Genomic DNA, 72,089 nt, shown 5'->3' with positions numbered 1-72,089 from the left:
TGTGCATGTGTTGGGTTATATCTGACTGGTTTGGATGGGGAGTCATTTGTTTCTCGTCCTGAGGATGAGTTGTTGGGTTAAGTATTTTAGATTTAGAGTTTTAGATAAAGTTACCCCTGTCGGCTGCTCTAGGATAGTACATTGGGGCACCACTCTGTGGTCTGTAATGATTTGTCCCATTGCCCTTTTCATATGGTAACCCCCATATGGTACAATGTAGTCTCCTGGCATGTCCGGGGTCTTAATAGCATGTCTAAAAGATACAAGGTATACTCCTATCTTGAAAAGATGGGTTAATCATATTGCCCCACTGCAAGTGATTCTTCTCACTGGGTCTGAAGGATTTGCTCTGCATAATAGATGGTGAGGCCAGGTATATTTGCAAATTTCTGGCCCTTTTGATTCCTTGCATCTTAAAGTTAAGATACCTTGTCGGATACTATTGGAAAATATTGAATTAAATCAAGTTAATTAGCGAGAGCTATCTTTAAATCAAAGCACTGTTGGTTTTATTAATTCAAATATTTTTAATAGAAATGTTTCAGTTGATTATGTTTCATGTTATATTATCTTCAAGCTTATTTGATAGATTTTATAGATCGTACACTTGTAGATGATAATAGGTGCACGATATGCATCAATGGTGTGTTTCACGTATTCCTTTTATGTTCACTTTTCGGACTGTTTTTCATGGGCACATGTTTCATTTAAGCCTCAATGCATGTTTGAATGAATGGACTTCACCTGTGGAGTTCACAAAAGGTTTATTTTAGGCGGTTCATTTCAAGCACAGTTTTGATGATGTTAGATTAAATTGTCATGTTGCCATCACGGCGGAGAAAGAGTCAGATAACAAAATCAAAGCAAGGTGAGTTTATTATTTGGTGTAAATCCGGTGTTTTCACATAGTTAGTTAAGCACAGGGTATATTTAATTAAGGATGCAATCGGACACATATTTAAAATCTGATATTTTTATATTTTTTAAAATTTAAAACAGAGCACGAATTTGCGGTGTTAGAAGCCATAGCATGTCAGTGGTGGTTTCTGTGCATGCACTTTATGGACAGTATGTTGAATTCAATGAATTATTCATGGCCATGTTTTATCTAACTGTTTGTGGTTAGTGATGGGCCCCCCTAATATTACAGACCTCTGACAAAGGGCTTTTTTGTCTGAAATACATTAGGTGCATACTCAGGATACAACTTGAATTCTGGTGGGATGCAGAATAAAGTCTGGATGGGCATTTCTGTTGTATTAGAAGTGTGGAATCACGCTGCCTCTGCGTAAATTATTTGGAAGTTATTGAAGAACTTTGGAATAAAATGGATTACAATGGATGAGCTAGATGAAATCATTTGAATGTCTGCAATTTTTTTCTTCCATGGCTGTCACGGTTTGAATTTGGTGCATGACCATTCACCAGTTAGTTAAGGTGCAAGGTTTATGCCACATTTTATTTGGCCTTTGCCAGATGGGTTTTGATATGGATAAAAACTGGGTACTCATTAAAAAAACAACAAACATGTAGATCCAGAGGGTAGATATGTAATTATCTCTGGGAGGTTGGCTGGTTACGACCTAACTAGTGTTTGTATTTACGCCTCTAATGTAAATCAAGGGGAGTTTTTTGTTGCGGAACTGTCCAGAGCTTTGGGACCTTATCTAACATGGACTGTGTTGCTAAGGGGGATTTGAACTGTATTGCAGATCCTGCACTTGACTGTTCACACTCCCGTCTGAGAGATTCCTGCTATCCCGATTGGCTCATACATTTACTGATTGACAAAGGAAGTGGGGCTGGTGGATTATTGAAGGTGACTGCACCTTGTGACAAGTGACTTCTCTTTTTACTCTCTTACATGAACTTCATGTTCGTCTTGACACATTTTTGTGTTCCCCGACTGTACATGGTGCGGTCACGATATTGAATATTTATGCAGAACCCTTTCAGATCATAACCCAGTATGAGTCTCTCTGAATTGAGAATGCAAGCATTCTCGCTCCCCAATTTGGCATTTATGAATTGTGGCACTGGAGGATCAGGTCTTTAGAAATAATATTGGAGAGGCCACATCTGCTTATTTTGAGGACAATGCGGGAACCGCTTCTTCCCATTTAATTGAGTGGGATGCTTTTAAAACTGTGGTTAGGTGGTGCTGTATTGAAAAGAAATGATTGCGTAAAACATTAGTAGGTGAGGTAGACTCTCAAGAAAAATTACTCCGGGAGCTTGAGCAGCAGAGACCAGGAAATCCTCCTCTAACGTTTCCATTGCATGAGGCTAGGGAGTTACTGGCTGTCCAAACTGAGGGGCTCATTTACAAGCCCCTTGTGCTGCCGTTGCATCACTTTTTTAGATGCAAGGGCAGTGCTTTATTTGCTCCATAATTACATGGATGCAGATGGGTCACATTTTTGGTCAACTTCTATTTTTCCTGCGTTGGAATTGGCTGTGCTTTGTTAGTTTTTAATTTATGCAAGGTAGGTGTTCCATTAAAAACACCTTCCGTAAAACTGACACAGTAGTATTTATCACTTTTCCAGTTTTTGGCATATCAGGCCGCTGTGCTGCCAATGCGCCACAATCTCTATACCTGCTAAACTCAGGTGGTGGAATTATGCGTTGGCTGTCGCCAAGGGACCACACCAGCTGTAGTGACTTGACTGCAATCTGCAATCAAGTTACAAGGTAAGTTGGCCACAGACGGTAGGTGTTGGCGCGGAATGTCACATTTTGTGGCATTGTGTGCTGATGTCACACATACAAGTGGGCACTAAGCCCACTTGTATGCCTCACATCCAGGACCAATATGTTAGAGCGCAAGGTGACTTTGTCACCTTTTCACACTCTATCACATGGGTCCCCACATAGTAGGCTACTTGCATCAGATTAAACTTTCAGAACCTCACTTTTTTGATGCATTGCTGTTGTTGCGACAGGCTCCTTGCGACATATAGTAAATACTGCACATCCACGACGTCGTAAGCTATTTTGCCACAGGTGCAAGCAAACTGATGTATCGCTTCTCTAGCGCAGCGATGTGTCAGTTTCTTGTAAATGAGCCCCTGAGAGAGTGTGTTGTTTTGATTATAGGAAATATAAGCCTATTGAGCCAAATGTCAGGGTCACCTTGGTTTTGGAGCTTCTGACGCAGGTGAACCTCTATATAGCCAAGCTGCCATAAACACAAGTTTGTGTATAGCATAGTTACCTCAAGGCAGCAGCTCCTAAATTACCATCTCCAGCCATTGAAGATTTTTTGGCTTTTGGCCAACTGCAAGTACTTTCACGCAAGGATGGAGTTGTATTGGGGGTGATATTACTGTGCAGGAAGTGAGAGCAGCAATTAAAAGCATGGCACAGGTGAAGATTCCTGGAGCTGATGCCCTACCTGTTGAGTTTTTTTCAGCATACAGGGATAGTTTGGCTTCTAAACTTGTACAACTTTAATCTGCTGCTTGGGCTTCAGGTCAGCTGCAAGAATCTACATGCGAGGCTCTGGTCATCTCGCTCTTGAAACATGGGCGCCCTTCCACTGAGGTTAGAACTTACTCGTCATAATCCTTGATCCATGTGGACTATAAATTACTAAATTGAATCCTAGTGAATCGCCTTAAACCTCATATGCCCTCTTTGATCTACATAGATCAAGTGGATTTCATTCCTAGGCGTAATACAGCACTAAATATTGGGAGACTCGCCTCACTTTTAAATGAAGATTTTTTGGATAAAAGTTTGGCTGCTGTCATCGCAAAAGATATTGAAAAGGCCGTTGATAGTCTAAGTTGAGACTTCATATATTAGGTAATGGCTAGAATGGTCTTGGGTCTTAGGTTTATTCATTGGATAAAGCCCCTTTACATGGGTCACACTGCACAAGTCCACTCTGGCAGAATTACATCTGAACATTATGATGGGGACACGGAACTAGGCAAGGGTGCCCAATTTCTCCTCTATTAATTGCCATTACTATGGAGCCTTTGACCTACTGTGCTTGCACCGGAGAGTTTTATCGTGGGTCTGAGGTAAGAGGGCTATCCTATTATACAAGATTATTTGCTGATGGCATGCTACTCTTTCTGAGGGATGTTGGAGTGTACTTGTCATGTACCATAAATCTAGTAAAGCACTTTGGAGCTATTTCTGGCCTTCATAATAAGTGTAAACAATCCCATTTGTTTTCATCAAGTGGTGATATCCCTCCTGAGAACCTGTGTGACCTGTATTTAATGTGCCTTCCACCTCAGACACGAAGTGGAAGTACCACTGGTGCATCAAAGGCAGGCCAAAGGCAAGCCCATCTGCGTCCGTCCGCACCCGGAAAACGCCCAGCGCCAGCCACACTGCCCGAACTCAACTGGCTATTTCTATGACATTCGAATTTCTACAAGCATTAAATACTACTTCAAAGCATTGTGACATTTGTCTCGCTCCAAACAAAATGCTTGGCTCTCCCGCAGAACTGCCTGTTGCCCTTAATGACAAGTCATTAGTAAAACTACTATGTGCTTATTAACGCCTGTTCCCTGTGTAAACATGCCCAAGAAATTCATGACTTGATTACTGACTTGCAGCTTGATTTTCTTTTTATCACAGGATCGTGGCTTAAGGAATCGTGCAACCCTGATATTGCCCAGGTCCTACCTTTAGGCTATACTATTTGAAGACAGGATAGAATGAAGTCCCGTGGAGGTGGGCTAGCTATCATCTATCGAGATTCCTATCAATGTCTAAACTTCAATTTAGCACATAAATATGGGGAACCCCTTGAATTATGCTTTTAGGTCTGGGAGAAAAGGGAATAAGTAATCAAAAGCAAGCTCAATACCTCCCACTTGACTTATATTTGTTTTACTGAGGTTAAATCAGCTCTATTGGGCTATTTGCACCTGATTCACAGCAATTGTATATTGTAATTGAACCATTATTTTTATTTTTTTATTTTTGCATATAATCATTTCATTTTTTATCAAAAAGGTTAAAAGACATACATCATTTTTATTTTTTTCATTTACAAGTACATGTGATGTTTTTACAAAGGGACAATGTTGGACTTGGCCCTTTTTGCAGGGTCATCCCAGAACTTGTTGCCTTCCTCCTGTATTTTTTCTGACCTGTTGTTGGTGGTTTATTGGCTCTGGGCACTTTATCAATGATGATCAGTGCTAAAGTGCATATGCTCTCTTTGTAAATTGATGTTATGGATTAGTGATTCCTTGCTTGGCATATTTGATTTACTTGTCAGACCCTAATACAGTGCACTATGCGTGTAAATCAAATGCTGCTGTTGGTCTTGCAGCACTGATTGTGCCACCCATAGAAGCCACTTGTAAAATTTGACTCAGGCCTGTCATTGCAGAGCCTGTGTGCAGTCTGGGACTGCCATGTTGATTTGGCAAGTGCACACACTTGCCAGTCCCTAGCCTTTCCTTTTCTACATATTAGTTACCCCTAAGGTAGATTCAAGGTACCCCTGTGGGCAGGGTGCATTGTATGTGAAAGGTAGGACTTGCCCTGATGTGTGCGCCATGTCCTGATAGTGAAATACTGCCAATTTAATTTTTCACTATTGCAAGGCTATCTGTTCCCATAGGAGAGAATGGGGAGTTTGTTTATAACATCTTATAAACATAACTGACCTTAGGTATGCCTGAACTCAGAATGTTAAAGTGCATCTTTTAGTGAGGGTGATTTTTACATTCTGTGTTTGAAAATACCACTTTTAGAAAGTAGGTATTTTCTTGCCTAACCATCCAGTGTGCCTCTGTTAGGTTGGTGTATTGCATGTTTGGCTTTTGGATGACAGGTTGCTGGAGAGGGGCACCGGCTCCAGAAGTCTGATGAGTCAGGGCTGGGCTGAATAGGCCTAGTCTGCATTTGAAGTGGTGGGAAGAGTAGCACCTTTACCTGAATAGGGCTGTGCCTGGCTTCCACAATGATGACTCCGCCCCTCTGTGGTGTGTCTGGAGCCAGGGCTCACACTGACAATGGAGGTTGCTGTGCACTTGCAAAGTGCACATTTGCATTTGTGACAAATTTCGTTTGTTCTAGGCGTCCTAAGTAAAATATATTTACAATCTCGGGTCTGACTAATGCAATTGAGCATTCTTTCACGACTAATTAGTCCAATATGGCGCCTATTTTTACAATATGTTTGTCAGGCATTCTAGATCATGTAGCAGTTGTATCCTTACGTTCTGACGGTTGCACACTCTTACGTGACCACCTTTCAATTGTATTTCGCGGGCGATTTTTCCTTATATTAGACACCGCGTGTCTTCCGGCAGCTTACCAATAAACATCTGTCTCTTGTATGACCATCTAGTGTATGTGATCTCAGGAGAGTATGATATGTTGTGGAGTATGAATGAGTGTGCATGTGTGTGTTAGAGGCTAGCATATGTTGGTTGTTTAATAATGTCAGAAAAATAAACTTCATGTTAATACATTTATTCATAGTGATTGTTGTCCCCTTTGTAAAAACATCAAATGTACAGTATTCTTGTAAATGAAAAAAAGAAAAAGAATATTTTGAATACAATGTATATCTTTTAACCTTTTTGATAAAAAAATTAAATGATTATACGGAAAAAGGAAAAAAGAAAAATAATGGTTTTAAAAAATAAAAAATTGCTGTGAATCATGTCTCTGATGCAAATGGCCCAATTGAACTGATTTAGCCTCAGTAAAAGAAATGTAGGTCAAGTGGGAGGTATTGAGCTTGCTAAACTTCAATTTAGTCCATCTGAAAGGGGCAGAAAACCTCAGTTTCTGTTTTAAGCTAAGATCCTCCCTCTCAGTTGCAGGGGGGCTTATCTATCGACCTTCTGACACCAGCTCCTGTTTTTAAGAATCCTTAGGGGATTGCCTTAGCCACAGAGAGTCTCCAGTATTCTAATGCCACCATTTTAGGAGACTTCAATCTCCACCTTGAATGTAGAAATTAACCTGGAATTGTAAATTTGCCGGACACTCTAGACAAATTCTGGCGATCGAAATTGAACAAGATCTTCTGTCTTGTAGGTTCTTATCCAGCTCTAATCCAGCTGCTTACAGTGAAGATGGTAATCTGCTAATGCCTGAGTGCACCAGGAAGCTGATGGCTGGGGATTCAGTTTCCTCTTTATTTGATCTATTGACGCTAGTTTATCACTGACCTGGGTAATCCAGGTCCTAAAACACAGACATCCTCTGTAGTGAAGGTATTAGGGCTACAGGAACACATGGACGATCTTTAGTGAACCAGCTCTCATCCTACCCCCTCAGCACCAACCCTGCTACCAACACGTAAATAGGCCAAGCTGATGGCTGACCCGAGATGACCAGACTTGCATCAGCCTCCACGCCCATTTTGTCGGGAAACGCTGTGGAGGATATCTGGCATTTTTAGACCTGGATCACCAAGGTCACCGATAAACGAGTGGCGATAGTAGAAATAAAGAGGAAACTGAATCCCCAGCCCTCAGCCATCTGGTACACTCAGACATTAGCAGATTACCATCTTCACTGTAAGCAGTTGGAGCAGAGGTGGAGAAAAGCCTACAGGACAGGAGATCTAGTGCAATTTAGATTGTCCCTACAAACTTACCATTCGCAGATGAAGTTAGGCAAAAAGGTTTATTTCTCTAAGCACATAACAGGAGCTCAACACAATCAAAAATCTATCTTCACAAATGTTAAACATTCCTACAACTGAAAGCATTCCTACAACTGAAAGCCTTAGATAAGTATATCCCCCTCACAGATCCTATGCAATCAAATATCTTCTTTTGTTGAAGAAAAAATCCAGAAAATTCAAAGCGAGTTCAGTACTATTCCTTTGTCTTTACAAGATTTACAGTTTGACTCCTCCCATATAGGATCCTCCCTTCAAGCCTTTCATATCCCAGTCCCGACAAGCAATCTTATTGTGCAAATCAAGCTCCACTTTTGACCTTTGTCAGTGCTGCTTGAAGTTGCAGACACGTTAAAACTAACTCTGGATGTTGAAAAGAATGCAGTGCTGATTTTCTTAGATATATCAGCTGAATTCAATTCTATCTCGCATGACATCCTATTACAGCATATTAGAAGTTGCATCATTCCCCATCTGGCTCTGGCCTGGTTTAAATATTTCCTCCCACATTGCAGCCAAACAGTAGCACTAGTTCAAATTTATCACATGAAAAGACCATCACTTCACCTCTTAGCCCTGCATTGTTTAATATTGTTTAATATTTCATGGCACTTAACAAAGTAAAGAGAAAGAGGGGGAAGCAAAAGCTCTTGTTCGTCTCCCCGAGTCATGGATATAAACAAACAAGGGGAAAGAGCTCAGAGCTATGCTCTAGATAGCCCAATAATCAGGGTTATTGAAAAGTAATCTCCTTAGCCAGGCACCCGTTTGGATTATTAGAAGAACCCTCACCCACCAACCAAGTTGGTGGCATGCTTCATCATCGGGTTCCCACCCAGGAAGCCGAGTGCTTTGACACCTGATTACAATAGAGCTAGTTTTTTGTGGTTATGTATCCCCTCCGTGTGTGCATAGTTCACGTGAGCACAGGGTTTACTCTGAGCCACAGATCCTGAAGAAAGCCAATCAATTGGAAACCTATTGGCTGAAACATGTAGGCCATCTCACTTGGATTATTATTTTCACATATCTTTACGAGATGAGCGAAATCAAGCCTCTTATTCACATCCGAAAAACTGTCTTTTAAAACTAACCCAGGGTCCATATAATAAAGAATTGGGTACCCTGGAGGTAGTTTTAACCTTTCACTTCCACGGTATCCACTATTCACATAAAATATACATAGTGACAAGAAAACCAGCTCCCCTGTTATCCGGCGTTGAAGCACACCTAGGAGGCACTCAGCTTCCTGGGTGGGAACCTGATGATGAAGCATGCCAAATACAAATACATTGGTGGGTGAGGTTTCTTCTAATAAACCAAATGGGTTGCTGACTAAGAAGACTTCTTTTCAATAACACTGATGACTAGCTTATCTAGAGCGTATCTCTGTGCTCGTTCTCTGTTTGTTGATAATATTTCATGGCACCACTTATTTTGCTGATATCATCCTTTAGTATCGAAACCTCATATGCAGGTGAAATGCAGCTGATTCTAGTTTTAGACAAAGAATCTGACTCAGAGTGTAATTTCAAACTCTGCCTAACGGAAGTTATTCGGTGGATGCAATCTAACCATTTTATATACAAAACAGATACGACTGAGATTTTACTTCTAGAGAAGACCAGTCCCTTTTGATCCGGTACTATGGTTGCCAGATTCTGCACCCTCCCCCACCTCATACAGTTGAGGTGGTAAAAAATCTTGGCGTGAAATTTGATGCCTCTCTTTCCATTCATCCACATGCATTTGTAGTGCCAGGAATATGTTTCAAATTAATAAAAACTGAAAACATTATTCAACTATCTTCCCTGTATTAATTTCGTCAAGACTGGACTATTGTAACAGTCTACATGCAGGCGCCACCAAGCAAGTGCTACTGAAGCCGCAGATGGTGCAACATGCAGCCGCTAGGCTTGTATTGAAACTGCCATTCTTCTTTTCGGCTTCAGCAGCTCTTAAAGCCGTTCATTGGCTGCCAATACATAAAAGGGTCTTATTCAAAATCCTGCTGCTTACCTTTAGAGCCTACAGAGCATTAGGACAAAAATATCTAGAATCCAGATTTACTCACTGTACCAGCGCCCAAACTCTTAGATCTTCCTCTGCTAATCTACTTAAACCTCCAACCTTTAGGTACAGGACCATAGGTGGCAAATCTCTTGCTGTTCTGGGAACTAGGGCTTGGAATCAACTCCCCGGACATCTGAGATTTATTGATTCAGAATTACTTTTTAAAGAAACATTTGAAAACTTGGAACTTCGCAGCCTCTGATTTATTATGCCACTCTATGATGTAGGGACCCTCGTTCATGTGCATGTTTACTCTGTCTGCTATGAACTTTATGCTTCTCCACTCAGCGCCAGGATGTTCCATTTGGAGTGACAGTTGCGCTCTACAAATGCATTGTTCATTCATTCAACATGCAGCTCTACTTACATTAAATATTTGGGAGTAAAAAGATATCATAATCAGCAAGACCTACTGGAGGGTAATGTGGATGCAACTATTGGAGCCCTACAAAATAGCATGACATTTTGGAATACTTTACATTTATCTGTGGCTGGCAGAGTGGCAATGACTAATGAGGGGATGTTGCTGAGATTGCTTTATTTCTTTTCAACACTACCATTGTTGGTATCTCACCGGCTATTCCAGGATATGGTACTCTAATGTTAGAGCTAATCTGGGGAACGGTTCGGTGAAGAGGAGCCATGACTAATTTGCAACACCCCACTGCAGAGGGTGCTCTAGCGGCTCAGTTACAGTGGATGAATCAGTAGGTTTACAGCAGAATGAACCCTGGTGAGGTTATTGTTGGCTCAACGCCTGTTTTGCAAGACTTATTACATGTCTTCTAGGTTCCTCTGTGACAATTGTCAGTGGCTTCTCAGGAGCTCCTGGTAATACAGTAGAGCTGGCATTATTGCTTAAAACGGATCGGTGTCCCAGTCTCCTGTTCGTTTGATTTCCCACTTACATGGATGAAGTTGGTGGCTTGCGTGGGTACGTTGGGGGGAGGAATTGAGAGGTGGGCACATTATGGGGTTACTCGTGTAGGTGATTTATGCCGGGATAAAACATTACTCCTATTTGATGACTTTGCAGAAGAGTTTGATGTACCTGATGGCCAATTATTGTTGCATAGGGCCGTGGTTGCCAGAATTGTAAATAATTGGAGTAATTGAGGGACTGAGCCTGCAACACATAAAACATGTCAAATAGTCTGTACTATGACAGGCCATGTAAAAGTGGTTTCATGCCTATATCATGCTACACATGATGGTGTCCTCACCCTCCCCCCCGCTGAACTGAAAGTGAAGTGGGTACGGACCTAGAACTCCAGATTAAAGATATGGACTGGGAGAAGATTCTAGCACATATACCTGATGTTTCATGAAATGCCAGGTTTAAATTAATTATTTTTTACATTTTACATAGAGCATACTGTTATGCTTTGATCACAAGTTGATAATAATCAACTCTTGGAATGTGAGATTGTTGCGATAGTTGCCTACTGTCTGGAGAGTTCTGTTTGTTGGTTGATGACCCTCCAGTCAGGAGAGCAGCGGTGGCTCGTTGCCAAGACGTGAAGAATAAACATAGCTGGAAGCTTCATCAAATCAATCCTGTTTTTCTTACCAGCTAATGATAAAACATAATTTTGGCGATGATTGGGTGAGCCACCGCTTGAGCCCACGTGACATGTTGACCAGTGAAGCAGATATAAGCCTTTGTGTGTATCGTTTTTTCCTCTGGAGGTTTGCGTTGTGAATGTCCCCCGGGATTGCTGTAGGAGCTTACAGAGAAAAGAAAAAAAAAGAATGAGAGGTACAACAGACTTGGAGGCAGCTGTTACGGCAGCCATCTTGAGTTCGTAGATTCGGTCACACAAAGATTATTGTGAGTGGACTCCAGCTGCACAGCATATTGAAAAGTTTCTGAACTTATAAGCGGAAGCTGCGGTAGCATTTCTCTCGACAAGGAGAGCAGAGCCATTCCAATTCTATGTAGTTTCAGCAATCCCTGCAAAGTGCGCAGGGGAGTTTCGGCGGCGGCTATTTTTAATGGTCTCACAAGTTCTATTCAGGAAGTCGGTTGGCATTGCAGCTAAGACAGCACTCTAACAAGCTATATGTTGGTCTACTTGAAGCCTTGCGTGTTTGTCTAGTCTTGGTGACACGCACACCACCTATCGGGTAAGTGACACACATTTGGTGTCTCGCATGTGTCACACTGGTTTTCGGTAATACGCACACCATATTTAAAAAATGACAAGTTATCTCGCCCGTTTTGTGCATGCAGTTACATGTACATGTTAAGTAACTAACTGGCATGCTTTGGGTCCCAACGGGTGTGTCACACAGGATTGCAGTGATTTGCGCACCTTCCTTGATCTATCTGAGGCTCAATGTTGATAATAGCAATAGCAGTTTATTCGTTTCTACTAATGGTAACCGGGCTAGAGTTTGTTTTTTATTTGGTTATTTTTTTTATTATTGATCCCACCTCCAAGTGCAGCAGTATTGGAAAGCTGAAAATACTCTATCATTTGCCTGTGTTGATAGTCAACTGTCTGTTGCATGATTTCAATGCACTGTGTGATTAGTTCAGCTCTCTAATTGTTATTGCTCTGTTTATTGCCTCTGTAGTTTTTGTGTAGTATTACGTGCATCCATTTACAACTGTCTAGAGTTGCAGTTATAGAGCTCTAGGGCAAAATGCAGTCTGTAAATCCACCCTAACCGTTTCTGGAAACTCGAGGCAATCCGCATATTCAGTGGAGACAATGGTTTGATGCATTTGAGGCATACCTTGGAACTATTGGCCCATCATGATTTAGAGCTGAAAGAAAGAAGATTATGCTGTTGCATTCGCTAGGATTTGAAGGTAGAGAAGTATTCAAAACCTTCCAGAACTGAAGGACGCTGTAAAGAAGTTGATTGTTAAATTTGATGTACAGCCGAGTCTGGTTGTTTTAAGACATGTAAAAGTGGTTTCATGCCTATATCATGCTACACATGATGGTGTCCTCACCCCCCCCCCCACTGAACTGAAAGTGAAGTGGGTACGGACCTAGAATTCCAGATTAAAGATATGGACTGGGAGAAGATTCTAGCACATATACCTGATGTTTCATGAAATGCCAGGTTTAAATTAATTATTTTTTACATTTTACATAGAGCATACTGTTATGCTTTGATCAAGAGTTGATAATATTGAACTCTTGGAATGTGAGATTGTTGCGATAGTTGCCTACTGTCTGGAGAGTTCCGTTTGTTGGTTGATGACCCTCCAGTCAGGAGAGCAGCGGTGGCTCGTTGCCAAGACGTGAAGAATAAACATAGCTGGAAGCTTCATCAAATCAATCCTGTTTTTCTTACCAGCTAATGATAAAACATAATTTTGGCGATGATTGGGTGAGCCACCGCTGGAGCCCACGTGACATGTTGACCAGTGAAGCAGATATAAGCCTTTGTGTGTATCGTTTTTTCCTCTGGAGGTTTGCGTTGTGAATGTCCCCCGGGATTGTTGTAGGAGCTTACAGAGAAAAGAAAAAAAAAGACTGACAGGTACAACAGACTTGGAGGCAGCTGTTACGGCAGCCATCTTGAGTTCGTAGATTCGGTCACACAAAGATTATTGTGAGTGGACTCCAGCTGCACAGCATATTGAAAAGTTTCTGAACTTATAAGCGGAAGCTGCGGTAGCATTTCTATCGACAAGGAGAAGAGATCCATTCCAATTCTATGTAGTTTCAGCAATCCCTGCAAAGTGCGCAGGGGAGTTTCAACGGCGGCTATTTTTAATGGTCTCACAAGTTCCATTCAGGAAGTCGGTTGGCATTACAGCTAAGACAGCACTCTAACAAGCTATATGTTGGTCTACTTGAAGCCTTGCGTGTTTGTCTAGTCTTGGTGACACGCACACCACCTATCGGGTAAGTGACACGCATTTGGTGTCTCGCATGTGTCACACTGGTTTTCGGTAATACGCACACCATATTTAAAAAATGACAAGTTATCTCGCCCGTTTTGTGCATGCAGTTACATGTACATGTTAAGTAACTAACTGGCATGCTTTGGGTCCAAACGGGTGTGTCACACAGGATTGCAGTGATATGCACACCTTCCTTGATCTATCTGAGGCTCAATGTTGATAATAGCAATAACAGTTTATTCATTTCTACTAATGGTAACCGGGCTAGAGTTTGTTTTTTATTTGGTTATTTTTTTTATTATTGATCCCACCTCCAAGTGCTGCCGTATTGGAAAGCTGAAAATACTCTATCATTTGCCTGTGTTGATAGTCAACTGTCTGTTTCATGATTTCAATGCACTGTGTGATTAGTTCAGCTCTCTAATTGTTATTGCTCTGTTTATTGCCTCTGTAGTTTTTTTGTAGTATTACGTGCATCCATTTACAACTGTCTAGAGTTGCAGTTATAGAGCTCTAGGGCAAAATGCAGTCTGTAAATCCACCCTAACCGTTTCTGGAAACTCAAAGCAATCCGCATATTCAGTGGAGACAATGGTTTGATGCATTTGAGGCATACCTTGGAACTATTGGCCCATCATGATTTAGAGCTGAAAGAAAGAAGATTATGCTGTTGCATTCGCTAGGATTTGAAGGTAGAGAAGTATTCGAAACCTTCCAGAACTGAAGGACGCTGTAAAAAAGTTGATTGTTAAATTTGATGTATAGTCGAGTCTGGTTGTTTTAAGACACAAGTTTTTTAAGCATGCTCAGCTTCAGAATGAAATTGTTGATGCCTACATCAGTGCTTTACGTAAGCTTTGTGCACAATGTAAATTTGGAGAGTTATATGATCAACTGGTGAGAGATCAATTTATTAATATCTGTACGGACAAACACATACAACAAAAACAATTGACTATGGGGAATCCTATGTTGGAAGATGTAATTAGGGTAGCTAAAAGTGGGGAGTAGGGCCAGTTATCTATTAATGGAACTCACTGTAACTCCCACTGTAAAGGAAAATGTCATTGTTGTTGTAGCCAATATTCAACCACATGAGGATAACAAGGATAAGAATATCTTTAGACGCAGCAGCATTTGATTCAGGTGTGGTAACTCATCCCACAATAAGGAGAACATAGTATGTCCTTCCAGGAGTGTAATTTGTCACAAGTGTGGGAAGATTGACCATTTTGTGAAGGTATGCCAGTCTGGTCAGACCAGATCTCCTAGGGACAATTGTGTGATGGAAGAAGAATCAGTGAGTGAACATGAGCTTAACAGGGATTTGCAGGATATGATTGTGGTTGTGTCTGATGGAGATATTGTTTCAGGTGACGCTATGCCTTGAAGTGGTGGTTGGTGGCGAGTGCCTCAATGTTTTGGTGAATTCCGGCAATTGCATTTCTATGATCACTTCGGAGCCATTTAAAAAAATATGGGCGACAGGGTACTATTTCGCCCTGACAGAGCACCAGTGTCCTACAAGGTCAGGACAATTCAGTTGGAGGGGTTCATTGAGGATGTTTTGGAATTCAAAGGAGGTAGGATTTAAGTCAAAGTGTATTTGGCTGTTTGGGGTTTGAACATTTTGGGGTGGTACCACGAAGATCTCTTTGGTGGGGTTCTGAGACCAGGCATTACGTTCTGGATATTTAAGACATGTTCCCATCCTTACCCTTTGAGAGCGAGTTTCCCAGTGTTTTTTTAAATGGTCTTGGGAAAATACTAGGGTTTAAGCACAGGATTAAGGTCAAGAAAGATGCAACGCCCATAAAGCACAAAGTGAGGTCGGTTCCTATTAGTCTTAGAGATGACCTCAAGAAGGAGCTGGATAAGCTACAAATTTGTGGTATCATTGAACCAATAGAATCCAGTTTGTGGTTAAATCCCCTAGTCATCACCCTTAAACACAATGGTGACATGTGTTTGTGTGTAGATTTGAGGAGTCTGAACAAGGAGATTTGGGTTGATTCCCACCCCCCTACCAAAGATAGGTGATCTTTGGAAGAACTAAGGGGAGCACAATGGTTTTCAAAAATTGACTTGGCTTCGGTGTACTACCAGGTGGTCTTGGAAGAGGATTCTCATCACTATACAGCTTTTAACTCACCTTTTGGGTCCTTTCAATTCTGTGGATTGCCATTTGGTCTGGCATCTGCTGCTTCGGTCCTTCAACGTATTATGCAGCAGATCTTGGGAGGAGTGAAGGGTGTTGTCATCTTTCAAGATGATGTGTTGATCTTTGAAAGTACCTGGAAAATCATGACAAAGTCTTGCGGTCAGTTCTTCAGACATTTGAGGAAAAGAGGGTGGCGGTGAAAAAATAAAAATGTGAGTTTTGGAAGAAAGAAATTGAGTTCCTGGGTCATCGTGTATCAAGTAAGGGTATAAGTCAGAGACCTGGAATGGTTATGGTCGTTGTAGAATGACCTTGTCCAAAAACAATATATGAGGTACTCTCATTCATGGGGTTATGGGAGTTTTATGCCTGTTTCATTCCTGAGTTTGCTACCAAGATGCGGGCACTGTCTAATATGCTGAAAGCTTAAGTTCCATTTGTGTAGGATTATTATTGTCAGGACACGTTCAATAGAGTGAAACTAGAAATGATCAATGTAAAGACTCTCAGTGCATCCGATCCCTGTGTGCCTTGTATGATAGCTGTAGATGTGAGCAAATATGGTTTGGGGGTTGTGTTAACAGAGCACCTGGAGGTGGGTGAGGTGACCATCAGTTATGCGCCCAGGGTTTTGCGTGATCTGGAACTGAACTACTGGTCATCAAGAAGGAGCTGCTGCCATGCTACTGGGCAAGTGAAAAGTTGAGGAACTACATCTAGGGTAGGAAATTTGTGATACAGATGGATCATAAGCCTCTCATTTATATCCTTAGTGGGGACAAGGTTAAATATGCTGCCCCCATGCATAGCACGTCTTACTACAAAGTTACTCCAGTATGGTTCTGTTGTGAAATACATTCCATGAAAAGAGAATGTAAGAGCTGACCTTCTTCTCTAGATTACCTATTTGTGAGGAAGATGAGCTTAATGGCGAGTAGGATAAGGAAGACTGTTTCATCGCAAATGTGGACGCCATATAGATTAAAGCATGTAGGAAGTGTGACTGGAGAAAGGCTGAGAGCAAAGATGATGTGCTGGGGAAGGTCAAGGAGTATATAGTAAAAGGGTGACCCAAGGAAAGAAACTTGCTGTCTGAAATCCAACCTTTCTGCAAGATTGTGGAAGATTTGTAGGCCTGGGTGGTAAATCCCGTTCCGCTCACGGAATTTGCGGAATTTTGGTAATTTCGCGTTCCGCGGAGAATGCAAAATTGCCCAAAATTCTGCTTTCCGCGAGTTCGCGAAATTTTTTCTTGTTCGCGTTCTCAAAATGCGTGTTCGGGAAATATTTCTCCCCGAGCACGCAAACAGCAACTGTGAACAGAAAAAAGCATCGCGAACAAGCAATTCCGCGTGTTCGCGGAATTTCTGCGTGTTCGCGGAGATTTTTTACCGTTTCGCGGAGATTTGCGGAACGCGATTACGCAAATTCCGCCCACCCCTAAAGATTTGTCCATTGAGGTTGAGGTGGTAATGAGAGCTGACAAGGTCATCCCCCCATTTGCCGTTCATGAAATACTGGTTTATTGTGCTCACAAAGGACATTTGGGTTCTACCATGAAAAAGAAAAGGGTCAGATCTCACTATTGATTGCAGTCCTATGGACAGGGATATTGAGTCAGCTGTGAAGGAGTGTTATTTGTAAAGGGGCAGAAAAGGGCTACAAGGTAGCTACCCCACCCCTACAAGTGATACCATTGCCTGAGAAGCTGGGGATACAGGTAGGGGTTGACTTGGTAGGGCCATTCAACTTTCTTCCACATCATTTACGTTATGGATTTGTGCTTATGGACCATTATAGCAAATGGCCTAGGATTCGTTTCTTCGGCCCTTCCACTGTGTGTAATGCTGTCACCTTTCTAAAAGACATCTTTATGAAAGAGGGTTCCCTGAGGCCCTAGTGTCAGATAATGGTGTCCAATTCCTAAATCATGACATGAGTACATTTCTGAGTGAGTCTGGAGCAAAACACTTGAGGAGTTCAATTTGCCACCCACAAACTAATGGTTTGGTGGAGAGGATGAACAGAGTGGTGGTGGAATGTATCAAGTGGGCAAGGGCCAATGGCTACGATGTGGACGGTGCAGTTAGGTCTATGCTGTGGTTCTATCATACCACACTGCATTCCCCCACAAAAGTGGCTACCTTCGTATCTCTTAGTGGTCTCCCACCTCTACTCTGTATCCTGCGTGGCTGGTTAAAAGTGTCCATAACAAGGTCTCATGCAGTGTGGATCAAGAGGGTTTAGGATCAGGGGTTGAATTAGGACAGGAGAAAATGAAGAACAGATATGATCTCAAGAAGTCAGTGAAAACAGCATTGTTTTAGCCTGGTGTTATAGTGCGTATTAAGAAGTCTGACCTTGTGAGGATAGAGGGTGTTGTTTATATGGATCCTGTGTCCATCGAAAGGGTGTGTGTGAGTGCTGTGATGGTCCAGGGTGGGCACTGGTAGAATGCCAGTAAGGGTGTGAAAGTACCAAACATGTCCAGCCTGGCAGGCCAACAGGAAGATTTGGCCTTGTTGACTTCCCAAGGAAATACCACCAGTGTGGTGCTCCGGAGATCTGCTTGTGAAAAGTACTTCCATGAAAGTTAAGATAAAGGGTACCAGTATGCCCCTAGCTTTGGGGCTCTTCATTTTCTTTCTGCAGGGCCAAGGTTTTTTAAGGCTTTTGTGTTTGGTTTTCTGTTAAGGTTTATTTTTCCTTTTTGTTCCATTTTGTTGGGTTTTTGGAGGGGAATCTTTATATTTGGTTTGTTTCCATTGTAAAAAAAATTAGATCATATGTTATGCTTTCACCAAGAGTTGATTACCATCAACTCTTGGAATGTGAGATTGTTGCCATAGCTGCCTACTATCTGGAGCATTCTATGTTTGACGGTTGATCGACCCCAGGCAGGAGAGCAGCGAGCGATCGTTAACAAGACAGAAGATAAACATAGCTGGAAACTACACCAAATGAATCCTGTGTTTCTTACCAGCTAACAATACAACACATATCTCACACAGGCAAGATCAATCAGTTATATTTGACTGCTGCTGTGAAATATCAGAGATGTGGGGAAATGGGGGCAGAATTGCTCCATATGATTTGATCCTGCCCGAGATTGGCTGGGTTCTGGGAAGCAGTTGTGGGTTGTGCAAAGGACAAAACATTACGGGCAAACACTTGTACTCATTTAACCTGCCTTCTTGGTAGATATCTTCACCCTTAAAATATCGATGCTAGCTAAACGTGAATTGACAATGTACTGGAAGTCTGCGAGTGGCTCTGTAATAGTTAGATGGAGAAAAGAACTGGTTAGATGGGTGGGACTAGGGAGTGCTCTGTTGTTTTGGGAATTGAAGAAAGAGCGGGGAAAGATTGAAAATACACAAGCAAGGGACACTTTGTGGATTGTTTGTTTAACCCAGATGCTGATGAAATCTCACCGAATATCTCAGTGAAATCTCTGGAGGATTTAGAGGGTGGTAATAACTGACCAAGCATGCGTTGTCAGGGGTGGGACTTAGAACTACTTTTGAGAACTTTGAGATAATTAGGGCATTTTATATTGGGCGTCTTGACAGGGGATGACTATAGATGGGGTGTTAGTTGGTTTTGTCTGCTAGTTGGAAACTGGAATGGTTTAAAGGGATGCTGCAATATGTTTTATACTCTGAGGGCCATGTTCTCAAGGACGTATCGCCGAGTTATCAGCACTTTATTGCAGCCAAATTGGTGATAAATGTATCGCCCAATTTACAAGCCGTGGCTAACAGCCCATATCACCAGTTTACCTGCGATAGCAGCTGCTAAAAATATCGCCACAGATGACACCGGCAACTAACGCTAATGATATGCAGATTAAGCCTTCCCGTGCAAAAAGCAGTGAACACACCACTTCGCAACATTCACACCGACCAGCCAGATTGGTGAAAAGATCCCAAAACATTCGATAAGGCGTGTTAGCTGCAGGAATTTAACACCTGCTCCTACCTGGTGCAAAGTCTCACAACAACCAGCACCAGACAAGGGAGCACAGCCCAGAGCCACACCTGAGGATCAACAGATGACATGGAGCCACTGATCATGCAGCTGGGAGCCCCAAGAGGGCCACAACACCCACTGCCACCCCACCCAGGCCCACCACCCCCTATTCCCCCCAGCCCCCACTTCCCGGACCACCACAGAGGCAGCGCAGACCAACACAGTGCACCTTCAGAAAACGCACCAACCTCACAGACCCAACACCAGAGAATGTCATTGCCCACTACAGGCTCAAAAGGACAACCATCCTACGCATCCTGACCACCATTACCCAGAGGCTGACGGTACCAACACAGCGGACAACAAACATCCCTCCGCAGACAAAGCTGCTGGCCGTGCTGCACATGTTGACCTCTGAGACCTTCCAACCAACAACCGCCGAGTCGGAGGAGTCTCACAGCGAGCCCTATCAAAGTTCCTAACAACTGTCTTGGATGCCATCATCAGCTTGGTACCCCAGTACCTATACTCCCCCATCACTACGCAGGAACCGCTGGAGACCAAGCAAGGTGTCTATGCCATAGCTGGCTTCCTACATGTGTTGGGGGCAATTGACTGCACACATCTCCTACTTGTGCCCCCTGGTGACACTGCACACAATTACCTCAACAGAAAGCACACGCATTCCAATAATGTGCAGGCAACAATAGGCCACCTGGGAATCACCACTTACGTTGTCGCCAACTACCCAGGCAGTGTGCATGATTCCTACTCCAACCGACAGTCCATCATCATCCAGCGCTAACAGGATGGCACCCATGGAAATGCACTGCTCGTTGGCAAGTACCAAATGAACACATGACACACCTCAACTCCACAATCATGCAACTCACAACACTGGGAATGAACACATTACAAACTCAGTAGGCCTGGGCGGTAAATTCTGTTCCACTCGTGGAATTTGGCTAATTTTGCGTTCCACGGAGAACGCGGATTTGCCCAAAATTCTGCATTCCGCGGCTTCGCAGAATTTTTTACTTGTTCGCATTCTCAAAATGCGTGTTTGCAAGATATTTCCCCCCGAGCACGCAAACAGCATTCGCAAACAGGAACAAAGCATCGCGAACAAGCAATTCCATGTGTTTGCGGAATTTCTGCATGTTCGCGGAGATTTTTTACCGTTTTGCGGAGATTTGCGTAGCGTGACTATGCAAATTCCGCCAACACCTAAAACCCACATACAACACGCCCGTCAACATGCCCACCCACCAGACACAACAGCACAACTTAGTGTTGCAACCTGGGCCAGCCATGTACATAAGCCATCAACAGCATGGCACCGCAGCCACACAATAGCAGATTGTGGGGAGAGGTGGGTACCAGGCATGTGCTGAGGAGGCAAGTGACCCATGAATGACAATGTACACAATGCCAAGTGTGGCTTGGATGTGATGACTAGACTGCAGTATGAAGACCACACACATATCCATGTCGACATACACCGCTGGTGTATGGAGTGTAGTGGACAGTGGACGCAACCTTGTCACCCCAGCCAGTGGGGACGTTTGCAAGAATGTAGCTTGTTACGTCCCCCCCTGGAAGCGTAAGTGCAGTGGGCTGGCCTGGCGTACGCCAGGCCAGTGTAGGGGTGTGAATAAAAAGCATGTAGCTCTGGGCATGGTTCTCTTCCGGAATACCCAACGTCTCTGCCAGGGCGACGCCTCTCACCCCGCCATGAGGCCGACTCCATCGTCGTGAGCGGAGTTGCCTGTGATACTGTGAGCCTTTAGTGCCCCGGGCTGCTGGTCCCCGAACCCGTCTTGCCCACCCCTGCGCACCCTGGCCTCACTGCTCACCTGCCGACACCGGCATGTGTGAAAGAGGGCCCACCACATGCCGATGCAACCTCCAAGCCCGAGGCCCGTGACCTTGGCAGCCTGCTCAGACATCACGGCCTCCTCGAGCAAGGCCCGCAGTCCTCCATTCTCGTTGACCTACACCACCGGCATACACAGCGGACAAGTAGGTCACACATTTGGAACTGAGTCTTGAATACACAATGGCAGAGTACATATTGATGGCTGATTTTATGTCACTATACTCCCTTTGATGTGGTGCCACCGAGTCTGTGTATAACATTCCAACCACAAGTGTCTGTGGGCCCTCGTGGACTACTGCCCTCGGCCCACACTGCACTCGAGTGGGTCACTCATTTGGAACTGAGTCTTGATTTCTTCATGGTCGAGTTCATATCATTGCACGCAAGGACAGGTGTAAGAGGAAGAACCGTTTCCGTCAGGAGGAAAAAAGGATCATCGTTACGGAGGTGATCGAACACTGTCAACAACTGCCCTGGTGTCACTAACGCAAGCCGATGACACGTGCTTGTGGGCCCCTGCTTACCGCTGCCTCCAGCCTACACTGTGGTCGAGTGGGTCACACGTTTGGGACTGAGTCTTGATTAATTCATGGCAGAGTTTATATCATTGTACCGGCCTCATCGCAGACTGCATCCCCTCCCAGCCCCGGTGGCACTAAGTCTTTTCCCGACAGCGGAGGACACTCTCTGGCAGGACTTTGGTGGCGTCTGAGTCTATGGACTTGGGGTTTTCTTCATCCTCATGTAGCTCATACCGACTAAAAACAAGGCTGTAGCATTCCACTCCTCAATTTACCGCTACCAGACGGCTTCTGCCTTCTGCATCATGCCCTAGAGGACACCTTCCACTGTCCCCCACAACCCTCCACTACATTCACCTTTGACATCGGCAAGGACCCGCTCAGTCTGTGTGGCCCTACCTCAGTGCAGCGCAAGTCACTGTCCCGTGGCAGTGTGCCTATGCTGGCTGCAGTGCATCCGGGGCCACTAACTCTGTGCAGCTCAAGTCAGGGACCCTGTCTGATAGGATATTGGATGGCCTCTGGGTCTCTGGCCCTTTGCTGCCCGCTGCCCCCCGGCTCACACATCAAATTGAGTCCTGACCGGCCCGGACGTCGCATCACTGCAGGGGGCACATGCCACCACCGCCAGGACCGCCTCCAAATGACAACTGCCAAAGTCAAAACAGTCGTACTGGAAGATTAACAGAGTTGCTCACACCTGTTGTGGATGCCATCATCTGCCTGATGCTCTGCACAGCTCTTCAGGTGCCACTGGCTGAGTGCATTACAAGTTCAACTCATGGTCCATGTCTGATTGTGTTGTGTGCTGTGGGGAGCTCAGGCTGCAATGTCACCTCAGGCTGTGTGGGGGACCTGGGACGATGATGCAGGTGTGACACACCCCACTGCAACTGCATCATCCTAGACAATTTATTCACATGAGCACGCTTAGCTCTAGTGCCCCAAACTCAATGCACTGCAACTCACGGACACTTCTGTTTGCATACTGGGTGACCTCTGTACTTGCTACGGCTACCACCGGGATGCTTCGCTGTAGTTCCTGTAATGCTGGTGTTTCTGTTCCTGTTTTAATGGTGATCACTGTTCAAGTTGTTGCCAGCACCAACCACTCCATGAGGGCTGGCTCACACTCACCCCACACACATCCACACAGGCGTCACTGTACATGAGCCGGGCACACGTGCCCATAGCCAGTTCCACAGACTATCTGCGTGTGTCCATGTGGTCATGATGTGTGCATGAGGGCCGCGGGACCTACAACATTACATTGTGCTGTGAAAAGCGTACGCAACCATGTCACGACAGGCTGCGGGTAAAACCTTGGACATGTAGCTTTGTCGTCACCCACTCAATGCGTGAGAGGAGTGGACTGGGCCATCGTGCACAGGTCCAGCGTGGGTGTGTGAATGATAATTCTGGGGCTCTGGGTGTGGTTCAGTACAGGAAATGTATGAATGTTGTAGTTTGTGTCTCCTTTTTGGGGTGTAGGTTGTCCCTAATGGGACTTAGAAACCCACGTGTGTGATCTAGTTCGGCCTCCTTGAGGTCGGACCCCACCCGCACCTGTTCAGCCACCTTCTTTTGGCAATCTGACACCTGGCATTGGAATGCGATGTGTGCCTTGGTGAAGTGTTGGGAGCCAGCCGTGGTGGCGGGTGCTTCCTGCTGTGTGGTCTGTGCAGGGACTGGGAACTCCTCTGTGTAGCTTGGCTGCCCTGCTCCTGGAGGTGGGTTGCCTAAGATGTCCATGTGCTGTTGTAGGGTATCGGTGTCAAAGGTGTGGTGATCCTCTCCAGCATCACTGATGAGTTGTGGGGTCTGCTCTGAACGGGAAATGCATTTTGACTTTGTGTTGACATGTATGTTTGCGCATTGTTCTAGTTTACAGGCAGACTGTATGACAATGTACATTGTGACTGTGTGGGAGGTGCTGATGTTTTGATGCGGGACAGTGGACATTTGGACTACATGAAGTACGTGAGGTTGTACATGTACATTTCCATCTCACAGTTTCCTGCTATGTTAGTTGTTATTGGCGTGTTTCTAGGCTTGAGTGGACCAAGTTGTGTCCTATGTTCTGCAGTGTAGGTGTTGCACTTTGTACCGCATTGTCATCAATGTGGATGTGCTGTTATTGCTATGTGTGTGTGCAGCATTGTTTGAAGGTCGCCCCTGCAGCTATGTTTTGCTGCCCCTTATCCCTCTGAGGCGGTGTGCCTTTGACTTTTGTGCTTTTATGGTGCTAAGATGTTGGCGACTTGGGTCATTTGTGCTCTTGGAGGGTTATTGTAGTCTTGTGCATTGTTTGTCTGCAGATGTGTTGTTGACGTCAGGGCTTGTTTGTGCACGTGGATGTGTCAGAGTGTGAACTGCTCTTTTCCGGTTGTGGTTCACACTCAGCCACCTCAGTGTCATTGCAAGCACAATGTCATGATGATTGTAGTGCAGCCATGCTAATCGTCATGTAGTGTTACTTGCATTGTCAGTGTGGCTCACAAATACGCATCTGTGCAGGGTTTCGCACGTGTGCAGTTGTTGGGTGTGGGCACATGGTGAACGGGGGCCTACTTGGTGTTTGTGTGTGTGCTGCAGTGTGCCACGGGGATGAGGGACATGATCCAGGGTCATTGTGGGTGTGTAGTGTGCTACACATCGTTGTGCATGTGTGCCATTGTGCCCATCTGCCCCTGTCCCCCCAGTCCCTGGTCATTTCTCACCCTGTTGATGTTGTGTTAGGTACTGTAACCAGACTCCCAACTCCTTTCACCGTCTCCATGACTGTGGCCGCCATTTCCTCTAGCTCCTCCTGTGGCGCAGGACTCCCACCTCCTGTCGCCATTGCTGCCTTCCAGTTGGCAGGGGGTTTGTGCTTGGTTTAGCTTTTCACATCATGTCAGCGCATCTTGGCCTCCTCGACACTCTGACTGCAATCACGATGGAATGCCATTTTTCCATCTGTGTTGCCAATGACATGGTAGAGGTGACGGACGGTTGTTGTTAGTGTTCTGTCACCTCGATGATGACGATCCGGTTTCCCTGCGGACTGAACCCTGTCTTCCTCTTCCTCTTCTCCTTGGCCTTCCCCGACCCCGCGGTTCCTTGCTTGGGGTCTGTGGGGCTTGTGGGGATCGCGTTGACCTCTAAACTCGGTCCGGGTGCATCCATGGGGCTACTCAGTTTATTTTTTTTTGCGTTTTTTTGGGTTCTGCTTGTATAGTGCTTTTTCCCGCATGAGGTGTGGAAATTGCAGGTCTGTCACTGGTTATCGCTGATTTTTGTATCGTGATTGGCCTCATCGCAACTTTTTTCACGTTGGTGTTTCACATTTTGCGGCGTCGCATTGATTTTAACGCCGTCATTTGACATGATATCGTGGGACTATCGCATGGTGCCACCGTGTTGAGAATACTGCGTTAACACAGCGTTGTTTTCCTGCGATTGACATTCTTTTTTGTGCATTTGCAGCTTCTGTTTTATGTTCAGTATTGAAAAAAATAAAAATATTTCAAATCTAAATCTTTCTGACCGATAGACTTCCGAAAACAAGAGGCAAGCTAGCAAGCCCTTGGAGAATCGTAAGTTCAAGGATGTAGAGAGCAGGTCCAGTCCCTCTCACTCCAGGGAAGAAGCAGCAGGCAGTAGGCCAACACTGCTGAGCAAGTAGCAAAGTGGCAGTCCCTCCTACAGCACAGTAATCAGCAGGCCAACACAGCAGAGCAAGTAGCAGTCCTCCTGCTGCTGGAAATGGCCCTTTTTGCAGGGTTTTCCCCAAACTATTAGTTTCCGACTCCTATTTTTCCTGACCTGTTTTTATTGGCTTTAGGAACCTGGGCACTTTACCACTGCTAAAGTGCAAAAGCTCTCTGTGAAAATTGTTATTTTAATTTGTTATCCATGATTGGTATATTTGATTTACTGGTAAGTTCCTAGTAAAGTACAATGAGTGTGCCAGGACCTGTAAATCAAATGCTACTAGTGAGCCTGCAGCACTGTTTGTGCCACCCACATAAATCGCCCTGCAAATGTAACTCAGGCCTGCCACAGCAGTGGCTGCACACAGATTTGAGCTGCTATGTCAACCTGGAAAGTGAACCCCTTGCCAGGCCCTAACCTTCCCTTTTCTTACATGTAAGACACCCCTCAGGTAGGCCCAAGGTAGCCCCATGGGCAAAGTGCAGTGCAGATGAAAGGTAGGACATGTACTGGCGTGTGTGACATGTCCGGATAGTGAAATACTTCCAATTTCGTTTTTCACTATTGAAAGGCTATCTGTCCCATAGGGTAACATGGGAGATACTGTGTAACATCTTACAAGTATAACTTCCCATTGGGACAAGATGGAGAAATAAAGTTTAGGCTCTCGGAACTCAGAATTTAATAACACATCTTTTAGTAAAGATGGTTTTTTAATTGTGTGTTTGAAAATGCCACTTTTAAAAAGTAGGCATTTTCTTGTTAAACCATTCTATGTGCCTCTGCCTGTTTGTCTATTGACTGTCTGGTTTTGGAGTGATGGACTGAGGATTTGCATTCACTGTAGACAGCTGCTAGGGGGTTGAGGTGTGCCTGGCCCTTCCTTGAGAAGTCAGAGCTGAGCTGAATAGATCTTGGCTGCATTTAGAGTAGTGGGAGGAGTTTTTCTTGCATCTGAATTGGGCCTGTCTCCCTTGCACAATGCTGTCTCTACCCCCTGTGATCATACTGCATCAGTGAGAATAGAACTGGTTTGGACTGGGCTCAGAGACCCTGGCGCAATCAGCAGGCAGCAGGCAAACACAGCAGAGCAAGTAGCAGTCCCTCCTGCTGCACAGCATTCCTTCTTCCAGGCAGAATGTCCTTCAGTCCAGTAGAGTTCTGATGTAGTGGTATCATGGATCTAGTACTTATACCCAAAAGTGCCTTTAAAGTGAAGGAGACATCAAAGAGGCTTTTGAAGATCACAAGGTTCCTACCGTTCCTTCTCTGGCTCCAGACACACTACATGGGGGTTATGTAGCTCTTTGTGTGGGGACAGGCACATCCCTATTCAGCTGCAAGTCTCAGCTCCTCCCCCCAATCTACCTCAAGAAGGTCCATCAGCCTGGTGATGGGCCATCAGAATGCAAATTTCACACCCCTGCTCTCTTTGGCTGACTGTCTAGAGGGGATTCACAAAGCCCAGATGTCGCCCTAAACCAGATGTGTATTCAGAGACATGCAAAGTCAAAGAATGGTTAAAGTAAGAAAATGCCAACAAACAAATACTACAGCCCCTGATAATCCTTTACCTGATTGCCCTTCACTCAACCATCCATTGCCTTGCAGAAATAATCCACACAATCCACCAAGGTCTTTGGGGGAATCTTCTATCACTGAATTTCTGCCTGTATTTCTCTGGGGTCAGACCAAACTTTCTGATAAGGACCGCTTTCATCGGTGGATATCTCATCCAGTCACTCCCTTATAAGTAAGGGTGGGCGACAATTTCCGTTCCGCTCGCGGAAATGTCGAAATTTCAAGATTTTCGCGCGGAATGTGAAACTGTCGAAACTTCCGCGATCCTGCGGCGGAACGGAAATATGCAGGGCAGGATTCATTCTGGCATGATGCTCCTGTCTTTGAACCTCACGAGGAAGCACTAACAGATATAAATAAAGCAGGTGCCCGAGTTGAAGCTCAAATTCAGTAACGCATTAATCAGCACAAAAGATTTGTGAGCACGGTGGAGGCTAGGCAGGTGTGCTTTCTCCTCATATCTACCGTCAACAATTTGCTGTAATCCTTGATGGAGGTCTGTGCATCCATTAGTTTCTCAAGCGCAATCCCCGTGTAGTTCCTGACACCAGGAGGTTCTGTCTCCTCATCTGCTGCTCTGGTCGGTCTCTGAACCTTTATAAACAAGAGGCATGTGAACTGCATAGAAGCCCCACCCGTTTGGTCCCAGCCCACACCCCAGCGGTGTGAAACGTCTTCCCGCCCTTTCCCCACTATGATGGACAGCTCACTCGAGGGACCCCGGCACCCATTGGCATGGTGGCAAAAGTTACAGACACACATGGTCGCTGGAGACAACTCTTCTGGACCTTTACGCAGCTGTAGTGTAGGAAAAGCACTATACATTTACCCACCGAGGTAGCACTTACTGATTAGCTAGTAGAAAGTACTTCAGTTGAGTAGAGGTATTGCACAAAATGGTGGCGTCTTCTTGGATACATATGCAGGGCAGGATAACTTCTGGCACAATGCTCCTGTCACAAAAATTAAACCTCAACAGGAAGCACTTACAGATATAAATAAAGTAGGTGCCCGAGTTGAAGGTCAAATTCAGTAACGCATTAATCAGCACAAAATCTCCGCAAGCACGCGAAATGTCGCGGAGATTTTTTGCCGTTTTGCAAACTCCATCCATCCTTACTTATAAGGCCAGTAGGGATATGCCTCCACAAACTAGCACCCCAATGTGCATCAGGGACCTTGTGTATTTGCAGGGCAGTGTTGCAGGCCACAAACCATCTGTTTATGTTGTTTCCCACCACAAAATTAGACACCAGACCTTTGGGTATGTGGACCCTCTTCAAAGACGGCATGGCAGAATTTTTCCCACTACCATTGCTGGACTCCGCCTGTCTGGCTTTGATGTCTGGCTCTCACAGGCTCAGCTTCTGAGCCAACATCATCTTTTTCTCCTCAATAACCAATCTCTTTTGGCTCTCCTTCATCTCCATGGCAAGCCTATTTGCCTGTAAGGCCTTCTCTTTCTCTAATTTGAGTTTAGCCAGCTCCAATTTAAGCTCCTACTGGGCCAGGCCTTTGGCTGAGACACTGCTCCCTTTTCTGGAGGGAGGCCTCATTGCTGGAAGTAAGTTGACCTCTTCCACCATATACACCATATACAGCAGCCAAGGGCTTTTCCTCTTTTTCACCTGCTCCAGGGGTTTCATCCGACATGGTATGGGCTACAGATCAGGCCCTCAATGCCTCTGCAGCTCCACCTTCTTGGTGGAGCTCTTTATAGAAAGCCCAAACTCTTTACAGAAGCAGTTGAGCGTGGCCGCAGTGTTTCCCTCAAGTCAGGCCAGCTCAAACTTCACTCTTCCAGGTGCAGATGTAGAACCAGCAATCAGGGACATGATAAAAAGCGAAAATGCCAATCAGAAACACTAAAAAAATTTAAAATGTCTATTGAAGAGAGTAGAAAAAAATGCCAATGGGGATCAGAGACAATTGATTCGAATTGGTCTAGATGTGACTGGTAGTGTACACCAAAATTACCAAATTACTGTAAGGTACTGCACAAACACAAGCCTTATCCTCACCTCTGATCACCAGTGTTAGAAATGGAGTATATAGTTGGCAGAGTTATGCACCCTGTCCAAGTAGGGAGCACCACTCTAGTCAGGGTAAGTCAGATACACAGCCTAAATTAACCTGTGCTCACCCTCTGGTAGCTTGGCATAGAGCAGTCAGGCTTATCTTGGGAGGCAATGTGTAAAGTATTTGTGCACACTTTAAATTACAGTAACTCAATGATGACACCACAAAGAGACTCCATACCAGTTTAGAGAAATAGATCTGATCAAAACAAGACCAAAACAACAAAACTCCAATAAGTAGAATTCGAGATATGAATTTTTAAAGAATAAATGTGAAAGCAGTGCTTAGAAATCACTAGTGGTTGAAGGGTATTATTTTTGTGCATCAATTAATTTACCAACACTCTGTTACTCCCTTCCTTGAATTACAAACACGTTTTCATTTACCTGACACCTCTCTTAATGCTTAATTTCAGCTGCTTTACAATCACAGTTAGCTTCTTTTGACCTTCTTGATGCCATACCATCTCTTACTCCTCCAACACCTTTATACAGTTTATTTCCAGTGCACAGACCTAAAGCCGCTTTTGTCTATAAACTACTGCTGTTGCATATAACTGAAAGACCTAAATCCCCTACTGAAATTGCATGGGAAACAGATTTGTCCCTTTCATTCTCTATCTCTGTTTGGGATAAATTATGGTCTAAGTTATATAAAATTTCTGCAGCTGCTCGTATAACCCAATCTTTGTATTTTATTTACAATAGAGCTGTTATTACCCCTGTTTGCATATCCAAGTTTTCCCCTTCCTCGTCTCCACTATGCTGGTCTTGTTCTAAATATTCCGCCACTCTGAGACATCTAATTTATGATTGTGCCTTGCTCCGGTCCGGTCCGGGTTTTCACTCAGATCGAGGAAACGCGAGGAGGGCGCGAGGAGGACGCCGGCTGTTTTCGGCGATCTCTGATCCCAGTCCCCGCGCTCTGCTCCCTGTTTGCGACCCCCCCGTATTTTACACACAGCGGGGTGTAAGGGGAGCGGGGCTGCTCATTGACCCGCCGCTCTTCGGAACTTTGGATCTACGGAAGACAGGTGGGGGTGCTGAGTGACCACCCCTCCAGCGTGGAGGCACGGAGGCTGCACATAGTGTGTGGAGCCTGCAGGTAGAATCGCATTGGGGGCATTTGGAGGCTGCCGCCAGGGGCCAGGAGCGAGTCCCCGGCTGCAGGCAGCCACATTTTCCTTATTTCATCTGAACACCTGTGTATTAATTGGGCACTCGGTGAGAATTTGTGCCTATTTAATTGAGATTTTACCACTTTTAATTTTATTTTCAACATTCATAATATTTTACAGACTTCGCTTCCTGCAATATAATCAATGCCAAAGGTCTCATGCCTTAATCTCCTATGATGTCTTCAACACTGATCACTTGGCAGCCCTGGTAAGAGGTTGGTGATCAGGATAATGCTACCTTGATTCACATGTTTGCGCTGATATCTGGGGGATCCCTGCAAGCTTCCTGGTGGGACCGAAGTCTCTGGTAGCCCTGACAGTTGCCAACAGCATCTATGATTTTGAGCACCTCGCCATGGTGGGACCACAAGTCCCAGGGTGCACCAGTCATTTTCTCTCAGCCACCGCCACTCACGAGGGTGAGGCATCACCCTGCACTTAAAGCGCTGTCTTGCCCCTCAAGGGCGGGCCGTTGAGTCTGTTTGAGACTGGTCTGGGCCATACCACTATCATCTATTTCAGCTCGTGGACTGTGGACAGCGGACTCTCAGTGGACTCTCAGCGGACTCTCAGTTTTTGAAAGAAGCTCCATCAACTTTATAATACCTGCTAGTGCTCGCAGCAGCATTGTGGACATTCTTGCGGGACTGCAAGGACCAGCAGCCCTAGCTCTTCACACAGCTGGTATCTCTTCCCGGTAACCTCCTATTCACCTGGCGGTGGTATTTAACCACGCACCCTTGACGCATCGCGGGACGCCCGTTTGAGCCCGTTCGGGAACGGAGAGGACGGGACGGGCCACCCCCCCTAACATCGGCAAGTAAGGTTAGTGTACCAGTTGTAAACCTATACCTAACCTCTCTAAAAAAACTATGTTGGGTGGTCTAACAGCAGGCACTTTGGACCAGTTCCTTGTTAGAGCTTCGTCCGTTTTGGCGCATGAAATCGAACTAACAGAAAAAAGATTATCGTTGGATATTGCGTTTAGTAAACGATCTTCCCTGGGTAGATTAACCCTAGCTAATTCCCCCTTGCCCTCTTCGGTATAGGTTACTGATGCAATGATAGACACCGATGAAAGAGAGGAGAATTCCCCTTTACAGACAGATGGATGTCGGACTGTTTTGCAGCCACGTAAAATCCGCACTACTGCCACTGCAAACTCTAAATTGGACACTAGAGACTCTGGGACACCGCTATCGTGTGTTAAGACTAGATCTGCCCATGGTAATAAAGCTGGGGTGTGTCACCAAGCAGTAAATTAAACATACAAAAGGAAGCGGAATGGAGCACAAACACAAATAAAGGGAAGGAAAGCCAAAGTAATGAAAACCAATGGTCCTTCAGCTTTAATACCTTCAACTAGCCCCATCACATGCCATCCAATCGTTGAAATAGACATGGACCCCCCGAGCCCTACAGTGGATGTTTCGACAGATGAATTGGGTTCTAAATTTTGGAGCAAGTTGGAAGACATATTTAAAAAGACTTGCCTCCCAATCTATGACAGGCTTGATAGCATTGAAAGTAGATTAGTTTGTCTAGAACTTGCTGTTGCATCTGGCCAATTGCGGGGTGGTGTGTGGGTAAATGGAGCAAAAAACACTAAAAAGGCTCAAGTGGAGAAAACAGGAATCGTAATGGCCCCAGTTTCCTCTCAGGGGGGAAGGAAAAACAACGATGACAAATCTATGGGCCTTGGCCTTATATCTTTACCCATCGATAAATCTCCAGTAGAACCTATTAATCCACCCCTTCTAGCGATAGGATAGTGGCAACAAAGGCTTCGAGATTTGTGACCCAGTCTCAACTGGCGAGGGATGCTCCTACCCTTGCACCGCACCCCTCACAAAATTTACCACGCATTGATCTTCCTCCGGATTCTACTCCGTATGTGGTGGTTCTTGTGGGTGTTCCTCAATTGTGTCAGGATAAGGGGGAGACGTACATGGAACTTAAGAGCAAATGCATCTTTTGGCTTAATACAAATCGCCCTCTCCCCCATGACGTATCGGCGGAAATATTGTTTGTGAGAAGAGTGGACTGGGTGGGGGTGCGGAGAAAGTCAACAGACGTTGATTGTATAATTATCAATTTTAGAGATCGGAGGGCTGTTGATCACATTTGCAAATGGGCTTACGAGGTTACAGACACTGGGATTCAGTCATTACCGTTGACTTTTTTTTATCCAATAATAGTTCCAGCACCCAGGAAACTGTTATTGAATAGGGGGGTTTGGAATAGGAATAATGTAAGGGGTCTTACAGATCGCAATAGATTCGAGGTATTGTCAGGATTGGAAGATTGTGATTGACGTCGATCACCACCACTAGAAAGATGCTCTTGGGTCATGCAGGTGAATGATGAGAATCTATATGAAAGTATACCCCGGAATTTAGGTGTGAACCACTCAAGCTTAGAGACTATAGTTCAATTAGAACAGGAAGGTAATGTAATGGTGACTCTATCATCTCTAATTGAATTGGATGTAGGTACAGGGGGGGTTGAAAATGTTTATAGCAAATCCAAGATCCTCATCCTTGTCACTGGTATTTGGAATGTGGCGGGTCTTGGTTCCAAATTGAATCTGGCTGATTGGTACACCTTTGTTGACACATATGACATCTGCCTCTTCCAAGAGACCTGGTTGGTGGAACCTGCCTTTCGTGAGGGGTATGTGAATTTCTTTGTCCCAGCTGACAGAAAGGAAAGGGGATGGCCTATGGGAGGATTAGTGAATTGGGTCAAACAGGGACTAAGTTGTAACATGAGGCAACTCCCAGTTCTAAATAAAGATATATTCGCAGTGAGACTTAGTTTGTCGACTGGTGGTAGTTTAGATATTTTTAATGTTTATGCAAGAGGGCTCCCAGGAGGTAAAAAATCGATGGTAGTTTCAGCCTTGGATAACTTAATTGAGATCCTACCAACTAACTCATTCCCGCTTATTGCGGGGGATTTTAATGTTACATTTGAACCGTTAGGTTATGAGGACCAAAAGATAACGGAGGAGGAAGACTCCAGATGGAGTATTCCCCAACTTGAGTTGGTACCCATAAAAAAGTGGACTGAAGAGGCTATACAACATAAGGGATTATGCATGGGAAATTATCTAAGGGCCGCCGATGGGCGCACGCACTCTGATAGGCAGGGAAGTTCTACGTATGACAACGGCTATAGGTCTAGACAAAAAGATTACTTGCTTGTCCATTTAAAATTATGGCATTGCCTGATGGACATGGCTGTCATTACACGCCTAGAGAGTGATCATAACCCACTTACCTCTTCCTTTAAATTGGAAACAGGTAGATTGGGAGTAGTTAACTATGACAGTATAGTCCCTGAAGTAGCCCTAGCAAATGACGAGAGACATCTTAAGTGGAGCCAGGTCACTAAGTACCCCGAGACCTTGATGCTAATTAGGGAAGATGTAAATAAAGTATTGGTAGATTTGGGATCCCTTGCTGGCCCCCAGTCCTGTATTGTTGAAGAGCATGGAAAACTCTTTGATTACCTGAAGTTTTATTTTTGTAAATCGGGCCTTGGAAATAGGAAAAACAGAAGGAATGTGGAAAGCTGGTATAATACGGCTTGTAAACAAGCCAGATTGAATCTGGGTGTGGCTATAAAGAAGCGGGATCCCATTTTGGTTGGAGAGGCGATTGGGCTGTATAAGAAGGCTCAGAATGAGGCGAAGAAGTTATGGGATAGATGTAAGTGGTAGGAGCTGCAAGACGCATGTAAAGCTAAGAATCCAAAATTGTTTTGGGATATATTTAAATGGGATGGGGGGGTGTCCTGAACGCCCACAGAATAATGTTGCGCAACACATGTGGGTAGAGGTTTTTAAACCACAATATGCACGTAGTGGAAGTTATGAGTGTGGTCACGCTAATCAATATACATTTTATAAAGATGTTACCTTTAGTTTGAAAGATGTGGGCAGGGCTTTGGAGACTGTATCAGATGGTAGGGCCCCAGGCATGGACTGCATTCCCGCAGATGTTTTTTTAAATGATAAGTAAACATGGCGGGTGTATATAGCTCAACTGGCAAATGCTATAGCCCTGGTCGGGGCTGTTCCCTCCTCTTGGAAGGGGGCAGAAATAGTGCCGGTTTATAAAAAGGGGGACAAGGCTGTTCCAGGTAATTACAGGCCTATCAGCCTGATTGATTCCATTAAAAAAAATTATGGGAAGGCTATGCTATTTAAAATGCAGGATTGGATGGATGATAATAATATCTTGAGTTCATTACAGGCGGGATTTCGTAGGAAAACAAGTACAATTGATCAAGTTTTTCGTTTTGTAACTTTGTACTGGCGCACTGTGGTCCTAGGGAAAGGGTCCCTGTATGCAGTGTTCGTGGATCTGAGGGCAGCTTTTGACCTAGTCCCACGTGACAAATTATGGCAGGTTTTGAAGGATTTGGGGATGGCCCCGTAATTATTAACACTGATCGTCCGCATGCATGAGGACACTTTTGCACGGGTTCGGTGGGGAATACAGGGGGAGGCTACTGAAGCCTTCCTCTTTGAGCGGGGAGTGCGGCAGGGGTGCGTTATGGCACCTACCCTGTTCTCGCTCTTTGTCAATGGGGTGGTGGATTACCTTTCTCTGACCCCCACCGATGCCCCGGTGCTGGATGGTATTCGCATCCCTGTCCTCTTGTTTGCGGACGACACCTTGGTCATCTCTAAAACTCCCTGCGGCCTTCAGAAAGCCTTGTCGCGCTTTGTAGATTTTTGTCGCCTGCATGGGCTGGAAATAAACACTGTCAAAACCAAGTTCATGGCGTTTAATGAACACAGATCTTTTAGAGGCAATATAGTCATGGACAAATGTCCAGTTGAACAGGTGGACGCTTTCACTTACCTAGGGGTGACTTTGCAGAGAGACATGCGTTGGAATAACCATATTAATTTGGCTGTCCTTAAACATCAGCAACAAGCAGGTTGTCTCCTACAAAAATTCAAAACATCACAGACTAAACCTATCCGCCCAGCTCTTGAGATCTATGGGATGAAGGTGTTAAGTTCAGCCCTATATGGAGCTGAACTATGGGGCTTTGAAAACGTATCCCGCTTGATTAAGGTTGAAAATGAGTTTTTTCGCAAATTGACTGGTGTACCACAAAGTACCCCTTTAATCCCTCTACAATGGGATCTATGGAGAAAAGGGATTAAAGATTTAGTAATTTTGCGCCCATTGTTATATTGGTGTCGAATATGGAGTACAGAGGAGTTAACACATTACGCTTGAGGCCTTATGGATGTTGTTAATAATGATCCTTTTCATAAAATAAAATGGCTGAGTGAGATTAGATCCCTATTAGGGAAGATGGGAATGGTAGATCTGTGGGATATTCCTCAAAATGCAACATTCCCATGTAAAAAACTTTTAAAAGCAAGATATTGGGAAATGGTCCACCATTCAATAATGTTGGAGAATTTACCAACAAATCTCACGGGTTGTTTTCTCGAATTTAAGACCAGGCCTATGCTTGAAGAATATTGGGATGTTATTGAAAGGCCATATGATCGTAAACTGTATTTTCAATTTAGGGCTGGTACCCTCCCAACTAGGCAGTTTATGATGAAATGGGTGGGGTCTTCAAGTGACAGATGCCCCTGGTGTCCGGACCAACAAGAATCTGTCAGTCACATTTTGTTTGGCTGTCCTCAATATCTTGCACCTCGCCGAATGTGGATAAAACCCATTTGTCGGCTTATGGGTACTCGGAGGTATGTGGATGCCCTGAGAATTTTAAGTACAGATTCTAACCCAACAATTGCGATAGCAGTTGTGAAATTCCTCAAATGGACATTGTCAATTCACTCTAAAAGCTGTTTTTAAATGTCTTCTTAATTTGAGGATATGGATATTTACTATTGATTTAAATGTGTTAGAAATGTTGAATATGTTATAGACTTTAGTAAATTGGGAATATTTTAAAGATATTGTAGTTTTATATTATCTTTGAGAGTTGTGTCATGGAATTTAATGTTAATTTTAACTATTTTATATTTTTTGGGAAATTTGTCGTATTTTGAATTTTGAATAACTGATGTATTTTTATATGTTGTACTTTGATGACTCAACCGTCGAATAATGTTATGATGAGGATTGTGCCAATGTTTTGACTTTTTGGAAATCTGTTTGGTCTACTTGCATGAGTATTTTTAAATGTAATCTTACATTATCATTACATAATGTTTTTCTAGGTTCCTCCTCACCTGATGTAGATGACTCCACCTCTATTTCTTTATTGTTCGACCTTTTTATTGCATTAGCATTTACAGTCATTTTATCATCTTGGAAAGGCAATTCTAAAATATCTTCATTGATGTGGTGGAATTTTATTTGCGATGAACATAGGATTGCCAATGTCTCTTCTTCTATTCTTTCTCAAAAAATTTAATCTGATCTTCTCTGGTTACCTTTTACTTCTTATTCTCATATATGGTTTTAGGATATTCTCTATTTATTTATTTATTCATTTATTTTCTTCTCTCTCTCCTCCTGTTATTTTTCTTTCCCTTTCCTAGTTCTTTTTCTTTTCTTTTTCCTTTTACTGTTTTCTCATATATTGTATTTCTATATTAATTGGTTATTTACAATTTTGTAAATATGGTTTTTATTTTGTGAATGACTGTATTCTTCCTTTTTGTCTGTTCCTCTTGAAAACTCAATAAAATTCTTAAACAAAAAAAAGAAATCACTAGTGGTCAGAAGGTTACTTGAGGCCGTGAGGGACCGGTGCAACTCCTAAGTTCAGGCTGACCAAGATGGAGGGCAGGCCAGCTACAGAACTCCTGCAGGGTCTGCTGAAAAAGTACCTTGTTTGAAGCAAATTGATCATGTCAAGAAGGCGATGCGTTGGTTCCGATTCACTCAGTCAGGCCGCTGCATCGTCGGTGAGCCTTGCAGATGGTGCAGGAGGATTGGTCCTGAGTCGTTGAGCGGCACAGGATCAGCTCTGTGTCATAGTTGAACCTCATTGCCGTTACCCACGTCATAGTAGATTCAGTACTGTGTCAGTGTTGAGGAGCGATGCGTAGATTTTTCTCATGCAGTCGGGTTGAGGCACCAGTTTTTACAGAAATCAGCTGCAGAACCAACTTCTTAGGCCCAGGAATTGAGGAGGGTAACTCAAGCAAGTGTAAGACTCACAGAGTGAAGAGTCAGGCAGCATCAAAAGAGTTGCAGGAAGTATTTTGTGACCCAAGACTTCTAAAAACAGGAAGCAAGCCCTTTTAGAATCTTGGGTTAGAGCATGTAGAGAGCAGTTCCAGTTTCTCTCACTCCCGTGAAAAAGCAGCAGGCAGAAGGCCAACACAGCAGAGCAAGTTCAAAAGTAGTAGTCACTGCTACAACACAGCAATCAGCAGGCAGCAGGCCAACACAGCAGAACATATAGTAAAGTGGCAGTCCCTCCTGCCACACAGCAGCACTTCTTCCAGGTAAAACGTCCTTGGTTCCCGTAGAGCTCTGATTTAGTGGTGTCAGGGGTCCAGTACTTATACCCAAATGTGCCTTTGAGGCAGAGGAGACAGCAAAGAGGCTTTTGGAGATCACATTGTCCCTGCATCTCCTGCCTTGCCTCTATGTTATTTGCTAGTGGATCAGCTCGCAAATGGGTGACATACCGAAGTTTGAGATTCTGTGTTTTTTTCTCTTATAGCGTGATTGCTTCATTTGGATTCTGGTTTGGATTATTTCCTGTCATGTTCTTCAGCAGGCGTTAGGTAAACCTTGTATGTCGTGTTGGTAAATTGGGTCTCGACTTGTGCACGCCCTATTCTTTAGTTTAAATTGCATGAAACCGGTTGGGAATGAATATCTTGCATGAATCTTTCTTACTCTCCACCATCCCCCGCTAGATGTGGTAACATCTTGGCTTGTCTCTTGGATAGATTTTGTCACTGGTTCAGCATAGGTTTGTTTATCTTTATCCAATCGACTTTTTTCTTTCTCTTTTTTATTGCATCTTCTTTTTTTTCCTTGGGCTGCATACACTGAAGTATCATTGTACTCAGTTCTAGCTAGATTCTAGTCACATTTTTTCACAACATTAATTTTTCTATTTCTAATGTGCGCCTTATGGATATGTATATGAACATTTGACTGAGTAAGCATTTTGATATTATACTTATTTGCTTGTAGATTCCCCTGACAAAGGGCAGCAATTCATGCCCGAAATGCATTGGGATTTAGTACAACTCGTGGGAGTCATGTGTTTGCTGTTCAACTCATTTGAATGAAGTTTCCGGTGGGATACACATAAGCCTGCTCATAATAAAAAGATTGTACTGAGCTTCTAGCAGTGCTTCACAGAGTACTTTATGATGGACTTTGTTTAAATGGGAATGCGTTCTCCAGCAATTTTACTTTTGATCATGCTTTCTAAAAGTGGCATTTTTAGACCTGCAACTTATACAACGACTTTACTAAAAGATGTGTTTTTAAATTGTGAGTCCAGAAACAATAAAATCCAATTTTCCATCTGCTCCCAATGAGAAATTACACTTAAAAGATGTTTTTAGGCAATCCCCATGTTAACCTATCAGAGAGATAGACCTTGCAATAGTTAAAACCCAAATTAACCTTTTTTCATTACCAGGTCATGTAAAACTCACAGGTACATGCCTTACTGTTTTAAATACACTGTGCCATGCCCATGGGGCGACCTAGGGCCTACCTTAGGGGTGACTTACATGTAATAAAAAAGAAGGGTTGGGCCTGGCAAGAAGGAAAACATGCCAGGTCGAAATGGCAGTTTAAAACTGCACACAGGCTCTGCAAAGGAGGGCCTGAGCCATGCTTAAAGTTCTACAGAGTGGGTGGCAGAATCATTGCTGCAGGTCCACTAGAAGCATTTATTTTACTGGCGCTGGACATATATAGTTAACTTTACTAGGTACTTATAATTAAATTAAATATGCCAATTGTGGATAAGGAAATGTTACCAAGTACAGAGCATGTGCACTTTAGAGAGCATGTGCACTTTGGCACTGGTTAGCAGCTGTAACATGCCGATAGGCCTAACGCCAACAAAATCAAATTCAGCAATAATGGGGGAGGAAGGCAAAAGGTTTGGGGTGACCCTGCATAAATGGCCATTTCCAACAGAGAGGATTTTTTCAAAGAACAATAGAGTCGGTTGTCAAAGATGTATTATTTGGGGTAGTTGTCATTTGAACCTTCAGCAGCCAGCAACACCCTACAGGGGCAACCAACTTCACTTCTGCCTCATTCTGTCTGATTCTTGACTATCTGATTCTTGCCAGAGTCAAAAAAATATTAGCAATGTGGGAAAATGTATTATTCCCTGCACACATGACATCTGACCTGTTTGAAATGGGATCTCTAGTTGGCCGTGGTTTGCACCCTGTCCACCTAGGGACCCTCACTGTTGTGTAGTTCCCACAAATCAGTAGGATCTGCATGTTTGTGGACAATAAAAACTTTGGGTGAGGTGCCTAAATGGATTCTGTGCACCCCCATAGTATATGGTGGCCTAGATACCAGCTAGCTCACAGTCGAACCAAAAACCCGCCAACCCAAATTAGTCAGGGTAATAGAGTCACACAGCTAAGATGATCCGTACTCATCCCCTTAGTAGTTTAGCACGAACAGTCAGGCTTTTCTCAGAGGCAATGTATAAAGCATTTGTACAAACACACACAGTAACACATTGAAAACACTACAAAATGTGTCCACACCAGTTTTGAAAAACAGACAATATTTATCTGAATAAAACAAGACCAAAATTACAAAAATCCTACATACACAAGCAAAGATATCACTTTTAAAAGGTCAATGAAGTTCAGCCCATAGAAAACTATGTATGCAGTTATTTTAGCACAAAGTGCCTTATATGTGTCAAAATCAAAGACGAAAATAGGTGCAGGGGAGGAACCGGAAAACAAAACTGATGTGAGGCGTAAGTTCCTTCCTGCTGGGCAGGGCTCGGCAGGGAAAACGTTACGTTGATTCCCTACTGCGAGGGAAGATGATGCGTTGATTTACAGACACGCAGACTTGGTTCCTTACTGCGATCCAGCATTGATGAAGAGATGGCGCCAATGTGTCAAAAATCCAGATGTGCTGCATTGATGCGGTAGCAGTGATGTAGGTGCTGCATTGATTTTACAGCCGCAAAACAGGCACTCCATCAATTCAATAGCCGCAGTGCAATGACAGCATTGGTGTCAGAGTGGGGTGCCACAGACGTCGGTGATTTGGGGCTCGTCACTCAGGCTGAGATGATTTTCTAGACCCACTACCGGCGATGCATCGATTTTTCGGCTGCACGGCGGGATTGTGGCGATTTTTCAGCCACATGCCTGTTTTGCATGGAGAAAACTGGAGTTGCGAGTAAATGCATGGGCTTTTTCACCAGATTCACTTCCAAGGGCCCAGGAAATCGGGTTGGCACGTCTTGGCAAGTCAGAGCTCTCAGCAGAAGAGCCCAGGCACTGGTAGGTGATGTCTTTGATGGCCCTGAGACTTCTTAACAGGAGGCAAGCACGCAGAAGCCCTCTGAGAACCTTGGATGCAGGATGTGGAAAGCAAAGTCCAGTCCTTTCACTGCCAGGACAGAAGCAGCAGGCCAGCACTACAAATCAACAGGCAGAGTGTCAGGCCCTCCTACGGCATCCAGCTCTTTTTCCTGGCAGAATGCCCTTTAGTCCAGATGTGTTCTTATTTGAGAGTGTCAGAGGTCCGATACTTATAGCATCAAAGGAAATGCTTTGTGGTGCCCAAGATCCTGCCTTTTCCTACCCTGGCTCCAGACACACTACAGGGGGTTGGAGACGCCTTTGTGTGAGGACAGGCACCTGACTGTTCAGGTGTCATTGAAACTCCTCCCACCACTCTAGCTCATTAAAGCCCATCAGCCTAGTGATGGCCCATCAGAATATGAAAGGCATGACTCAGCTTTGCTTGTGTGACTGTCTAGAGTGCATGCACAAGAGACCAACTGTCATTTTAACCAGACGTAGATTCTACAGAGGCAGAGAATGGTTAAGCAAGAACATGCTCTCTTCCTAAAAGTGGCATTTTCAAACACACAATTTAAAAAAATCAACTTTACACAAAGATGTATTTTTAAATTGTGATTTTAGAGACCCCAAAGTTCAAATCTCTATCACCTCTCAAAAGGAAATTACTCTTAAAAGATATTTCAAGGCAATCCCCATCTTACCGTATGAGAGAGATAGTCCTTGCAATAGGGACACATGAAATTAGCAGTATTTCACTATTAGGACATGTGAAACACACCAGAACATGTCCTACCTTTTAAATACACTACACCATGCCATCGGACTGCCTTGGGCCTACCTTAGGGGTGACGTACATGTAGTAAAAGGGAGGGTTTGGGCCTGGCAAGTGAGTGCACTTGCCAGGTTGAAATGGCCGTTTAATACTGCATATGCAGGCACTGCAGTGGCAGGTCTGAAAAATGTTTGAAGGGCTACTCATGTGGATGGCACAATCAGTGCTGCAGGTCCACTAGTAGCATTTGACTTACAGACCATGGGCACCCATGGTGCACTTTACAAAGGACTTACCAGTAAATCAAATATGGCAATCCTGGATAAACCAATCACCAACTCAATTTAGACAGAGAGCTTATGCACTTTAGCACTTGTTAGCAGTTATAAATTGCCCAGAGTCCTAAAACCAACAAAAACAGGTCTGAATAAATAGGGGGTAGAAGGCAAAAGGTTTGTAATAACTCTGCAAAAATGTCCAGGTCCAACATGACCCTATGCCTTATGCTCAAAAAGTGAGCCTCTTTCCACACCGTATTTCTGAGTGCTAAAGCAACCTAATACCTGTGATGAGGTGTATTCTCGGTCAAAGACTCAGGGCACATCCAGCTGGTGCCAAAAGCTCTGAAGGCTGCAGCCAGTGCAATTGAATGTCGGCACACTGAAGGTGAAAGCTACAAAGTCGTAAACCCACCTTATCTCACTCTTGCAGGTTCCCACTTTCTCTCCTTTTGATGGGTTTTCCATCTTTTTCCTCCTCATCTTCCTTTCGCAAATGTGGAAAAATAAGTGCTGGTGCCCAAAAATGAATACCAGTGTCCCCACATCTGTCATCTTCTCTTTCCTAAGTGAGTGCTTGAATGGCCAGTCCTCTACATGAGAGTGGATGTGATATATTGGCAGTAGAAAATTGAATTGAAATTTCACCAAAACTCACTGTCCTTACTGCAGAGAAAAGGACAAAAGGGGAGTACAACACATTGGAAAATATCTTCTTGCACCACTAACCATAAAATATTAATTGGTTATTCCTATAGACCATAAGAACTAAGCGAAGCAGGGCAAGTAATCCCATTGTTTCACTGGCAGAATAATGTGCTGCAGCATATCCATTTTTAAATGAAAAGATGGGACAATGGTGTTTGAAATTTCAGGTTCTGAACCAAGTAATATTGTCACCTTGAAAAGTAACACATAAGAGTAAGCCCTTAAGATCTTTTATACTAGTGAATGCATTGCTCTACAATTGAGCATCCTGAAAATTCCAACTCCTGGTCAGATGCTGAAGTCATGTCATCATGAATGTTTCATCCATTGGCAGTATTGATGAAAGCTCTACTTATTAGCATCTGCCAGGACACATTAAGGGCCTCATTACGATGGCCGAAGGACCACCACCGACAGGCTGTCGCTGGCGGTCTTTCGGCCATCGTACTCGGGATTTCTGTCCACCATATAACTATGGAATTTTGACGGGTGGCTGTCAGAAACACCGACTGCCATGGTCCCGACAGGCAGTCTGGATCCGACCGCCTGTTGGACCTCCCTGGAATTCCATAATTGCAGCGGTGCCTGTCAGGCACAGCCATAGGGATTACAATCTCCCTTTCCGCCGGTCTTTCAGTGGCAGTCAACCCGTAGCAAAACGGCAGGCAGAAACATATTTGGGGGAATGTATCAGGCCCCCCTAACCACTTAGGCCAGGGATAAGGGCCTTGGGGGAGCAACATAGGTCCCTACACCATGAGGTGGGCACCGCATGGTGCCTATAAATACAGTGAGGAGATTTAATGGACCACCGAGGGCACACTCCAAAATCATAGACTCTATATCACACAAAGAACCTTGGGTCTGGGGTCTCGTTGGGTGAGTGCAGTAGTTGGATCAACTATGCTGGATAGGGGGGGGATTTCCCTTTGAAGGTCGGTTCCCCTTGCATACCAGACGCTGTATTAAGACCTCCTGATGAAAGCCATGACACTCCTTTAGGTCTTGAGGCTGAAAAATAATGATCACTATCTAGAGCAACTGCCTCTAATGTCGGCAGCAGCACTACCCGCAATTTGTTTTTAACCCTAGCACCAGGTAGCAATAATAAACTGTGTCTGGCTAACCTTGTAGCTAGTTTTAACCACTGTTATGATAGCACTGCACTTTTCCCACCACACGCTTTACTCACATTGGATTTTATGAATACCCCGCTTGCCTGAAAACATCCCTGAGCTCCTCCCTCACAGCGAGTGGCTTGTAGCCCACATCTCAACCAGGTTTGTGATGCGATGAGGAGTCCCGATGATGAAGCATGACACCTCTGGTGTGTGAGGGAAACCGTCCCCCCTCTCCAGCACAGTTGTTCCCACTTCTGCACTCACCCAACACGACCCCGGACCCAAGGGCTCTTTGTGTGATATACCGCATGGTGCCTTCCACGCAGTGCAGGGATATGTGTGGGGTGTCTGTTTTGGCTTGCTGCGGGTGCTGCAGATCGCAGCACCCATCACAATGCAAAACATGGGCAATGTGACCGCCACAGTGGCAGTCGCATCCTAATTTGCCCTGTGTGACAGCCGCCTCCTAGGCGGGCGGTCCCTAATATGAATAGATGGCGGATGGATGAAAGACCGGCCGCCATTCTAATGACTCCCTTAGTATCCTTTGTCTGAAACAAATGTCTTTCATGCCTCTCCAAATTTTGGCATGATTTCTCCATTTGCCTTTTTCAGGATTGCTTAGACTAGTGACCTGTTGATTGTTATCTTGAATATCTCATAGTAAAATAAAATCCCGCTCTGATACGTGACACATGATGTTTGAGGGGATAGACCGTCTTTTCAAAACTTCCAAAAGGATAAGTTCACCTGCTTGGTTGTAGGAAGGTGACTTCCTTTTCCAGGTTTCAGCATACTTGTTCTCAATAAAGATAAATGTAAAAACAACAGTTGATGGACAGAAAGCAGAACAATGTCATACATTCACCCCAGTACAGAGATCTGGCCCTAAATCCATCATTTTTTTGCTCACCATACCATTCCAGTTAGAACCCAGCCATATGCAAATCAGTCTTGACCCTGTGCCTCATTGGAGACAGTCCAGCCCGAACAGCCAAGCCAGGTCCACCCTGGACTGGAAACAAGCATCCTAGGACCGGTTTGGGGTTCCACAACTCTTCAGCCAGGATAGCTTAATTCCAGTGGCATGGAGAGCACGGGACCCACGTCTGGACATACCCATCCCACTCAGGGTGACAAATGCAAAAACAACCATTGATGGACAGAATGCAGAACATGTTCATAAAAATATGCCAGTAAAGGTCTCTGAGTAATAAGCAACAGGGGCTATCCAAAACCACCTAGTACGAGGAGATGTCAAAAATATATGGAACATACAAAATAGTCAATTACATACAGCTCAATTGCAATTACTTAAAAACTGATTAATAGTGACAAAGGTAAGAGAGGACATAAAATCTGTTTAAATACAAAATATTTAATGCTTCATGATCATGCTCAGTGCTTAGGTGATCAAACAGTGCATGAGGATTAAAAGATATTACAGTGTGTATATTACATATCGGCCTTGGATCATTAGTAATTACTTTGCTGCTTGCACTGTTTGAATCATAAATGCCTACACAAAGAGTCTGTTAAAAAAGCGGTCCAATTTCCGCAAGTGTTGATGGTGTTTAGACCTGCTATGATTAATGGGTCATCATTAAGACCTAAAATGTACGAAGAAAGAGCCATATATTAAATGGTTGATTGGAATAAACTTATTGATAATTGAATTCATCAATCAGTGCCTTGTTTGTTAAGTAGCGTCAAAACGATTACCTTGTCTATTAGAATAAATCCGAACCAGGGTACTGGAGGCAACTGGAGTTCACCTCACCCTCACTCTCACTATTCCTGATCACTACTGCGAATAACCAGGTAGTCTCCCTCCTGGTGGAAGTAATCACAGATAAGACCCAATGATGCTGCTGCTCATGTAATAGACCAAGCAGATAATCAAGATATACCGTTACTACGAGCATAGTTTTTTTAGTCTTGAAAACCTATAGACCCTTGCAAAAACAGGACAAGTGATCCATTCTCCCTTGATTACTCAATGTTTGGATGGAAGCCGAATGGATCCTAGCTTCTCTCTCCCCCCTTCTGATTACGAGGGTATTTAACCACAGCAGGATGCAAGGGATTAGGTTTGCAGGAAATTGAATTTTTCTAATGTTAATATTTCTGAACTGCGGTAATAACACAAATTCGACCTTTGCAGTTGCACTACATAACAAGTGTTAATGGGCAGTGTGTGTGTGTGTGTATGTGTGTGTATGTGTGTGTGTGTATAAGATAGTGAGAGAGAGAAAATGCTCTTGTGGTTAAACAGCCATGCTTGCTTATGTAAACCACGACAATGAGCCACTTGGGAGCTATGGTGAGGTAGCAAGCAGTTTGCCCTCATGGATTAATCAAATTATGGACACTGTCATACTTTCCTCTTTTCCATAATCAGCGTGCATACATCACGGTTGATGACCAAAAGGCTGCAGTGATAATTGATAGTTGGCCTCATCCTACATGGCAAATGTTGCTTTCCGAGCACCCCACACCCTACTCCCCGACTGTGTCTTTAGGAGAACACACAATTATTTGGGGCCTCAGAATTCCTATTTAGGTGTCACCTAGGCAGGGCTTACGCTATCTCTTCAGGACATACTGTATCCAGGTTTGGACTTTAAGCTTCATCCATTTTCCACCCATCTTTTCAATTGGCTTCTGTTACCGTCCTTTGGATGGTGGCTTTTAATTCATCAGTAGGCTTAGTAGTCCTTCCTTAGTGCCTCCTTTTCTCCTGTTGTAACCTCCAATGAGGATTGTCCCTCTTACATGTGTTATTACTCTGCATGTTTAAATAACAGTCTGTGAGCACTATTTTCTTAAATGACTTTCTCCAGCCTGCTGTTCCGGCAGGACACTCTCTCCCGCAACTGCTTGTTTTTAACCAGCGCGGTACACCTGTGAAATTTGAGTGCAACTGACAAAACAGTTCAGTTATTTCAGTAATTACTCCAATACACCACTTAACCTTCATGGTTCAATAAATTAAAATAATGGATTTGGACTCGGCTTCGATGTTTAGTAAAATGCACCATAGCGATACACAATCCATGTTATTATGTAGAAGAGGGGGGACATTCTGGCCCTTCTCTACAGGCAAATATTGCCACTCCAAATTGCGAAGACATCGAATAGCAGTAAAAAACCACAACAGCGATATAACCATGCATGTCGTTATGTAAAAGATGGGGAAGATTCAGGCCCTTTTCTATAGACAAATCTTGCCGCTCCAAAATGCAAAGTCATGAAATAGCAGTTGCCGAGTTGAAGGTCTGTTTTCACTAAATTATTCGTTTCACAGTAAAATTACAGCTTTTTTTATGGTTGAAAGATTGTTTGCACATATGTAAACCTCACATGTCATGCAATAGAGTTTCGTCTGACAACAGCGTAGTTTAACGTGCTCAAGGAAATCGAGTTAGTGCTCATGTGGAAATATAGACAGTGCGGGAATCAGGCTAGCAAGCACCTTTGGCATTTACCTCTCATTTACAGAAAAGAGGTTCTGTCTGGTGTTCCCTCTTGTAAGGTAAATAATATGGTACATCACAGTTCCATTCCCTCTGGATGCCTCTGTGGTGGCCATCTCTGCCACTGGTTTACAGGAAACTAACTACAAAAAAGGAAACTTATATAAAACAAAAAACCTTACAACGGCAAAAACTCAAACTTTCACAAATACGAGACTGATTGCATTTCAACTACTTGTTTTGTGTATGTTACTGATATGAATTCCCTCAGGTAATAGTCTGTTGGGCACAAGTCCTTTCATCCAGTCCTGAGATTTGCATTGCATTCTGGATCTTGTAGTTTTCTTTCACGCACTATAAATGCAGAAGTACAAGTGTCAAGTATCAACGTAAAATCCATGATTGGTGCATAATCTAGGCAGTGAGATTCCAACTTTACATGACCAGCTGACTGCAAAGTGCATTCGCTACTAACAATTAGTTCTTTGGTATAGGTGACACCTTTGGACTAACCTGGCTTCTTAAACAACTGCATTTTGCATGCTCACATTTTGATGGTCATATTTCTAATTGTAAAAATAAAACCACAAGTACCAGAATGAATAAAAATTGCTGACTTAAATATTAGGACTGGTTGAAGTTGTCACCAATGGCATGGCGCCTTATGGCTATTTAGAACTTTATAAAAATGGTGATAATCTAGATACCTTGTGGGGTGGGTGTAATCATAGCTGCATTTTAAAGAAAAGAAACCTGGCCTTAATGGGATTAGTAGTAGATGCTGAAGTGCCTTCGGAGAACACTGTCACTGGAATGATCATTTTATTAAAGGTCATAGCTGCTATTCCGTTTTGTGTTATGTGTGACACCTCCAATTAAACTATGCATTTTAGCCAAAAGCACTTTTTATGCAGTTTTTTGGGGTCAATTCTCTGCTGGTTGCAAAAAACAAGACTGTCAGGAAGTGCAACTCATGTCCTGGGTCCACTTAGCAGAAATGAGTGAAGACTTACAGGGCCTCTACTCATTCATCATGCCAGTCTGTCACCACGCCACCCAATCAGTGTCCCCTGGCAGTCAGTAGCGGTCCGTGGAGGGAGTTCGGTGTGGCAGTGAGGTGGGGCGGGGGGCAGGGTGGGGAAATGTAAACACCGGAATATGGATGAACGGAGGTAAGTACACATTTAAATAAATAAAACGAATTCCTTTGCGCGCGCTGCATCGCAAAATTCGTTTTATTTATTTAAATGTGTACTTACCTCTGTTTATCCATATTCCGGTGTTTACATTTCCCCACCCTGCCCCTCCCCCGCCCCGCCTCACTTACCCACCGAACTCCCTCCACGGACCGCAACTGCTGGCAGTACTTTATGAAGAGATATTTGCAGCTAATCTGGGACTATTTTTAAGTCGAGCCTAGCATTGCAGCGCATGCGCTGCTTGCTTTGTGAGGCATGCAGTATTCAGTACGGCATGTAAGCTCTGTGCAAGCTCTGCCCACTCTCCGCCCATCTTTTTCATTGGCATTTGTCTTAAATACTGCCTTCCGATTGGCTTGAGGCTTGTTAGTCCCTCCTCCTGACGTCCATGTTCTCATTTGTATCCTTCTACGGCTACTGGCCCCTTTACATCCAACACAATTTTTTCCCCCGCTTTCCCCCTCCCGCCGTCCGTGACTTCTGCCACTGCCCTCCATCCCCCCGCACTCCCGACCATGCCTTCTTTCCCACCCGCACTTCTGTTTCCAATGCAATAGGACTCGGGTAAATGTGAGAGAGTCCTAGTGCATTGGCAATGCATGTTTCAAATTATCAGGGTGTTGTGCACTCAAATTGGTCAGAGAACCCAGGCCTTACTTACTTTAAAAAAAAACTTGTATAATGTGCTAAGTATTAGCATATATCTCCAATCCTACATTTTGGTTAGTGGAATCATTGTATCTTAAACAAAAGGTTATTTTTAGAAGGTTGATGGGACTTTCATGCATCGCTCTGGCACAAAGGATTTATCTGGCAGGTTAGAGTGCTGAGGCGTTTGGTTAAGCTGTTTTGGGACAGCAGGTCACCTGATTGCATTGCTGAGAATTGCTGTAGTTCCTGAAACATTGAAAGGAAAACATGCATATAGAAACGGATTCCAATAAAAGGAAATCCCTGTCATTAATTTCTTCCTGCCATTGCTATCCGGCACATATTGCCACTGGCCTTCCTCCTTTTTAAGGAAACCCGAGTGGAAGAAGGCAGTAAGGCATTGTACTACACAGCAGCTGCCTTGGACTGAGCGCCCAGGGATGACGCACTGTACCTACAAGAGCATCAACGTCCCCGGGTGTGTGAGACATCCTACCACATTTTATGAGGTAAGCCTACTCAAGAATACTCAGGAACTCGAAACATAGCGGCAATCGGAGAAGTGGGGACCTTCCAGCTCCCTGCACCTTTGATAGATAAGCCCATTGCGACACCCTAACTTCATACGAAAGTAATGGGTGGTAAATAAAGCTTTATTTAAGAGAGTCCCAATTACAAAATGCTAGCTGATACGCATGACCAGCCCTCGCCCCTTGGCCCACACTACTCTCTTCTTTATGGTCATCTCACCACATTAGATTATGTCCATGCAGTGCTGCAGATGCATGTGCCCTGCTGTGAGTAATCAGCAGCTTTGAAAACAGTTAGGGGAAGATTTACTAAGATTTTGCGCCGTGTTTGCATCACAAAATCTTTTTTTGTCTAATTAACTTTCCAGCGCTAAACTTGTTTAGCGCTGGAAATCCCATCAAAGTAATACGAAGCAACGCAATGCTTTGTATTACTTTGCGCCATCCTTCACATTACTTTGCGCCATGGGGGCGTGCCAAGGGGGGAGCATGGGCGCTCCCATGCAACCACCCAATGTTTCTCACGCTAAACCCAATTTACTAAAAACAGTAGGTTGGGTTTAGTGTGAGAAAACTGCGTCCTTTTCAACTAGGCGCAAGGGAGGAGAAATGCTTTAATTTCTCCTTCCTTTTCTGAATTTGAATGCGTGCAGCACGCATGCAATGTGGGAACAGCTGTCCCTCGTGTGTAGCATAGTATTTTGAACAGGAAGGGTACCCTTCCTGTACAAAACCTATGTTACACTCATGCACACACCCTAGCACTGCAGCGCTAAGGTGTTTGCATGGCGCACAGGAGCTGAAATCAGCGTCGGCGCAAGGGGAAGGGAAGAGAGAGAGCCATATCTTTGAAGATATGGCGCTCTCCTGCTTCCTCCTTGTCACGTAACGCAGCGCAGCCTTGCGCGGGCTGCGCTGCGTTGCATGAAGTTTTAGTAAATCTCCCCCTTAATATGCAAAGAGAAGTATTTATTCAGGAAAGGAAAGAAAGTGATGACAAAGTAGTAGCTCATAGAAGAATGATAAAGAAGGAAGGTTTTAACATAATAGCAAGAGAAGGGAATGGCAGAAAAATATCAATAGGGAAGACACGAGTTGAAAAGAAACCGCATGTAAATTCCCATCAAGAGTAGGAAAAAAATAAACAAAGAAAAGGGAAAATAACGACAAATTACAACACCGGAAATAGAAAAAATGCTAATAGAAATATAAATGAGCCCTAAATGAGTAAAAGAGAGAGACATATGCTATGATTAAGACAACTATAAAAAAAAGACTACAAAAGGCAAGAGCCAGAAACAGGCGCTAGATCCCTTGGCAGTTAATGCACCCGACACAGATTTACGTATAACCTGTAGGTCACTGGTCCCAAAAACTGGTCAAATTGGTAAGTGGATAAATGGATCGGCTGGAAAGATTAGTCTACAAAAGGCAGGTCACCAGACCCAGATATTGAACAAAACAATACAGAGTAGCTCCTAGGGTCACATCAGCAGAGGAGTTCCGGATTGACGGTATAAAAATCAAAAACAGTCGAAAGGGAAGACGAAGTTAAGTGTTGTTTTAGTTCAGGTATCATGAAATTATGCCAGAGCACTATAGGGCATGGTTGTTTAATGTGAGTTAGAAAATTCAATAGGTCTAATGTGTCTACCCTGAAGATCTATTTGTAACCTGCATGTCACATTTCTCATCTCTGTGGGATTTTTAAGTGATTTAGTGGACGCACTGCTAAGATTTGGCTGTAACATTTAGGTATAATGATTCACATCATGTGTAATAAATCAGCAGGAAATGTACCTATTTAAGAGGTATATATGTGTTTGCAGTTGTCTTTGTGTAGGTGTGTGTTAAGGCCTCTGTTTTTTTCCATTGATGCAAACAAATAGAGGAGCATTAGAAAAACACAACGAAAGCAAAGAAAAAAGTCCAAGAAATAAAACGTATTAAAATAAAAAAAAATAGAAAAAATTCCTTTAAAATTCCGCTCTACTTGGGGGGACATTTCAGACATTTTCTTTATCAACAATAGTTTATCACTGTAAATTATCCATTTGCAAACAGGTAAATTTAATTCAATTGTTATTTATAATCCAATGTTATTTGCGCTTTAACATAAAGAATGGTGATGCTGTTTTGTAGAATGTTTATTTTACTCAGTGGGATTTCTGGGAACGTAATGACATGACCCTACAGAGGGTTATGGTCTCTGGTCACCAGTTCCATAAGTAAAATATAGCCAGATATGTAAATTTAGTCTACTTAATTCTACTAAGTTATTCTCTGTAGCTAAAGAATATGCACAGAGATGTGAATAATGCTATTGATTTTGAATGATGGATAGAGAACTGACTATTGATCACTAAGAGCCAGACATTTGCGGACACGGAGTCTCATTGCTCATAGATAAAAACACATGACACTTTACAATTTTGCTGGGTTTATATGGTGTTTAAGCCAAGGTGGGTGGCAAGCACTCTGCCTGAATTATATGCATCATCCATCATCAGTGCCATCTTCGTATCAAACGATTGGATAAAGAAAATGTTTCTGCTTTTGTTGAACATATATGCTATAAATACATTCAATCGCGTAGTAGGACCAGATGAAGAGAGATTTAAGTCTTGTTACCAATGCACGCACACCAATCTGGCTCCATGCACACAGGTTTATAAATGTAGAACAACATTGTTCTCGGATTCTGATTAATATTCAAGCTTGACTTGCAAACATCATGGAGTTACATTTAATGTTGCACATTAAAATATGGTTTTAAAATATTTTGTTTATGTTTCAGCGTGTTTGATGGGAGTTTATTTATGAAAGTCCTCTGTACAGAGCTCTTGAGTCTAGTGATTCTATCCTATAGAATATTAACCCACTACAATGCATTTTAGGGTCAGGAACCCATCACACTGCACCGTGAACGTTAATCAGTCACACTGCACTGTACCCTATAACCACTAACCCACCCCACAAAACTACACCCTAGAGCGATTAACATGCAGTAGAAGGTAGGGACACAAACCTATCACAGTGCTCTTTAGGTCAGGGACACTAACCCACTGTGCTTCAGTGCAACCACAGTATTTCGACATATACTGCATTCTAGGGCAAGAAATCAGACACATCACTGAACACCATCCTGAGGACAATCTGAATGCTAATGCCCACATCAAAGTATCAGAATCGGCTGATGTACATTTACGTCTGAAATGCTAAATCTAATTCTGCCCTCTTGTATTTGCAGAGTTCAGAGAAGCATATGTTAATGTTTTTAAAGGCTTGAAGACGTCCTAATTTAAAAGGTCAAAACACGTCAAATGTCAACAGTCAATTAGGTATGGCTTTTGAAAAAGCAAAAGAAAAAATCATAATTATGATGAACCTTGTCAGAATTATGCACTCATCATTGTATACAATAAAGAGACCTCTTTGTGCTTGCCTAATAATTTTGCGTGAGCAACCTGTGGTTGTACCTGTTTGAGACGATCTTTTGATCTTTTGGGTAGCTGGGTTGATTAGGTTTAGCACCACCTATTGTTCATTACTTTGTGGGAAGGGTACAGGTGTGCCTGAATGTTTGTAAGCAGGACAGGACACAACTCTAGTCTAGTCATCCTATCAGGAAGACCCACTTCCTATGTACACAGGCTGCTGTTTTCCCCATGTCTGAAAGGATTACACAATACACTAAAGAGGAGCTATTCACAGACATGTGACCCTGGACACTGGCAAAAAAGCACATTGATTTAGGCAAGAACATTTTAGATTTCTAAAAGTGGCATTTTCAGAATAGTAACTTAAAATTGTCTTTAATATTGCAAACGATTTTAAATTTCAGTTCAAATGAGTTGAAGAAGCATTTCTCCATCTGCTTTGAAACTGAAGGTTTCACTTATTAGGTGTAATAAGGTAACCTAATGTTAGTCTATGTGAGAGATAGTCTTCCCACAGTTAAAAATTACTTCAGAGGATTTTTCACTTACAGGGCATGTAAAACTTAAGAATTTATGTCCTACTTTTTAAATAACATGCACTGTGCCCTGACAGCCTTCAAGAACTACCTTAGAGGTGACATATAAGTATTAAAAAAGAAGGTTTAGGCCCGGCAAAATGTATATTTTTTCAGGTTGAAATGGCAATTAAATAAGTTCCAGTAGCTGGCCTGAGACTTGTTTTACAGTGCTACTTTAGGGGGTGGCACAAGGTGTGCTGCATTCCACAAGTAGCATTTAATTTACAGGCCATGAACACACGTAGTACCATATAAAGAGAACTATGAGCAATTTAAATTTACCAATCTGGTGTATACCAATTTAACCATATTTAGGAGAGAGAGCACCAGCGCTTTTCCTGTGATTACAGAAGTAAATTGTGCAGAGTCCTAAATGGCAACAAAAATATGTTCAGCAATGGAAGGTAAACATCTAGGTTGGACCCTGCCGAAAAGGCCTGGTCCAACACAAATGAAGAATAAACATATACGTAAAAATGTCATAAACAAAATATATATTTCCTGCAACACGTGGGCAGTGATTTCTCTACATGTTTTTTGCCTATATTGTCTTTGGGGTGTTCTCGAGGAATCTCTTTTCACATTTATCAGAATGTGGTTTCATGGCCAGAGGAGAACCCCTCAATCAGACAGTCAGATTCACTTCAGTGATCCATTTCTTACTCTTCCTATCTGTTCACCTCCACGTGACACTAACAAATTAACAGTGTAGGGTATGTACTGTGCACACCTCTGTGCTTATGAGTTGTTTTCTATCAACAAGTGCCTCTGGATCATTGTTCTCTGAATCTCGAGGCTCTAAGTTGGTGTCTGTGAGGTCTCTGATATCATCACTTAGGGCCCACATGTATCATGCATTTTCCCGGTTGCAAACGGCTCGATTCACAGAATCAGGTCATGTGCAACAGAGAAAATGCATGTTCGTATGAATTAATTCCAATTTGCGATTTAGTAACATGTTACTGAATCGCAATTTGGAATTGGGAATACACACCGATTTGATATTAGGAAGGGCAATGTTTGATACGTCCCTTCCCAATACTGAATCACATTGATGTGAAAGAATATTTTGTAATGGAAATGTGGTAGCAAAACATTTGCATTTTACTACCCATTTTTAACCCATTCACAATTGGGAAGGTGTGCCCAAGGGACCCGCTCACGATAGGGAATATTAGCAAAAACGTTTTTTCATAGCAGGCTGTGGTCCAGGGACCATTGCCTGCTCTTAAAAAATGAAAAGAAACATTTTCAGTTTTCTTTCATAAACACAACTAATTTTCCTTTAACAAAAACAAGCTGCAATAAAAAAAAAATGATTGCTTTATTTAAAACCAATCACGGACATGGTGGTCTGCTGACCCCAGCAGGCCACCATCCTCATTATTTTCGCAATTCCCAATGGGTTGCAAATTGCGACCTATATCATTAATATCAATGAGGTAAGTCAATTTGCGACCCACTAGGAATCGCTAAATGAAACTCATGGAGTTTCATACATTAGGAATATCGATTACTTAATTGTGAGTCGCACAAAATCTCAATTAGGTAATCGCTATTTCCACAATTGATACACGTTTCCCTTAATGCTGAAAAACTTGGTGCTATTTGTTTGGAATAGTGAACCTCAAACTGACAACTCACTGTTAATAAATATGTTATTTACATCAATTAGGTCAGGAAATCCACACTTGCATGCTGTCTTGCAACCCTTTAGAGGTAAGAAAAAAAATTGTTTAAAAGTTTCAGTTTGCTAACTTTCACAATTGTATCACAAACTGTGGTTGCTTTGTAAATGAGGCCAATATTTAAGTGCCTGAACTCAAAACGAACAGAAACACAATTCCTGACACAAATCAATATTTCACTTAATAGGGTTGTTTACTATTCAAGTAAAAAATAAAGTGGCTTATCATTACCTCGTCGATTTTTAAGTCTAGTTGTTGAAATATATGTGATGGCATGTTCATCATAGCTGTTCACTTTACTTAAAATCTCGGTAGACTGCTTCAAATCTGTTTTTGATCAGTTGTAATGAAACAGGGGGAGACTGTAACCCTCTTAGTTGGCATTGTAAGCCACCCTCTTAGTTGACCTTGTGTCATAAGAGCTGAAAATGGCAACTAACAGATTTTTAGAGGTGTGCAATGCCAAACCACATTAGTTAAAGTTACTATTAATTACAAGTACATTTATTGCTATTAGGAGGCAAAATGCAAGAGGGTGAAAGTACACATTATTTTTGTGTACACTTAAATAAATCTACCTCCTTCAAATTGAGCAGGCTATTTGATTCAGAAATTCCTCTGTGAAATGCAAGAGGAGACTCAGGTTAATGCCAATGTTTAGGAAAGGAAAAGGAACAAGAAGCTTGAGAACAAACAGGCTCTACATCAATAGGACTAATATGCCCTTTCAACTTTGCGTTGATATTGAATCACTTAAAGCCATTGGTTCAGGAAGACTGCATCTCACACACCAACAAGCAGGGTTTAGGACAGCCAAATACGGTATATATTTTGAATTTTATGTTAAATGCATGATAATTTAATGGAAAGGTTCCTAGCACATTTTGTATGTGTCTTGCATCTGGTCTTTGATAAGATGAATTGATAGATTCTTTAAATCGTTCGGGAAAATATAAGGGTTGACCACGAGTTATTGGGATCCCTCCTATGAAGAATGTTTTCAGGAAATAAAATGACAAGCGTGGGGAATGCATAAGAGAATTGGTAGTAGGACAGAGTGCACTTCTGACTCTGAGTTTTACCATTATTAGGAGAATATGTTAATCATGTTTTTATTGTTGTGTATATTTTTTAAAGTGTGTAATATTTGACTTGAATATTATTTCTATCAATATTATATCCAAAATACAATAAAAATTACTCACTTTTTTGAGTGCAGCTAAAAACACTGGCTTGGATTTTCCTTGATTGAAGCTGTAACATGAATTCTGTTTCATAGTTCTTTCCTCAATAAGGCCAATATCTATGAAGATATGGATTTACAGCGGAGACCGCTACCTTTCACAAATAGCACCTACTTAAGCCAAGGAGAAAAACTTTATTGAAGAGGAATGCCCTTGAGGTTAGCATCGATGCATATTCATTATTTGCCTATGTGGAAGAGATTGATGCTTCTGTATTGGAAAAGGATGGTACAGAACATCAGATACTCATATTAGTGTGTGTAAGCACGGACTTGAATATCTACCTTTACAACATTTGACAGGTGAAAAATATTTGTTCAAGCAGAAAGTGAATATCTCTGCTTTGTCAATAATAAAGACAATAAAAGCCATGAGATATTAGCATTATTTCACTGAGAGTTTAAATATGCCTGTCTGGCTAACATGGCGGAAGGGAGCCACTGTGTCAGAACCAACATGCACTTTTACCTGTAGAAGTGGGCTGGTGAGTTTTGCAAAGACGTAATGGACCAACCTTCCAGCACCCTACCTGAATAACCTGAGTTTCAAATAGTACTTAAAGCTGCACAATAGGGTTCAGGGAGGAGGGCCGGAATCCTGGACGCTTGTGGTTGAATCTGTTGCCGACCTGCGAAGCAACAAGACTTATTACCTCTTTAGTATGTGACTAACTCCTGCTCAACTTCCAATTCACAACATTATTAATTTTGGTTAGAAGACTTTTACTCAGGTCCCTACCTGCAACTTTTAATTTGGAGACTCTGCGTCCGGATATTGATGTGATGATGGGAATTCAGGTGAACGGGACTTCAGAAGAGAAGGTTTCCTTTTCTTCTTTTAGCTAAATGGAAATAAAGTTATTATTGTTAATACCTTTCCTGATTTGTTTATTCTAGCCTGTTAATGTGTGCACTAATAGTAGCCTTTGTTTAGTACACTTACCTGCAACCTAAATCCGGGAGTGGCTCATCACTAAAAGAGAATTCACAAACAAAAGAAAACAACATATATTCTACATATCAATATACTGTGATGTTCTTAGCTTTAACATTACTCTCTGAATTGCCAACAAGAACATTAGATTTAACATCGGTTCCAGTATTGCTTTATAATGTTTTCCAAAGTTCCTTTTGCCCTTAACTAAAGTCCAAAAGATCCCAAAATTGTCTTTGTTTCGAGCGTTACCGCATTAGAAGATACTCTGGCTTGCGATGGTCGCCAGAATAAATAAATAAGTACTTAGCTTTCTTTTTCTTTCTTTTGCAGGTTCAACTGAATATCTCTGTATTGCTGAATGCGCCAGAAGAGGCAATGAAGCAGGGGCCGAGTCGTGATGACAACAGGAAGAGCGTCCCAGGAATCAAGTGAGTGCCGCAACTTCAAGGAAGCCACACCTAAGTTGGCCAACACTCTGCTGTACGTATAGTGTAACGCGGCGTGCGGGGAGTTGTCAGTTTACCTGTAGTGCCAGGAAGCCAGCCGCGGCACAATCTTGAAGAGCTACCGATCTCCTTCTCTTTCTGCTTTGCTGCTAGCTCTATTTTGCTTTGTTAAATGTCCAGGGCAATAAACCCGATTACAAACAAAGAAAATGCCAAAATAAACGTTCCCACAAAGAAAGACCAACCTAGTATGTTTCTATAGCATGCGATCACACAGCCAAGTATAACATATGTTCCCATTTACAAAATAAGTATGTAATCACAGATACACATTTAAGCTATACAATAATACTCGTAAGGTTGTGCTGGGTGCACGAGACAGGGGTTGGTTTTTATGTATTAAAGTCCCTGTGCTTCTGCAGTGAATCCCTGTATGTCAGGGATTCATGACAACACTCCTCTCTCATAATCCCCCCTGACACCTGAGGAATGGGTTTGCGTTTGTTTGGGTACCGTGTATGAAATGCTTTTGCTATACGTGGGGCATTCGTTAGACTTGCAAGTGATTCCCATGACCTTTCTTCTAGGCCGTAACCCTTCCAATCTACCAAATAAAACAACTTTCTACGTACTCTTTTGGAATCAAGTACAGCCATAACCTCAAACTTGGGTACCCCTTCTATATTAACGGGAGGGGGTGGTGTTTTTACTCGAGTTTTCAGATTTTATGGATTAAGTAAAGATACATGGAAGACTAGATGGAAATGATAGATTGATGCAAGTGTTAATTTAACACTCACAGGATTGATGATCTTGTTAATGGTAAAGGGTCCTATGAACCAGGGGCAGAATTTTTGGGTAGTTTTTATTCATAAATTGAGTGTGGATAACAAAAATTTGTCTCCAACCGCATATAGTGGCTGAGAGGAACAATGCAGATCTGCTGTTTCTTTTTTACTTTCCTTGGCTTTAGCTAGGTAAAACTGTGCTAGTTGTTGAATTGACATTAAATTAGTAACATATTCTGTTATTGATGGAACAGTTAAAGAGGAGGATAACTCACTAGGGATGGCCCTGGGATGAAATCCATATGAACAAAAAAATGGTGACATATCAATAGATGTATGATCTACAATATTGTAAGCAAATTCCAAAGCCCATAAAATGTCCGACCATTCTTGTTCACAGGTTGCTAATGTACATCATAAAAATTGTTCAATAGTTTGATTTGTACTGTCTGTTAAACCATCCGTCTGAGGGTGGTAACTAGAGGAGGTGCGTACTTCCATGTTGAATGATTTACTCAAATTTTGCCAAAAATGAGAAATAAACTGGGGACCTCTGTCTCAAATCACAACAGATGGAATTCCATGTAAACGAATGATTTCTTGAAGGAACATGTGCGTTTTTTCCCTAGCAGATGGGACCTTCTTTAAAGGAATGAAATGGGCCATTCGTTTGAAATGATCTAATACGGTTAAAATGGTAGTGAAACCAGTTTTGGTTTGTGAGAATTCAACTATAAAATCTAGGGATACAGTGTGCCAAGGCTGTGGAGGTATTGGTAGGGGAAGTAACAATCCACTTGGAGCCTTATTTGAGGTTTTCGTCTGAATACAAATGGCACAAGTTTCAATGTAAACCTGGACATCATGAAACATGGAAGGCCACCAGAAATGTCTTTTCATTAACTGATAAGTTTTAGTTACACCAGGATGCGCATATAAGGTGATATCATGATGCAATTGTAATACCTGCTCTTGTAAAGCTTTTGTTGGTACAAAAACATGATCATTCATCATCAATAAGTTATTTTTCATTTTATGTAATAGATACATACTTTGCGATTCGTGTAACACTTTTTTAGATATTTCTTGCTGTATATTTACCAATAAATCATCACTGGTGAGGCTGGCCTGAAAACAGTGTGTAGGCAAAATTTCCTGACTTTCTTCCTCTTGTGAACATAAATCCTCTTGGGTACCAATCCGTGATAAAGCATCTACTTTATTGTTTTCCTTTCCTGGGCGATAAGTAATCACAAAGTTGTAATTGTTAAAAAACATAGTCCATCTAAGCTGACAAGCAGAAAGAGCTTTTACAGATCGTAAGGTTTGAAGATTACGATGGTCTGTATAAATGGTGATTGGATGTCTAGCCCCTAGTAGGTAGTGGCGCCATTCTTCAAATACAGCTTTTATAGCTAGTAATTCTCTGTCTGCTATTGCGTAATTTTACTCTGCAGGAGATAGTTTCCTAGAATAGTAGGCCATGGGGTGCATTTGCCCAGTGTCTTTATGTTTTTGGAATAAAATTCAGCGCAAAGCGAACTGGGAAGCGTCTGCCTCAATAATGAATGAGCTGCATTAAAATGGGGGTTGAAGTAAATTGTTTTTTAAGTTCTTGGAAGGCTTTTTTAGCAGCTTCATCCCATTTGAATCTTACACCTTTTCGTAAAAGCTTAGTAATAGGTGTTATAATCTGGGAAAAATTGCATATGAAACGTTGGTAAAAATGAGCAAACCCAAGAAAACTTTGAATTTGCTTTACAGAAGAAGGACTTGCCAGGTAAGTACAGCTTTAATTTTGTTTGGATCCATTTCAATGCCAGTGGGACTAATAACATACTCCAGAAAATCAACTTTAGAAGTATGGAACATACTTTTCTCCAATTTAACATACAAAGAATTTTGTAGCAGCTATTGAATAATGGCTCAAACCTGCTGTACATGTTCTGTTTTTTTTTGTATAAATAAGGATGTCGTCAATGTAAACCACACAACAAATGTCTAAGAAATCTCTTAAAACCTAATTTATAAAAAACTGAAAAGCTGCTGGAGCGTTGCAGAATCTGAAGGGCATGACTTGATATTCATTTATTCCAAATCTAGTGCGAAACACTGTTTTCCATTCATCGCCCTCATCGACTCGTACAAGATGGTAAGCTCCACGCAGATTGAGGTTGGTATAAATGGTGGCATCCTTAATTTGGTCTAATAACGTCGGAATCAAAGGAAGTGGTTAACGTTTTTTTATTGTGACAGTATTAAGGGTGCGGTAGTCGATACACAGGTGTAACTCCCCCCCTTGCTTAAGTATGAAAAACTGAGGGGAGGATACAGGAGACTTTGAGTGTCTTATGAACCCATTAGCTAGGTACTCATCAAGTGAATTTCGCAGATGTTCATTTTCTCCCTCAGTTAGAGTGTATATGCGACTGCACGGTAGAGTAGCTCCCGGTACTAGATCTATACGGCAGTCGTAATCCCTTTAGGTGTTTGCTTTTTTTTAATCAAATACGTCTAAAAGATCAGAATATTCATGTGGAACACCTTCGAGAATTAACATTGTCTTGGAATTTTTAGAAAAATCGTATCCTTGTATTAACAGCTCCTTTACTTTCTGTTGATAACATTCCTTATGGCAATGTGACAAATTAAACAATATAGTTTTCTTTAACCAATCAATCTTGGGATTACGTGAAACCAACCATGGAATTCCAAGAATAAGGCAAAACTGAGGGGTGTCAATGACATCGAACTGAATTTTTTTGCTGATGGTTGGTAGAACAAGTCATTATTAACTGCTCAGAGTGGTGTTGTATTAATCCTGACGTAATTTCTTTGCCATCTGTTGCTCTATCTATGGTCTGGTCTTTGGTAAAATCTTTAATCCCAACTCCTGTACTAAATGTGTGTCAATAAAATTACCTGTGGCCCCCGAGTCTATTAACGCATCCAAGGACCATAACTGTGCTCCTTCTTCCAAAGATGTTAGAGTTGGGGTGACTGGCCCTGCTCTGAGCTGGTTCCAATCTTTTCTTTCAGATAGGAGTCAAGCAGTGGCCCTTCCTCCTTACCAATCCATTTTTACAAACATTACGCATGGTGTACCTCAGGGTTCTGCATTTAGCCCTATTATTTTTAATATTTACATGTTACCCCTGATCGCTGTCATTAGGGCGCATAATATTAATCTAGTAAATTATGCCGATAACATGCAACTGATTCTCTCCTTAGAGGGAGATCAGTCGACCTCTCTGGAAGTGTTTCATAGTTGTTTGCGGGGCATGGCTCACTGGTTGAGGGGAAACTCTTTGCAATTTAATGCTGGAAAGACCGAGGTCCTTTATTATTCAGTTGGGAAGGTTCCTTCGGTGCTGCCTGTAAACTTTTGGCCTCTAGATTCACCTTCCGTATTATGACCGGTGGAGAAGGTTCGGAACCTTGGCGTTATGTTTAATAACAAACTAACGTTGGAGGCCCAGGTCAATCAAACAGTGGGAAGCTGTTTTCCCACTATTCGAATTCTGCTAAAGATCTTTCCCTTAATGCCTTCCCAGGCGCGAGCACTAGTAGTACAAAGTACCATACTAAGCAGATTAGACTACTGTAATGCGCGGCTACTTGGGTCCCCGAAATTTTTTTTAGATAGACTTCAGCCGATTCAGTCAACAGCAGCCAAGCTAGCATTAGGCTGGCCCAGAGATTCCTAATCATCACTGGCTATGGCGGAGCTGCACTGGCTCCCAATTAGACAAAGAATCCAGTTTAAATCTCTCTGCCTGGTGTTCAAGGCCCTGCATGGGATCGGGCCCGTCTCCATGCAAAAAAGCTGGTGAAAATACCGAGAGTCAAGAAAGTCATATCAGGCGGCAGAGCCTTCGGTGTATCAGCTACCGGACTTTGGAATGAGCTTCCGCTGGAACTGAGACAAGTTAGGGACCTCTTCCCATTTAGGAAAAGACTAAAAACCTGGCTTTTCCCCAATATCTAGCTGTTGCCTGCTCCCCGAGGTTCTCCCAGAATCTGTGTACTCGTGTTTGTCAGCACCAGGATGTCTGCTAGGTGATCGTGCACTTTATAAGTGAAATAAATAAATAAATTTTAAGTGAAATAAATAAATAGAGTAATTCAGATACTAAGGTGACAAAAAGGAACTTCAGGAGCTGCAGAGGCCAAACTAGAAGGAGTACTCAAAAATTCAACCTCTTCTTTCATCAAGCTTATTAGTTTTCCAACTGTTGTACTAAGACTGCTTAAGTTGTCTCTGGTTTTGCTTTATTGGGACAAGTAGGACATTCTTTAACAAAATGTCCAATCTTCCCACAGTAAAGACACTGGTTCATTTTTCTAGGTTTCTCTTTCTCTTCTTTAGTAAGAGGACCCCATAGAGTTCCTATTTGCATAGGTTCTCCCATGTTGGTTTTAGAAACTGGTTCACTTTTGATATTTGTCTTGTCTTTAAATATTAACATCTTATGGTCTGACTTATTGCGTTCCCCTTTTCTTTCAGTTAAGCGATGATTCAATTTTACTACTAAATCAATAAATTCACTACAATCATCTGGTGGGTCTAGAATTTGTGTTATCATGTCTTTAAGTTTGTCCCGTAATCCTCTATAAAAAAGAGACACACGTTTCTCTTCAGGCCATTCAGCTTCAATGACTAATCTATTAAATGTCGAAATGTAATGAAGTAGATCGGAGGTACCTTGTCTTAAATTCAGTAACTCATTGTCTGCAGACTGTACAAAGACATGCTTGGCGAATAATTTCTTTGTGGTCTCATTAAACCTCCTAAAGTCATATAATAAAGGGTCATCGCGTTCCACTAAAGGAACCGACCACAAGGCAGCGTCCCCTTTGAAATAGGCTTAAATAAAAGCTATTTTAGAGGAGTCATCAGGGAAGGCGGTAGGTTTGGCTATAAAATGTAAATGACATTGGTTAAGAAAAATAGTAAATTTGTTACTATCTCCATGGAATCGTCCTGGGGGTGCTAGAGGAACAGTTACAGGGGATACCACCTGTAGTTACGTAGGAGCAGAAGCAGAGGGCCCGTGAATAGTTTGTGTAATGGGTTGAAAACTGGTCGGTTTGAGGAAGGTTTTTGTGGTGAGGGAAAATTCCAAGATGATCTTTCCTGCATGTTTTACTGCAAAGTGGACAGATCTCTCCATAATGCCGCATTTTCAGACTTAATGTCTGCCAAGATTGCGACAATATATTGTAACGAGATTTGCTGAGCTGGATCCATAACGCCTGGGCAAAACCTATCCTCGTGGGCTTAGCCTTCTGTCAGAACCACTATGCACTCTTACCTGTAGAAGTGCGCTGGTGAGTTTGGCTGCGACGTTATGGACCAACCTTCCAGCACCCTACCTGAATAACCTGAGTTTCAAATAGTACTTAAGGCTACACAATAGGAAACCTGTGGTTGAATCTGTTGTAGACCTGCGAAGCAACAAGACTTATTACCTCTTTAGTATGTGACTAACTCCTGCTCAACTTCCAATTTACAACATTAATTTATTTTGGTTAAAATACTTTTACTCGGGTCCCTACCTGCGACTTTTAATTTGGAGACTCTGCATCCATATATTGATGTGATGATGGGAATTTAGGTGAATGGAACTTCAGAAGAGAAGGTTTTCTTTTCTTCTTTTTGCTAAATGGAAATAAAATTATTATTATTAATACCTTTCCTGATTTGTTTATTCTAGGCTGTTAATGTGCACACTAATAGTAGCCTTTGCTTAGTACACTTACTTGCAACCGAAATCTGGGAGTAGCTCATCACTAAAAGAGAATTCAACAAATATTCTCCATATCAATATACTGTGATGTTCTTAGCTTTAACATCACTCTCTGAATTGCCAACAAGAACATTAGATTTAATATTGCTTTCTGTATTGCTTTATAATGTTTTCCAAAGTTCCTTCTGTCCTTAACTAAAGACCAAAAGTTTCAAAAATTGTCTTTGTTTCGAGCGTTACTGCGTTAGAAGATACTATGTCTTGCGATGGTCGCCAGAATAAACAAATAAGTGCCTAGCTTTCTTTTTTCTTTCTTTTGCAGGTTCAACTGGATATCTCCCTATTGCTGAATGTGCCAGACGAGGAAATGAAGCCAGGCCGAGTCGTGATGACAACAGGAAGAGCATCCCAGGAAACGGGTGAGTGCCGAACTTCACGGAAGGCTAAGCACCGTAAATAGTAATGCTATACCCAAGATAGCCGCCACACTGCTGTACGTATAGCGTAACGTGGCGTGCGGCGAGTTCTCAGTTTACCTATTGTGCTGGGAAGCCAGCCATGGCACAATCCTGAAGAGCTACGGATCTATTTTTCTTTCTGCTTTTCCGCTAGCTCCATATTGCTATTGTTAAATGTCCAGGGCAATAAATCTGATTACAAACAAAGAAAATGCCAAAATAAACGTTCCCACAAAGAAAGACCAACAGGGTATGTTTCTATAGCATGCGATCACACAGCCAAGTATAACATCCCATTTACAAAATACGTATGTAATCACAGATACACATTTAAGCTATACAATAATACTCATAAGGTCGTGCTCGGTGCACGGGAAAGGAGTGGGTTTTTTATGTATTAAAGTCCCTGCGCTTCTGCAGTGAATCCCTGTACATCAGGGATTCATGACACACTGAGCTTCTCCACCACCCAAACAGAGAGCCATGTGTAAGATGTGTGTTTTGCAAAACATCACCGCCAACTTCCCCACAGACAAAGCTGCAGATGTCTGGTACCAGGTGGTAATGGAATTGGGACCCGAGATGGCCAGCTGCAGACTAGTGGTGTGCCCAGACCGCCGGCCTGCAATAAGATGACTCCACCTGCTAATCTATCAGTCCACACCCAGGGGAAAATGGCCTGGTAATGGCTTTAAAGTCGGCATGTAAGATGCCAGTGCTTAATTTGTAAAATATAAAGACCAGGTGCTCAAATGTTTGTGGAAGCCACACCCACTTCCCCTCGGCTCCACCCACTTCATTCACTGGCTCCACCCACATTCTCAACTGGCACTGCTAAAATGCAAATCTAATACCCAATCCAAATTTCAGCAAGGGAGCTTTCCTCATAGTAAGGATTTGATAGGAGGTCCCCCTGCCCTGTGAAAATTTTGAAAAAGATTAAATCAAAAGTGCATTTAAAGCACAATTTTGGAATAAACTAGCTAAAATGACTAATTCCTTGATAATGGACACCTGAAATATTCCAGTGTTCTGTGTGCCAATTTGGGGAAAGCACAATACTGGAGTAAGGTATGCCATTTTTAACAGAGTCTATGAGTTCAAAGATACGACTTTTACATAGCTTATGTGACAAAATAAACCAAAATGTTCTGAAAACACTCTAAACAGATAAACTGAATAAAATCATACAATATACTTGAATGAGTCACTTTGTCACTTCCAGAGGCCAAAGGAGTTTGGGGTTCATAAATAGTAGAGTATTCTGTTAAAGCAATTACTTTTTGAGAAATAATTAAAAAATAAGTTTACCAATTGGGCTTGTTACTATAACTTACTCCCCTGGAGCAATGTATGTGCATTTATTAGAACTTCAGAACAGTAAAAAACATAGAACTTAACTGGCATTTCCAAATGTTGTTATATATCACACAGAAAAGACAGACATCACAAAAGAGGCATATATTCAAAATATGACTTTTTAATTAAAGATTTGTATCTTGACATAAAGCACAGAAAAAAGTAATCTTCCAAAAAAAGTCCTAGAAGTACCTAGGCCAAAAGAATAGGTAGTGACTGGCAGTTTGAATTTGACCATATCTCATGTCATCATACCTATTAGTGCAAAACGACCATAGTGCCATTCAAAATATAAATATATAAAGACAAGTTAAGTTTTTATCAAAAACAAACTAAATGAAATGTATAAATTAGAACAATAAATATAACATCCAAACAAGGAAGACACATAAATATAACAAAATATTAAATACATTGACACTGTCAATAAAGTGTTATAATGCAAATAAATAACCTATATAAACGAGAACAATGATTAAATATCAAAACACAGTAAAGCCTAACTTTTTAACTTTTTTAAAACATTGCAATGACAATTGTGTTTGGTCAGTTGGACTGGGCTAGCATCTATTTTTCCAGAAAAGCCAACAGACTGTCTAAATTGCTTGTGCTTTCCAAGTCTCCCTCTTTCCTTACTTTACTGCTAGTGTCATCAGGTGCTCTTCGTCCTTTTGCAAGCCATGACTGAACATAGGGGATGGGGTTGAATCTTTTCAATGGTGGGCTTTACAAGATTTAAAAACATTAAAGAAGATGTTGTTTCAATCAGCAGTGATGCGCTTGTAGATGTGCAAATAAAATTCATTTGAGAAAAGCCCCACTCACATTCTGCAGTACTGATAGCAATAGTGTGTAAGGTCATCAAAAGCTCCTCGAACTGCCTTTTAATTTTTTTCTCTCCAGATTCCTTATACTCTCTGTAAGCATGTATGGTGTCTCGACTGGCAATGTTGAATCTTTTACACAGAGACTCAATATCCCTTTCACCATAAAGAACAGGTAGCTCATCAGGCCAGGACTGTTTGTATAAAACATTCACTTCACTAATCAGTATATTATACTCAGCCTTTTTGTCAATTGAATTAGTACCTCCTGTAGACAACAAACAATGTCTAAGATTTTCTGCAAGGCTACCAAAATGTGTCCCTGTTCAATGATATTGTCAGTGGTCTTTCCTTTGTGCAGCATCACACCTTGAAATATATTTTCTTCTGTGGCCTTTTTCCACTGTGAGAAATGGTTCCCTTGCCTGTCTGCCATTGCCTCAAACACTGCTATTTGTCAACTAATATCTTGATGAGCATCAATGATTGTAGAGTCACGTTTCTGAAACTCTAGTGATAACTCTGATAACTCCTGAAGAGCCTCATACATGAGGCCAAGATTAGCAACAAACTGGATAGATGATAACCCCGTTCCTAGGCCTGTGTACATATTTTGTGTAGAAACTGTCACAGGAACCATCATCAGCTATGCTATTAAAGTGCTTGTAGAGAGCAGCCCAACGAGTATCAAACACTCTACCTATTCTGCAAAGCTGAATGTCAAGAGCTTCTGCACATTCTTTTAGCTCCAAACGGTTTTTAACAGATGTGGCAAATAGAGAATACAGCTTATCAGGTACGTTTTTTAAATGATTCCTAGCCCCAATATTTTTCATGACATCATGAACGGTAAGTTCCAGGCGATGTGCTGAGCAGTGCCAGACTACAATATTGGGAGAGACTTTTTCTTGCAACCTTTTTACAATACCACTGTGGCGGACAAACTTCACTGAAGCTCCATCACAGGCAGCTGAAACCAGGCATTTGGAGAGAAAGTCCTCACTATGTTAACTGTATCTTTTTTTTTATAAACTGTTTACTATGCCGTCAGCTGACAAATCACTCACCTCCATCCTATTTAACGCAGTGACTTCATCTAGTAAAAGACTTACTTTTGTGAAAAGTTCAATAATTTTGGCAAATGTCTTCCTCTTCACTTCTGAGGATATGTGGCGTTGTATGTTTGAGCAAGCTACTTAGGAGTGAAAAATTCGCCCCATATACAGTCCATTCAACTGGTGGCAGTCTATCTCTGTTTCAAAACCATACACTGGCCTGTTCCGTTTTGCTTCCTTATAAGCTACACAGAATATTCTGCTGTTGCTGACATTTGTACAGATTGGGCTTTTGCAGTTACTTGCAATAAAGGATCTTTTTTAGCGTTTTCTAAGATTTTTAAAGTTGCATCATGAGCCTTGCTTTGTGCATGTTCTCCAATTTTTTTCCTCAATGATTTCTGCTGTAGTTCTATATTGGTGCACTATGCCTTCACAGTAGACTCAGTCCATTCTTTGGACAATTTCATTCCCCTGGATTTCTCAGCACCAAGATCACAGACTTGGCGACACAAAGAACAGCCATGATTAGGGCCTTTAACAATTAACCACAGATCCCTTCATCCATTGGAAGTACATGGTCTGTTCTTGCAGGCTCCTCATCATCTTTGGGCTTAAATTTTGTGAAGGAGCTTGAAATCTTCTTCTGTCCAGTGTGTGACATTCTAGGGAAGCAAAGTGAAAGAAAACATGCTAGACATGTGCAAAGAGTGATGTCAATTTATCGAAGTAACACAGGTGCAATTATTATTTATTTATAGTTTGTACCAAAGACATTTCTGCATTTGCACATCTATTACCATGACTGATTACAAGTACAACCCAAGTGGATCCTACTTTGCCTACCCAATTTCAGACCTTTTCCAATTCATACCCCTGCCTGCCCTGCAGCGCTCATTCCAAAGACACACACAGTTGTTAACGTTTGCCTCACTTTTGAGCTGTGACTTCCATTATTACTACAAAAGAAGCGTGAGGTGGAAGTGTGCAGAGTTAGTTACACACTGTGATTCACAAAAATTATTAATTAATAGACACTCAGGGCTGGACTGAGAACCCAAGGCTGAGGTGCTTGAGGGTGTGGGGGCTCTCCCCACAAGATCATTTCGTAAAAAGAAAAACCAAAATGGTGGGCAAAACATTTTCCATTACATATTTTGGTGTATTAACTTTCAAAGCATAGTACATCGTGAATGATGACCTGACATAAGCAACCGGGCCAGAAAGCATGGAAATGTCACACATAAGAATCCAGGCCATAAACTAGGCCTGGGCTAAATTTCCGTTCCGCTCGCGGAAATTGCGATAATTTGACATTTTCGCGTTCCGCGGAGAGCGCGAAAATGTAAAAATTTCCGCATTCTGCAGCTTAGCGATAACTTGTTTCTTGCTCGCGCTATAAAATGATACATTCTTGCGCGCGATCGCCTTACCTGAATCCCCGCGTTCGCCGACAAGTTTTCCCGATCCGGTCGCGTTCTCCACGAGATGTTGGATTGTTGGTAGCCATTTGCGCTGTCTCGCGACCGTTCGCGCCCGCAGTAATGTCATTGGTCGCGCGATCATGTCTTTCTTCTCGCGATCATGCACCGCGAGAAGAGTGAAAACAAGATGGCCACGCCCGCGAGCAACCGCATGGGTAAGATGGCGAGCCGCGACCACGCAGAAAATACCGCGAACGGGCGGGAAAAAACTCCTGCATCTTCGCGATATTTCCACGTGTTTGCGGAGATTTTTAACATTTTCGCGATAATTTGCGAAAGTCTCTTTCGCAAATTCCGCCCACCCCTACCATAAACTATGGAAGTGTCGCATATAAGCACTCAGGCCATTAACCGTGGAAATGTCCCACATAAGCCCTAAAGCCAGAAAGCATGGAAATGTCAGACATAAGCACCCGGGCCAGAAAGCATGGAAATGTCACACATAAGTACTCAGGCCAGAAAGCATGGAAATGTCACACAAAGGCACCCAGGCCAGAAAGCATGGACACATCACACAAAGGCACCCAGGTCAGAAAGCATGAAAATGTCAAGCAAAGGCACCCAGGCCAGTGGCGCTGGAACAATTTTCAGAGTGTTGCCCTAAAAATGACCACTCCTCCCTTCACCTCTGTCACAGTCTTACTTTTTTTTTACTACACCTCTCTTACTCTACCTCTTTTTTTCTGTTCCTCTCTCATCTTTCTGTACCCCTTTCCCAGTATCTACCCACTCGCCCTTCCTCACTGACACCCATCCCTCTTCTTCTCCCTCTCTTTGTGACCTTTTGTATATCACATCTTACTCTCTACCGCTTTACCTCAACCACTCTTTAGCTTTGTTACACCTTCAGCTCTCTTTTACTACCTCACCTCTGTCTTTTTGCTTCACCTCTTTTCCCTTAACATCTCCTCTTTCTGCCCTTCAGCACTCTTGTTCTACCTTTCGCTTTACCTCTCTACACCTGACTTATCATTCTACGTCTCACTCCCACATTTTACCTTTCTTTTCCTCACCCTGATTTGTCTGGCTTGCATCCCTATATAGTTCTCGTACTATAACTGCCCAGATTCTACCTGCAACTGCTTTCACTACTTCTCGCTGCCACAATTTCTCTCCTAACAATCTCTTTCTACTTTAGCTCTCTGTCTAACTCACCTCTCTTGTACCCTACCAATCCCAAAGTTTCTTCGCTATATTTCTTGATGTCTCCCCGTCTCTCTAGAGGAAGGCCAGATAGGACCACCTGTTCAATAAAGGCGACCGAACTGCTGAGGTGGCTCCAAGTTCACAGCATACAATTCTGCATGCACTTGAAATGTCTGACAATCCTACAGTCTCTTTCCTTCAGACAGCTTTTTATTTTCTCATCCACACATTCTGTTGAACAGAACAGCTGAAGACAAGCAAATGACTCAGGTCCCAGACTAACTGCATCCTGCATTTTTATATTGAGAATGTCGACCATGCAGTGCAGTGCTACATCATAAACACATCATAAACGAATCCTTAATAACACAAAAAACAAATAAATGCCATTAAGGGCATTTTACTCGCACACAGTGCCTGGTGCCGGAGACATGATTGCTCAGGGCAGGCCTCGTCACTCGGGGATTCACTTCACAGTTGTAGGAAAGTGCCCTCTTTTTGCATGGTTGCCCCCACATTTTGCTAAACTGCTGATTTACTTTGTCTGAGTGTGCCCTGGGTTCCTGCCAAACATGTTCTTTCCCAAAAAATACATTAAAAACAAAACCCAGTTGGCACTCTTTGGCCACAGGTCAGTCCCTTGTAAATGGTACCACAGGTACCAAGGGCACTGTGGCCAGGGAAGGCCTCTAAGGGCTGCATCACTGATTGAGCCACCCTTACAGGACCTGTACCTTTACACACACAAACTGCCTTTGCAGGTTGCATGTTTTGGTGCAGAACATAGTGAAGAGTTGACTTGGAACCCATCCCTTTGTGCCATGCCTACAACCCACTGCCCTGGCATAGGTCAGCCACCCCTCTAGTTGGGTGCACTACATCAGTGGTGAGGGTACAGGTGCATGAGCCCTGTACCCCTACAGTGTCTAAGCCAATTATTAGACATTGTAAGTGCAGTAATGCCATTAAGATTATATGGTGCTGGGAGTTTGTCATAACGAACTCCACAGCCCCGTAGTG

The sequence above is a fragment of the Triturus cristatus genome, chromosome 2_2 (genome assembly GCF_964204655.1).
Source record: "Triturus cristatus chromosome 2_2, aTriCri1.1, whole genome shotgun sequence".
Classification (NCBI taxonomy): Eukaryota; Metazoa; Chordata; class Amphibia; order Caudata; family Salamandridae; genus Triturus; species Triturus cristatus.
The sequence above is the reverse complement of the archived record's forward strand: the minus strand, read 5'-3'. Positions refer to the sequence as shown.